General features: G+C 40.4%; 1 long non-coding RNA gene and 2 pseudogenes across 1 annotated transcript; 2 read left to right on the top strand and 1 right to left on the bottom strand.

Annotated features, from left to right (window-relative positions):
• Positions 1-23,169: 23,169 nt before the first annotated feature.
• LOC113298357 lies at positions 23,170-25,720 on the bottom strand. Its single transcript, XR_003334169.1, has 2 exons — positions 24,784-25,720; positions 23,170-24,492 (listed from the first exon to the last, which is right to left on the bottom strand). It is a non-coding gene; the product is annotated as an uncharacterized LOC113298357 (long non-coding RNA).
• Positions 25,721-49,455: 23,735 nt separating this feature from the next.
• LOC113295183 lies at positions 49,456-50,117 on the top strand (annotated as a pseudogene).
• A 1,864-nt stretch (positions 50,118-51,981) lies between these two features.
• On the top strand, positions 51,982-54,670 carry LOC113295182 (annotated as a pseudogene).
• Positions 54,671-72,089: the final 17,419 nt, after the last annotated feature.

The following is a 72,089-nucleotide window of genomic DNA, read 5'->3' as shown; positions in this document are numbered from 1 at the left end:
GACGTATTCAAGACGTCGACACAAGGAGATTTATCTTCCATAGAATCTTTAGAAGCAATAGCTGACAGTGGATGTTTGTCACATCTAACGCTCCTCTTCATGAAATCCTTGATTCTTTCTGTTAACCACGGTTCATTGAACCGATAACCAGATGAACAACACTCATCAGCCGAAGATAAGTTAGAGGATTTACTTGTCTCGGAAACAGCATTGAATGCAAATGTCTGAACAGAATTTGAATCAAGAATTGTCACCTGTCCAGAGGCGGTATTCATGGAAGGAGTGTTGAGGTTGTTCCCTCCATTGATGGCATGTTTCTTAGAAACGTATCTCTTGTCTTCAAATACAGTTTCTAAGATATCCCAGGATTCTTTAGACTTAGTGCAAGTCGCCACATAGTACTGAAGATCTGGGGTGACGGCCTGTCTGATAGCACTTAACCCAAAAGAGTTTTGCATTGCAGCAAAAGATTCTTCAGGACTATAACTACCAACATCCTTTGGTATAGATACATCGTCTTTTATATTAACCGGAGGATTATAGCCGTTAACAATACATACCCAGGTTTGAAAATCACATGCTTGAAGATAAGCACACATTGCAACTTTCCATGCTGAGTAGTTTGAGCCATCAAAGACTGGTGGTACGTTAATAGAGATAACAACTTTTTCCATAGAGTCAGATCGCTACAAACACAGACTTTTTAGGTCTTAAACGTGTTTGCTTTCTCTGATACCAATTGAAAAAGCGAGGGTCTAACAACACCACCCGATATTTCGCTTAGCAATCTGTATGGACTAACTCCGAAATACTTTGCTAGAGAATCAACTAGACAGTCAGACTTAATCTAGACAAAAGTATCTCAAGGAGTTAATATCTCTCTCTTGATTTGATTTTTACTCAAGCTAAAAACAATAGCGAGTCTTTATCAAATACAAGGAATACTTGGACGGTACCAAAAACCAATGTCCAAGGATCAATCAATATCAATCAACAACCAAAAGTTGGATTTCCAATTGATGATCACGAACGCACAACCTGTACTATTTCAATTATATAAAATATAATATGGAAAAGAAATAACACAGACACTAGAAATTTTGTTAACGAGGAAACCGCAAATGCAGAAAAACCCCATGACCTAGTCCAGATTGAATATACACTGTATTAAGCCGCTACAAACACTAGCCTACTGCAAACTAACTTCGAACTGTACTATAGTTGAACCCCAATCAGTCTCCCACCGATCCAATGTACAGTTGTACTCCTACGCCTCTGATCCCAGCAGGATACTGTGCACTTGATTCCCTTAGATGATCTCACCCACAACCAAGAGTTGTTGTAACCCAAAATCACAGACTTGATAATAAACAGATCTGTCTCACACAGAAAAGTCTATCAAATGATAAATCTGTCTCCCACAGATAAACCCTAGGTTTTATTCCAATCTTTTGATATGAAATCAAGGTGAACAAAACATCCTAGATTAATCAATCACCTCTATGCAATCCTTCCTGATTACACAAGCGGATTGTCGAGGAATCACAAACAGTGAGACGAAGATGTTTGTGACTTCTTTATCTTGCCTATCGGAGAACTCTCACGATCTCAATCCAATCAATCGATTGTACTCGTACAATAGAAGATGCAAGATCAGATCACACAACTACGATAAAGTAGTATCGGTCTGGCTTCACAATCCCAATGAAGTCTTTAAGTCGTTAACCTGATTTTAGAAAAGAAAATCAACGGTTAATGGAGATCGCCTCTAGCGGGCGCACTAGTAGCACACAGACGTGTGGGGATTATTTTTGCACAATGCTAGATGTCTCCTTTATATAGCCTCCAAATCAGGGTTTTGCCTTAGTTACAAAGCAATCCTTATTCACCGTTAGATGAAAACCTGATTTAGATTCAAGCTAATATTTCTCAACCGTTAGATCGAAAACTTAGCTTGTCACACACACTTGGTTAGACGTTTACTGGGTTAGTGAAAACCATGCCCAAACGTGTACGTGTATGTTGGTTCAACATAGTAACCCAAAAGGTTAACCATATGAGCATTTCATATTAACCTTGTTCTTCTTCACCATAACTAGTTCAATTGAATCAAATGAACTAGTTAAAGAGTTGTTCAATTGCTATGAGATCTTATGTAACTACACAAGACACAATTGAAACAAAGATGATTTGATTCGATTGAATAGGCTCATGAACATTATAGCCACGGTTTACATAAAGCATTCCTTAGTAATTTAATGTTTCATGTTCAGAGCACATCTTTAGATCATAACCTCTTAAGTTCACAAACAAGTTCGCGGACTTAAGTTAATCGGTTGAGTTTTCCAAACTCAGCAGAAATTCTCGGAAAGAGAACTTCCGCCAGTTCGCAGACTGGGTTCACGGACCAAGTTCGCGGACTTAGCACACAAACGAGTTTTGGAAAATCCAGCATAAATTCTCGATCGAGAACTTCCGACAGTTAGCAGACTGAGTCTGCGAACTAGGTTCGCGGACTTGGCAAGCCAATTCCACAATCATCCCGATTTCTCTTGGTCAACAAAGTTCGAAAACTTCGGTTCAAGGAATACATGGTTATGTAATCTAAACTCTCATTTCAATCATTGAGACATTCTCAGAGGACGCTATGTAGCCGTTATTCACAGACCGATTCACGTCAGAGCAATTCTCAAAGTGATTGAAACTTTTCATGACTTTCGTCACTAGGTGAAGATAAACTTGACCAAGGCGAAACGCTTTACCAACACACGATTTCGAGATAAAAGATAAGCAATGAATGTTCAGCTCGAAATGTCAAATTTGTATGATCTAGTCTATATAGCATACGACTTTTGTCTCATAAGAAGTAGGATATAGAAGAGATAAACTTTTGAGTGATAGATAAGTTCAAGTCTCCACATACCTTTTTGTTGATGAAGTTCCACGGTTCCTTGTATAGATCTTCGTGGTTGTATGATGAATCACCATGAAGTTCTTGAGCTCAACTACACTTTTCTATCCTAGTCCGAGACTTAGCTATGTATGCTAGAAATCAAGACTTATAGTTTTGATCACTAACATTGACAATCATGCTTGAGATAACAATGCATGCGAGGTTGACCGAGCTATGCTCTAACAGCAGAAAAACCCCGGGACCTAGTCCAGATTTGAACACCACACTGTATTAAGCCGCTACATATACTAGCCTATTACAAATATAACTTCGGTCTGGAATGTAGTTGAACCCTAATCAATCTCACACTGATTCAAGGTACAGTCGTGCTCCTTACGTCTCTTATCACAGCAGGATACTGCGCACTTGATTCCCTTAGCTGATCTCACCCATAACTAAGAGTTGCTACGACCCAAAGTCGAAGACTTGATAAAAAATTTGTATCACAAAGAAAAGACTATAGGAATAGATAAATCTGTCTCCCACAGATATGATTACGAGTTTTCGTTTCGCCTTTTGATAAATCAAGGCGAACAAAAACCAATTGATATACCAGACTTATATTCCCGAAGAACAACCTAGAAATATCAATCACCTCATAATAATTTTAATTGATTAACGAAACAAGATATTGTGGAATCACAAACGATGAGACGAAGGTGTTTGTGACTACTTTTCCAACTTTCCTATCGGAGATATAAATCTCAAGCCAATCTTACGATTGTACTCAAACACGATAGAAACAACAAGATCAGATCACGCAACTACAAAGAAAATAGTTGGGTTTGGTTTCAGTTTTCACAATCCCAATGAAGTCTTTAAGTCGTTGGTGGCTCTCTAAAAGAGTCACAAACTAATACCGCAAGTGCACGGTGTCGAGGTGTAGAATAATGCAAATACGGGTCGAATCCACAGAGACTAGGGTGTGTAAGTTGAAGTTTACTAAACTGTTTTCTAAGCTTAACAGAGAACAAAGGCAGTAGCCAAAGGCAAGGCAGTGAAGTAAAATAAAGACAATGAAGCAAAGGTAACAGTGGCAGTGAAACAAAGGCAGTGAGCCTAAGGCAGAGAAGCTAAGCAGTAAATGCACTAGGGGATTTGAATTCACCTTATGGCCTAGCTAGGCAGCATCAATCTAGTTTATGCTCTTGTCCCTAATGGACAAAGGTGGAGGCTCATGCCTTCCTATAATCCAGGGCATACATAGATAGAGAGTTAATTAACTAAGTCACTAGCATCACCCCTAGCATTGAGTGTCTTCTTACAGCACACTCAATCACAGGTGATGTTTGATCCCTAAGCTTCATAACTTCCCTACTTTAGTTAAATGTGGATGGTTAAGTCCCTAAATTCTCTAGTTCACCCCTAGCATTGAGTGTCTTCTTACAGCACACTCAATCACAGGTGACTTCAATCACCAAGAACACTAACATCCTAATTCAGTTAAACCTACAAGAGTGTTCACTAAGATTTTGTTACCCAACAAGGTCTTCAGGCTTCATCTAAGCCCTAGCAAGAGTAATTAGAACATATTGACAGTAATTGTAAACATGATAAACATAAAGAGTAATTGAAATTGAAACTTGGAATTAAAACAGAAGATTACAAAACCTAACAGTGGAGAGCACTGGCTAATCCAGGCCTCCAAAGGGTGCTCTGGCTAATCCAGGCATGCCTTCTAACACACACCCATCATCCCTATTTATACAACAATCAAAAACCCCAAAAATTCCCAATTCAATGAAATTAGGGTTTGCATAGAAAAATGAAATTAGGTTTTACCTAATCACTGATAGCACTCAATAGCTTCGACCCAATCTTCCTTGTCATCTTCTCTTGCTTCCCATACCTCCAATTTGTGTCTAGCTCGACCCCCAAAAATCCCCAATTCATAAAACTAGGGTTTCGAATAAAATGAAATTAGGTTTACCTAATCTCTGAAAACGAATGATAACTCTCACCCATGCTTCCAATTCTTCTCCTGATGCTTCCCACGCCTCCAATTGCTCTCCTAACTCACCTAATTTACCATTTTTTCACACGTTAGGGTTTTGAGAAAAACGTGTATAAAAATGGGAAATTAGGTGGCTAGATAGGTTGTAATGATGGTAGTGGAGATGGGTTATGGTGTTTGGTTGATTTGAGAGGAGATGGTGGTGGTTGAGGTGGTGGTTGAGCGGGGCAGTGGAGTTGGTGGCGCTGGACATGGAGTTGCAGAAGAGAAGAAGGGGGAAGAAGAAAAAAACACGATGGAGAGAAGGGTTTGTTTGTTTTTGGGTTATAAACCTAGATGCTAGGGTGTTGAGTGTTTCATCAAGTTTTGATGATTCGCAAAGATAGACCGTTGGATGATATGAGATGAGTTGGATCTAACGGCGAGATGGATGCAGATCTTGAGCGACCGTTGGATGCATAATACATCAAAACTGACGGCTCAAGATGGAGTTAGGTGCTATGATGTTTGACAGGAGCTTCAGAATTTGATGCACTGTGATGAAGCGACCGTTGGATGCATCTGTGGATCCAATCTGACGGCTACGAGCTTAGGCAGGCTTTGGGCTTGGTCTTGGACTTAGGTTAGAGTTTGGGCTTAGACAATTCTGAGCCCGCTTCTTCTTTAAGAACAAATTCTTTCTTCCAAGCCCGCTTCTAGTTGGTCCGACTCTTGCAAACATCATTCTTCGCTGCCTTTCTGCGGGAGTCTTTGTCGTTTCTTTGCTCTTTTCACTCCGTGAGTTAACCAGGCTTTATTTAGTACCTAAAAATGCAAAATTAATTAAGAAAAGTATTTATTCTTGAAAACAATGAAAATACAGAATATGGGTTAAAATGGAGAATTAGAGCACAAAAGATGAGTTAATTGCCAAGAAAAATATATATAAATATGCACTTTTTAGCACTCATCAGTCGTTAACCTACAGGGTTTCGTGAAAAACCTAAGGTTAAAGGAGAATCGAATCTAGCTTATACAACTAGTATCATACATGAGGTGTGGGTATTAGGTTTCCCAGTTGCTAGAGGTTCTCCTTTATATAGATTTCAAATCAGGGTTTTCAATCTAAGTTACCTTGGTAACAAAGCATTCAATATTCACCGTTAGATGAAAACCTGGTTAGATTCAAGCTAATATCTTTAAACCGTTAGATCGAACTTAGCTTGTTACACACAAATGAAATGCACCTTCATTTAGGTTTGAGTAACCGTACCTAAACGTGTACACTTAGTCGGTTCGACAATAGTTAACCAATGGTTAGCCATATGAGCACTTTCATATCAACCTTATTCATCTTCACCATAACTAGTTCAAATGACTCAAATGAACTAGTTAGAGAGTTGTTAAATTGCTTAGATCTTATAGAATTATACAAGACACAATCGAAGAAAAAATCGATTTTGATTCACTCGAATCAATTCATGAACATTATAGCCACGGTTTGCAAAGATTGAATTCCTTACAATATAAATGTTTTAGTTCATGAATAAATCGATTTTATAAATTAATCTACTTAAGTATGCAAAGGGGTACGGATACCTAAGTAGCCGTACCGAGTTTGGTTACGCCAGTACGCGTACGGGTGCGCATACCACTTCACACTTCCAAACTCCGGCAGAAATTCACGGACGTGAAACTTCCGCTGGTACGCATACTTTAGGTTCCCGGTTTTGGACTTTTATACAAATGTGAGAACACGCTATGTTTATATCTAAACATGGTTACTTGATCTAAACTCTCATTTCAATCATTGAAACTTTCTTAGAGGATGTTATATAGTTGTTATTCACAAACTATTTTTCATCAAAGCGATTTTCAAGTTATTGAAAGAATCAACATGACTTTCGTCACGAGTAAAGATGAACTTTGCAAAAGCGAAAGATTACCAACATATATTTCGAGAAGCGAGATAAACTCGGCTCGAAATAGCAAATGTGTATAATCGAAGTCTATATAGCAATACGACTTTTGTCTCAAATAGGAGATAGAGTAGATAGACTTTTGAGTGATAGATAAGTTCAAGTCTCTACATACCTTTTGTTGATGAAGTTCCACAAGTTCCATTGAGTAGTTCTTCGTCTTCAATCGATGAACGCCGTGGAGTCTAAGGCTCAACTACACTTACTATCCTAATCCGAGACTTAGCTATAAGTAGACTAGAAATCAAGACTTATATTTTTGGTAACTAAACTTGACAAACAAGCTTGAGATAGCAACACTTGCGAGTTCGACCGAGCGATGCTCTAACACATCTATTTTCTTATTGTTATGGCTACGGATCTTCAATAACTATGATGTTGAGTTGAACACGTTCAAAACCACTGGAGTATTTGGAGTGACGAAGAATTCAAGGAATGTTGAAGAACCAAGGAAATCAAGCATTTGGATGAGAAGCTACAAAGTTTATTTATTTTGTAATCCATATGTATTGATAGTTTTGTAACTAAAATGGACAAAGGGGGAGATTGTTAGAGCACTGCTCGGTCGAACTCGCAAGCTTGCTGTCTGAAGCTTGTTTGTCAAGTTTTGTTGCCAAAACTATAAGTCTTGATTTCTAGTCTACTTATAGCTATGTCTCAGATTAGGATAGAATGTATTATAATTCACGACGTTCATCGATTGAGGACGAAGATCTACTAAGGGGAGCTTGGAGGAACTTCATCACAAAAGGTATGTGGAGACTTGAACTCATCTATCACTCAGAAGTCTGTTCTATTTTATCTCCTATTGAGACTAAGTCGTATAGCTATATAGACTTTTACGTTATACACATTTGATATTTTGAGCTGAGTTTAATCGCGTTCATATCTTTCTCGAAATATGTGTTGGAAAGCTTTTTGCTTTAACCACGTTCATATCTTTCTCAAAGATCAAGGCTTGTAAATCTGTTTGCAATAGACAAAGCTAGCAAACCTCACAAATCCGAAACACTCTTAGATGAGAATCCTGGATCTTTTACTACCTCTCAAGAACAATCTTCAAAAAATCACTTAAGACTAGTTTTCAGATATCTATCTTGAGGAATCACAAAGTTTGAGATGAAGAAAACTTTGCGATTTCTATCTATCTTGTATGAAAGAGATTACGAAAACCTCGATAACAGAAAAGCAAGATCAGGATACAAGAACTGTCAAGGGAAAGATAGTCAGACCCGGCTTAACGAATCCCCAAAGTGAAATCTTTTAGTCGTAAACCTAATTATGTTTCTCAGAGGAAACCTAGGTTCATTAAAGACGACTCTGACTATCAACTAGGACACAAAGTATCAGAGATTGAATTTCCTAGTTGAAAGAGAATCTCTATTTATAGTTTTTCAAGACCGGGGGTTGCTTAGAGATCAATCTAAGATATCTTGAGAATCAAGCAAACACTTTATCTGTTTAGATGAAACTCTAATAAGGATTTCAATTAAAAAATGTGAGAATTAATTTTGAAAATATAATGGAAGACTATACACAGTGGTCCATATACAGAATCGTGTATAATGATCGTTCTGATTTGGCAAACATACCTTTCGAACTAAAAGCAAGTTGATATTCATTTAAACATGCAGGAGTTTAATCATGATGCACGCACATAAGTGTTTTAGTGATCAATGAAGTCTTAGAAGCGTTTAATAGAGTCATAGCAGTGCTACACATATTTTAAAAAATAAGTGTTTGAGTATCGGCTGAATTCTACTAGGACCGAAAGTTCACTAGTGAGGGATATACGATTCGTGAATCGGGTTCGCCAACCCTACTCGGCTCGAGAACTCAGATGTACATTGTTCGTGAACTGGGTTCGCCAATCGTACTTGGTTCGAGGACTCAGATGTAAACTGTTCACGAACTGGGTTCGCGAACCTTAGCCTTTTATACCAACACCAAAAATTCAGTTCACCACGGTCTGTGAAATGTTCCCAACTGAAATTTTGGTTTGCGAACTGGTTCGTCAACCTTCCCTGTATTTCTGAAATCAGATATCTATAGTTTGCAAACTGGTTTTCCAACCTACCTTGAGAAAAAATATAAGAAGTTCATGAATTTCTCTTTTATGATGTTTGAAACATTCCCAAATGATAAAATCACTTATACGGGCGGTTTTCAATTGATCTACAAATTAATTCTTGAACAATAAATTGTTTCAAACTAATATTGTTAAGGACCTTTGAACATATATGCTTGAATCATATTTCGAGATTTTTAACAAGACAAGCTTGACTCGAAACTTCTTCTTTGCGATAAATATACTAGAAGTCATATGACATAGTCTCATATAGATAGAATGGTAAAGCTTGTGAGTAAATAGATTGCTTCGGTCTTCGCATACCTTGTTGATGAAGTTATCCAAATATCTTCATCGATCTTCAGTCTTCTAGGGTTATTTAGCAAACTAGAAATCAAGATATAATTTTGTTCATCTAACATTGACAACAAGCTTGAGATAGCAAAATTTGTGAGTTCGACCGTGCGATGCTCTAAAATCAAATGAAGTTCAATTTCTTTAGTGCTATAGTAATCAAAACCATTGATACAATGAAAGCAGAAATTTGTTTCACCAATTCTAACCTTATTATCCTAAGTACCGCCGAATCATAATTGATGTAATTCTTATTAATGTTGTCACCAACAAAACCATTATCGAGGGATCAAAATACTATCTGATCAATAATCAAAAACCAACTGTAAAAACCATTTTAAAATACCCACCTCCTTTCTCCTTGTTTGCAGACACCGCTGCCACCACCTCAATTGTCGTTTCTTATTATTCCTTACGAAGAAGTCAGTACCCGTTAATAAATCAGTAGCCACGCATGAATGAAAACAAAAAACATAAAAAAGAAATTGGCGATTCACGATTACGATTGGGTTTTTCTTGATTAAGAAAATGGTTCAATTTTGGATGAAATTCGTTTAGTTTTTTTTTATGAAGATGTAGTTGAAGAATACAAAGTAAAAAAGATGAAATGATAATGATGAAAGAATGTTTGTCTGGTTTAGGGGTTTCAATTTTATCAATCGAGAAAAGTGATCAATTTGGGGTTTAACTGTTATTAATAAATTTGTTACTCAATTTGATAAAGCAATAACCTATGAATCGAGTTGATGTAGAAATTGGATCACATGCTCGTTTCTTTTTCTATATGGTTGGATATAATTTTCAGTGGTTTGTTAACGGTGAATACGGATTTTAACCACTAGAGAAGAAGATAGTTTCTGATATTGAGAGAGAGTAAAATATAAGGGGTGTGTAAGATTTCTCACCGTTCAATAACAAAATTATCTCAGATCTTGTAAGAGCAAGTCTTATGGTGGAAGAGTTCCATCTTCCATGCCACCTCAACATTTGGAATTGTGGATGGGAGCGCAAGTGTAGTGGTGGAACAACAAAAACGCTAATCTTAATAACATTGAGCGCTAATCAGAATAGCGCTAAAAAAACGCTATTAAGATTAGCGCTTTTTTCTCAGCCATTAGATTTCCAATGGCTCGTTTTAAATCTACGGATAAAAAAAAAGCGCTATTCTGAATATCGCTTTATGCTATTCTGAATAGCGTTTTATGCTATTCTGATTAGCGTTTTTCGTCTTCTAGTGCGTTATTCTGAATAACATTTTACGCTAATATGATTAGCATTACCATGGATTCCACGGACCATTACACGAAACCATGGAACACTGCTTGGATTTTTCATGGAAAACACCAATTTGGAAGCCACTAGACTTGACATTCCATGATTTTTCCACACTTGGAATATGATGGATTCCACCATAAGACTTGCTCTAATACGCGTCCATTTTTTATTTTGTGCTAAAGGGTAATTTTGGATTTTCTCACTTTAAGATTTTATTCTGATATATATAAGTGTATTGCACGTGATCATTTAACTGGTATGTTGCGACACATCCACGTTAAAGGAGGTTGAAATGACGAGGGTACCAAGTACACCACCATCTTTTCGAATCTAATGGCCTTCAAGCATACGAGTAAAGAATGCTTTAATAATTAAATAACTTTTAGATTTTTGTTATAGGGAAAGCTGATTTGTTTAGGAGGAAAGCTAAAATTGTTTGACTATAGTATATTTTGTTTGACTTCGGGTCATTAAAGGGGAGGAGTAAAAAATTGTCTTTCCCCCTAACCAAATGCTAAGTTTACCGTTTCGTCCTCAATTTAACTTAACCGTTTTTCTTTGATCGGTCTTAACCTAACTGTACTTAAGCAAATCTATAACCATGATTAACCCAAAATCATTTCCTAATTAATTCTTTTTAACACAGTAACATTCTGCAAACCAAGTTTCATAACATGCATACATTGTGTTTTATATGCTGAACATCTCTGAAAGTTATGTGCTTTCCATATATTAATCAAACAAAAAAGTTATGAATTCAAAGTCCGATACTAATTTCGTATCTAAAACGTTGTTAGATTAATTCCTACTAATTAACGTATGCGTAAACTAATCGAGTTATTAGCAGCTAAGACCTCTCTTGACTAGTCTAATAGTGTTGACGAGTGTTGATGGTGGATTTTAGTTCAGGGCTAAAATTATAAAACCAAAATTAATGTGCTGACATCCCATAAAGGATGAAGCCATTTGACAAGCGATGGGTGCAGAAAACCTCTCGCTTTATTTATTTGAAGCAATACAATAAATATACAAAATTCACCCAGAATGGTGCACGTAGCAACCATCCCAAATATTCTGTGAATTTATAGCATTATCAATTAATGCATGAGTTGCCTTGTATTTTCTGTGTTGTTCTCAGCAGAACTCTCATTATTGGCGCGGCATGACGACTGAGTGCTTACTCTCAGCAGAATAACACGAATCTCCAAGTGTCAATAATGAGGCATGCACGAAATACCCGTACAGGCCCTACCATTCTCTGACAAAGAGAATCTCGTATCAACATGCTTATATTATCCTGATCGAGCATGTTTAATCCCTTAAGGGAAATCTGGACTGTCCATATCAGTCTCAGAAACGATCACGGCCACGCCGGTTGACCGCATGATTTAGCCAGCCTAGACGAGCCCTAGCAGGAGCAAGCTATCACCGTGACGACCACTGGCGGGCCTATTTATGCCCTAGACGTTCGAACGTTACACTTTACTTCCTAGCATGCCAAAACGCCAGCCCCAAAATAGGGTGGCCGCGTTGCTTTGGAAGAATCTCGAATGAGCAAGACTGCTTAAGACAGTCTCAAAATGATCGTGATCGTCCAACTTCAATATCCTGATTGGACGACTTAGGTCGCACCACGAAAGATGGAGAAGGCGCTAGCACACACATTAGCGGGCCCACTCTATCCCTACCTGATCGGTTTGCTCACGGCGTGGTCATGCAGCCACGATTGCATGCCCGAAAAATGGCTGGTGTGATGCTTCGCGGGGGTCACGAAAGTTCCACTAGTGTCTTAAAACAATCACAACCATCCAACTTCGCCAGCATGTTTGGATGGCTTAGATTGCGCCTAAGACCATTAGAAAAGTGCACACACGTTCACTGTCGGGCTAACGTGGTACCCACAAGATCGGTTCCTCCAAAAAGAGGAGTATAACTTGCCAAACCGTTTGGCCAAAATCGTGTGTACGTGTTGTTTTCAAAACCCTAATTAGGGTTTGCGGCGCTGCATAACTGTCGCAGTTCGATCACGACCATCCATCTTCGCAAGCTTGGATGGAGGGTGTAGATATAGACTTAAAAGGTCCCAAGCATGTCAACATGATCATTGTGGGCCCACCTTTGCGTAGAGCTGGTCGGCCTAGCAAGACTAGGACTCGATGACCTCGAAACGCACGCCCAAAATTTGTGTGCCGAGCAGCTTCCAAATCCTTTGTGGCAATGGATTTCTGCCGCAAACCGATCACGAACACTCACCTTTGCCGATAAAATTGAGTGGCCTAGATCGCACCTCCATAAGACAAAGAGGATTGGGCATATACACCGCCAGGCCGTCTACGCGCATGCCTGGTCGGCCCCACCAAGACTTGCACCCAAGCCCGTATTCGGTCAAGCATAGGAGTGATGCTCGCGCACCTCCTAAAACCCTAAAATCCATCAACGGTCGTAGATGAGGGTCTTAAACCATCTCGTCCGTCCAACTTCGCTAGCTTGGTCGGACAACCTAGGTCGAAAGCTAGACGACCAGTGAGGCATCCCGATGATCACCGTCCGCCCCTCTTCCACAGGGAGTGATCGGCCAGGAGATAGCTCGCCCATGCAGCCTCCAAACGATCACTCGAAGATGGTTGTAAGTGATGCTATTTTAAGACGCTTGGTCCGCAACTTATTCGGTCAGGCTTTAAAACATTGATGCTTCATACATGTTGATTATCTGCGATGCATTACATGCATTGAGCATACACGATATTTCATAAATATCAAATCCTTAGTTATTTTTGCATCACATGCTACTTCTTACAGTGGGTCCCACGATCCACTCATTCGAGACATCAAACATATCACAAACTGGGGGATACTTACTGGGGTATTGGTCTGAAGGTTTGCAGCGTGCAGCGTGCAACGCGCCATTACAAGAACGTGTCAGGAAAAGGTGGATGGTTAGCAGTGATGAGGGAAGTTAGCAAATATGTGATCGTGTGACAATCACCACTCCTCCCCACTACTCCATCACTTCACCTCCTCCGCTTCCTACGAGATGAGAGGTTGCGCTCAATGACTTGTATAAATAGGTCCATCACCTATTTCCAAACAACACAAGAGGCAAGCATAGAAAAACCAAGTGTTGTCACAGTATCCAGAAAACACCAGAGCTGACAGCTTACATTGTGCAAGCCAGTTCAACATTCTGATACAAGTCATAAATAGCCAACACCTTCACAATCTCAACACCTTCTTCGCTTCCATCCCTAAGATCAACCCCATCTCCTTCACTTTGTGACCGAAGCAAGTCTGGAACGACCATTTCTTGGTTTAGGCCAAAATTGTATAGATTGATCTCTCGAATCAAAAGCACTCCCGTGCAATGCATTTGTTTAGGGTTTAGATTCATTTTTCATCAACACACACCCAAAATTACCAAAACCAGCAGAAATAGTTTTCACCCATAAACAACTGGCGACCACAGTGGGAGATTAATCTCTTGGTTGTGAAGTCAATTTCTTCAACACCCAATCCCATTTGGTTGATTTCAAAATGGTTGGTCTTAGGACTCCCCCAACAACTTCGAATCCTGGTCGAAGTTCCTCCAATAGAGATACCCCTCTTCCAAACGGTATATCTGATGGTGTAGCCGGCAGAATCCCAACATTGGTCGAGTTAGCACGGGTGCAGGAGATTCACACGAAGAACATGGAACTGATCAAAGAAGCGATAAACGGCATACTCGATCTCCTCGTCAAGATAACATCAGAGATGAGCGGTCCTATCACGGAGACTTTTACACCGGGGACTGATCCTCCTCAAATCAACAGTTTCACTATGAACCGAAGGCCAGTGGATCAGGAAGCGGCTTCTATGGTGGAAAGCTTGTGTGAACTTTTACACCTCTCGAAGAATCAGCGGGTGGAGATGTTTGCTGAAATTAACCAGATAGCCCTGGACGTGCATTTAACTCCTTCACGTCCAGAAGCCTCAAAAACATCATAGATGTCTGTGAATAATGTTACATTTACAGAGGAAGACATGATGGCGTAAGAGGGTCACAACCGGGCCCTACACGTTACTGCGCGCATCAAGGACTTGGAGTTCAAGAGGGCCCTCATCGACACAGGAGCGTCTTCGAATGTAATTACTCTCAAGACAATCAAGACGTCTAAGGTCCACCCAAGCAAGATCGTACGACAGCCTACCACGATGACAGACTTTGAAGGAAACCAAACCAACACGTATGGGTATGTCAATCTGAATTTATCTGTAGGGCCCGTTCGGTCAAGGTGAAATTCGAAGTCATAGAAATTGATCCGGACTACCATATGATACTAGGGAGACCGTGTCTTCATGGCAATAGGATTGTCCCTTCAACGTATCAAAAATGCCTGAAGACTATGCTGAATAAAGAAGACGTTCGTATTCCTGCATCGTTGTCTCCTTACGCACCGATATGTGGAGTGGAGTTGTTTGAACCAAGAGAAGCTCCGTGGGAAGAATCAGACAAAGTTCATTGTACCCCACTCCCACATGGGCGTCAATCCAGGAGGAAGACCGACTTGCATCATTGAGGGCCAATCCCCACGATGCATCTTTGTTGACAAGGCATTCTTCTTCATCCGGTGAAGCAGCAACCCACGTTCACGCTAAGAGAGAGCGAGCTTTTGTGGCGAGCCGTGACGAGAAGGGGAAGACTGTGTACCGACGCCGCTGTTAGCAATTAGCAGGGGAGACCGATGCCCGGTCTCTCCCCCAGTTGAATGCTACAAAAACGACGATCCACAAGAAGAGGTGATGGATGCTCCACGACAGCTGCAAGACGGCACCAACTCCACGACTGATGAGCTCGAAATCGTTAATATCGGGAATGAAGAATCTCCTAGACCTATCTCCATCAACTCAGCTTTGTCCACGGATGAACGCACGAAACTCGTCCAACTTCTGAAAGAATATCAAGACATATTCGCTTGGACGTATGAAGAAATGCCCGGTTTAGATGAAAAATTGGTTACCCATCATCTACATGTCATACCCGGATCCAATCCGATCAAACAGTCTCCGAGGCAATTCAGGCACGAGGTGGAAGAGCAAATCAAGACTGAGATTCAGAAGTTGTTAGCTGCTGGCTTCATCAAACCCATCCATCATCCGACCTGGTTGGATAATGTGGTTTCAGTGAAAAAGAAAAACAGACAGATCCGGTGCTGCGTGGATTTCAGAGACCTGAACAAGTGCTGCCCCAAGGACGATTTTCCTCTACCTAACATCGACATGTTAGTAGATGCCACCAGCGGACACGACATGTTCTCCTTCATGGATGGATATATCGGTTAGAATCAGATAAGGATGTACGAGCATGACGCAAGTAAGACAGCTTCTCGAACTCCTCTCGGAAATTTTTACTATATTGTTATGCCTTTTGGTTTAAAGAATGCCGACGCAACGTATCAACGCGCTATGACGGCAATCTTCCATGACATGATGCATAAAAAAGTTGAAGACTACGTGTATGATATAGTATTCAAATCAAAAGCTCTGGCAGACCACACAGGAGTCCTACGGCAAGTGTTTGAAAGGTGTCGTGAATACAAATTGAAGATGAATCCTTTGAAGTGCGCTTTTGGCGTTTCTTTGGACAAATTTCTGGGATTCCAGGTAACTGCTGAGGGTATCAAAGTGGACCCATCCAAGACTCAAGATATCCTCATGATGCCGCCACCACAAACTGTGAAGGAACTCCAAATCTTCATGGGCAAGGTGAACTACATTCGACGTTTCATACCTGGTTTAGCCCAACTTGTTGCTTCATTTACCCCCTTGCTGAAGAAAGGAGCAAGTTTCGTTTGGGTCGCAGTACAACAGGAAGCATTTCAAAAGATTTAGCGAATATTGTCATCTCCAGCCGTCATGAAGTCTCCCTTCCAAGGAAGACCGCTATGTCTCTACACCGCTTTCAGTGATACCGCCGTCGGGGCTTTGCTCGCTCAAGAAGATGACGAGGGAATCGAGTATCCTATATACTATTTCAACCGAATATTTAGAGATGTTGAACTTAGATACCCCAAGGCGGAGAAGGCATGCTTAGCCCTAATTCATTTCATTCAGAAGTTCAGACATTACTTGTTATCCAACAAAGTGGTACTCATATCTAAATCTGACCCTGCAAAAAATTTTGCTTTCAAAACCGGTCCTGATGGGAAGGTCAGCTAAGTGGCTTCTCCAAATGTCGAAGTTAGACATAACGTGTGCATCACCTAGAGCTATCAAGGGGCAAGCAGTTGCAAATTTACTAGCAGAATTCCCGAGGGAAGGCACTATTGCACTACGTGAGGATCTTCCTGGAGAATTTCCAGACATCTCCGTTGTCGAAGAAGAAGCGTGGTTGTTATATTTCGATGGCTCTGCCACTCCTAGAAATAATACTGGAGGGGCAGGCGTAGTCCTAGTATCTCCAACCGGCAAAGTCTTCTCGCACTCCTTCAAGCTAGACTTTCAATGCACTAACAATTCAGCAGAGTATGAAGCCTTCCTCATAGGACTTTTGTTAGCCAAGCAAGCAGGGGCCACACGTCTGGAAATAAGAGGTGACTCTAAGCTACTAGTTAATCATATGAATGGAGTATATGCATTGAAGGATGTGACACTAGCTCCATACCGATCATAAGCGCAGAGGTTACTAAACTACTTTGCTGATGCAACCATAACCCATGTTGGCCGCAGCAACAACAGAAACGCTGATTGTTTAGCAACGCTAGCTTCCAAATTACAGTTCGAAGGTTTAGAAGAAACCTTGACGGTGAAGAGGAGAACGGTAGAATCAACGTGGCTTTCACAATACAAGGACACTGGAAACTGCGATTGGAGGACTCCGATCATTCAGGAGCTTAGCAGCTCGCTTTCTCAAGGAAAGGTCAGTCTCAAAACCTTGCAAAGCTTCTTCATGGTATGCTATATCATCGAAACCCGGATGGCTCCCTATCAAGATGTCTTGGAGATGATGAAGCACGGCTACAGCTTAACCGTGTTCACGATGAAATTTGTGGACAAACGTTGGTGGTAACACTCTACCGACGTCTTCAACGCTTGCGCTATTACTGGCCAGAAATGGAGACTCAATCTCGGCTACTCCAAAAGTCTTGTTCAAATTGTCAAGCGCCGCCACACCAGCTGGAGGTTTTCAGCATAAGTCATGCTGGGGACTGGAGAGAGCCGTATATTATCTATCTCCACGAGAAGTAATTCCTGCTAATCAAAAGGAGGTTGTCAAGATAAAACAGAGGACTAAGAGATTTGTATTTCACGAAGGGATCCTATATCGCAAAATCTTTGGAAGCGATCTTTTACGGTGCCTGGCTGAGGTAGAGATTCCTATTATGTTGAAGGAAATGCACGAAGGGGAACATCAAGAGAAGAGGAAATTGTTTTTCCAGATACACGAGAAATACTACTGGCCAACCATGGAGGATGATGCAGCTGCATTTTTTCAAAGCTGCCACAAATGTCAAATTCGTGGGAACCTTGTTCACGCACCTTCCACTCCTTTACACTCGATAAGCATCCCATGGCCATTTTATAGCTGGGGACTCGACATTATTGGGAAGATCAATCCGCCGTCATCGAAGCAGCATGAGTATATCATATCCGTGACAGAGTACTTCACCAAATGGGTTGAAGCTATTCCTCTATGAGGGACTACGGGAGCAACGATTGCGGCTTTCATTAAAGAATACATCATTTGTCGTTTTGGTGTGCCTAAGCATATTATCACTGATAACGGCACCCCCCTTCGCCAACAAACAGGTACGAGAGCTATTTGAAGAATATGGAATTAAACAGGTCTTCTCCACCATCTACTATCCTCAAGGAAACGGACAGGATGAGAGCACCAACAAAACATTAATTCGGATTCTCAGTCGAACAGTACATGACAACCCCAGAGAGTGGAACGAATAGTTACCAATGGCGCTATGGGCATATCGGACGTCACCTAGAAGCTCCATTGGGGTTTCTCCATATTCACTTGTTTACGGTGCGCATGCGATCCTCCCGGCAGAAATCAAGATCCCATCAGCCAGGATTGCAGCAGCAAGTGGAGTCCACTGGAGCGAGGCTGAAGCATCTAACTCAAGAATCGCTGAGTTGGACACTCTGGATTCCAGAAGAAGCAAGGCGGAGGAACGTACTCAGGTGTACAGAAATAGGATCTCCAGGGCGTATGACAAGACTATGAAGCCACGTGTTTTTAAAGTAGGAGATTTAGTCTTGAAGAAGGCAAAGCACATTCAGCAAGACATGTCTGCACCAAAATTCTCTCCGAAATGGGAAGGTCCCTACGTGATCACCAAGGCTTACAGTACCGGCTACTACAAAATCATTAAGGTGGAGGGACGCAAGTTAGAAGCAGTCATTAACGGAAAATGGCTCAAGGTGTACCATGCTTGATCATTGTCCCGCTACTGTCCCATGACATGACGATACAGGCATTTTTCATTACGCATTTGAATTATCAACTTATTCAAAAAAAAAAAACGTTAATGAAAAGACCTCATCCATCTACCAAAAACTAATGCAATTCATTTCTCAAGAATGTTCAAAAAAAAAAATTGACAATAAGGAAGCGTCGCTTAGAAGAGGCTATCCAGCAGATTGTAGTTCCTTGAGAGAATCATCTTCAGCCTAGTTTGATACCTCTCCGTCCTATCCTTCAAGTTTTGAACCGCCTGATCCACCTTCTATGATTCCGCAGCCAGGTCCTTCTACTCCTCCAAGATAGCTTTTGCAGCAGGAACTACATTCACAAGGATACCAGCTCGATCAACCTTGATGATGTTGAGACGCTGCCGCAACTAGCCCACGTTGAACTCCATGGATTCGCAGGTAGATACCATGTTCTCCCACTTTTCAAGATTTGATTCAGCAACGTTGCGAATAAAGATGTTCTTCATCTCATCAATCATGGGAAGAAGGCAGTTTACCGTGGTGACCAAAGCAGATGAACAGTGCCGGACTAAAATCCTGGTTGCCATATGGCCATACTTTCTCCATACCTTTGTGTATAGAGGCACAAACTCCTTCCGCACTAAGAATCCACCGACGGCTCGGTAGCTGGAAGATAGGAATTTCATGTGGATATCTAATAAAAGACCCGCGTTGGGGTATTCATAAGATGAGATACCCAGATCAACATCTTCAAGGTCCGCAGGGGTAGGCGTGTTTGAGTTTGAAGGAAGAGGACTAGTTAAGTCATCATCGTCGATAACTGTCACGCATGTTCCAGTAGAGTATCTCTGTAAAAAGAGGGGAGGATTATTTGCCTGATTATAAAGAACAAGCAACTGTTCGAAAAATAAAAGGAAAAAAGGAACGAACCGGTATGACCTTCTTAACCGGGAGAACACGAGCAGGGGATTCACCATGAAGCTCACACTGAGATGCAGGTCGTGCACGTTTAGCAGAGGACCCTGGATGGTATCAAGAAGATGATCTACTATTACTTGACATGATGGAGTTTCTGCAAGAAAATCCTATCGCAAAACGGAAAAGTGATTCAAAATCCCAACATATACATATATATCGATGAAACCCTAAAGGAAGGCTAAAAGCGACTGCGAGGAGGTATGCCCGATAGATAAGGATTCAACACCGACCGAGTCGTGCTTTCTTCCGAACCCTAATCAAGATCGGAAAGGTCGTTGGGTATTTAAAAAGGAACGGACCAGCTCCTGACGTTTGAAGCATGGGATGATGTTCATCTATGCGGTAAATATGTATTTACTTTAGCTTAATCGTTCTAGTATTTGAATTGTCACCATCTCATGCCTACCCCACAATAATGCAACCATTATGTGCTAGGAAGGGGACTTAATGTTGATGGTGGATTTTAGTTCAGGGCTAAAATTGTAAAACCAAAATTAATGTGCTGACATCCCGTAAAGGGTGAAGCCATTTGACAAGCGATGGGTGCAGAAAACCTCTTGCTTTATTTATTTGAAGCAATGCAATAAATATACAAAATTCACCCAGAATGGTGCATGTAGCAACCGTCCCAAATATTCTGTGAATTTACAGCATTATCAATTAATGCATGAGTTTCCTTGTATTTCCTGTGTTGTTCTCAGTAGAACTCTCATTATTGGTGCGGCATGACGACGGAGTGCTTACTCTCATCAGAGTAACACGAATCTCCAAGTGTCAATAATGAGGCATGCACGAAATACCCGTACAGGCCCTACCATTCTATGACAAAGAAAATCTCGTATCAGCATGCTTATATTAGCCTGATCGAGCATGTTTAATCCCTTAAGGGAAATCTTGACTGTCCATATCAGTCTCAGAAACGATCACGGCCACGCAGGTTGACTGCATGATTTAGCCAGCCTAGACGAGCCCTAGCAGGAGCATGCTATCACCGTGATGACCACTGGCGGGCCTATTTATGCCCTAGACGGTCTAACGTTACACTTTACTTCCTAGCATGCCAAAATGCCAGCCCCAAAATAGGGTGACCGCGCTGCTTTGGAAGAAGCTCGAATGAGCAAGACTGCTTAAGACAGTCTCAAAATGATCGTGATCGTCCAACTTCACTAGCCTGATTGGACGGCTTAGGTCGCACCATGAAATATGGAGGAGGCGCTAGCACACACATTAGCAGGCCCACTCTATCCCTGCCTGATCGGTTTGCTCACGACGTGGTCATGCATCCACAATCGTATGCCCGAAACATGGCTGGTGTGATGCTTCGCGAGGGTCACGAAAGTTCCACTAGTGTCTTAAAACAATCACAACTATCCAACTTCGCCAGCATGTTTGGATGGCTTAGATTGCGCCTAAGACCATTAGAGAAGTGCACACACGTTCACTGTCGTCCCAACGTGGGCCCCACACGATCGGTTCCTCCAAAAAGAGGAGCATAACTTGCCAAACTGTTTGTCCAAAATCGTGTGTACGTGCTGTTTTCAAAACCCTAATTAGGGTTTGCGGCGCTGCATAATTGTCGCAGTTCGATCACGACCATCCATCTTCGCAATCTTGGATGGAGGGTGTATATATAGACTTAAAAGGTCCCAAGCATGTCAACATGATCATTGTGGGCCCACCTTTGCATAGAGCTGGTCGGCCTAGGTAGACTAGGATTCGACGACCTCGAAACGCACGCCCAAAAGTTGTGTGCCGAGTAGCTTCCAAATCCTTTGCGGTAATGGATTTATGCCGCAAACCGATCACGACCACTCACCTTTGCCGATCAAATTGAGTGGCCTACATCGCACCTCCATGAGACAAAGATGAATGGGCATATACACCGGCAGGCCGTCTACACGCCTGGTCGGCTCCACCAAGACTTGCACCCAAGCTCGGATTCGTTCAAGCATAGGAGTGATGCTCGCGCGCCTCCTAAAACCCTAAAATCCATCAACGGTCGCAGATGAGGGTCTTAAACCATCTCGTCCGTCCAACTTCGCTAGCTTGATCGGACAACCTAGGTCGAAAGCTAGACGACCAGTGAGGCATCCCGATGATCACCGTCCGCCCCTCTTCCACAGGGAGTGATCGGCCAGGAGATAGCTCGCCCGTGCAGCCTCCAAACATTCACTCGAAGATGCTTGGAAGTGATGCTATTTTAAGACGCTTGGTCCACAACTTATTCGGTCAGGCTTTAAAACATCGATGTTTCATACATGTTGATTGTCTGCGATGCATTACATGCATTGAGCATACACGATATTTCATAAATATCAAATCCTTAGTTATTTTAGCATCACATGCTACTTCCTACAGTGGGTCCCACGATCCACTCATTCGAGACATCAAACATGTCACAAACTGGGGGATACTTACTGGGGTATTGGTCTGGCGGTTTATAGCGTGCAACACGCCATTACAAGAACGTGTCAGGAAAAGGTGGACAGTTGATCGCTGTCGTATGCGTCAAAAATAATTTCACTTTCTTACTTAACTAAAATAAATGAAGTATGTGATAAGAAAGAGTTCGTTCCCACAGAGAGGCTTTTGTTGTTATGCAAATTTCAGTTTCTTAGTAACCAAGGGGGGATTTTTTTTTTTTAGCAAAGCAATAAAAGTAATTGAAAGCAATAAAATAATTTGAATAATCAATAAGAGGAAGATATTGGTCACGGGATAATATCATTCACAAACATGTATTTTTATCAATGACTAGAATTGATATTTTAATCTCTCATTTATTAAAAGTTCTAGGATATCTTGATCGCAAGAGTATCCCGTTTATTTCCCGATTTTATCACAAACAACATTAAAAGATGCTATTGTGAAATCTACCTAGAAAGCAACCTAAAGTGTAAAAGCACAATTAAGTTTAACTCCCTAAGATCAATAAGTTTTATGAAATAAGACTAATCAATGCAAACAAACGTGTAAAAGCACTAATTCGTTTTAACAAAGGTTATAATTCATATGTGACTAGTAGGATATATCACTACAAGCACTACCCACAATTATGCTACTTAGAATCAAGAATTTATCACTTTTTCGTATAATAAACCTAATCTAGCAATAGATATGAAGACCAATCTAATTGATTCCGGACTCAATCAAACTAGCACTCAAATCATGCAACAATATTAACCATGAATCATAAACAATAAAGTTGAGACAAAACTAATTCATTGAATCAAATATCATTTGTGAAATCCACTTTATCCCATAACCAATAATAGTATTTAGTTACTCGTAGCCTTTGAGTTTATCATAATCATAATCAAAAATGAAATGAAGAAGATGAAAAATAAACGAAAGCAAATCCTAGTCGCCGCTCTCCAAAATTCCAAGTAGAAAAAATACGTCCTCCAAAAGAAGTAGAAACTTTTTCCTTTTGTAGCTTTTCATCTTTCCAAAACTAGGTCAATCCTCCAAAGGCCCATATCCTATGTGGTCCACCAAGTTCATATGTGAAAATACCCATGTAGAAATATGTCCCAAAAGAGGTCGTCGGGAACTGGTAAAATGGTCGGAGAAGTCACCGGAAAAGAGCTCAGGTGACCGGCAAAGTCAAACCGGTCACCAGTCAACTGGGTCAACTCAGTCAAGATCACTGAGTCAGTCAATCGGGTCAACTCAGTTGGAACCAGTCAGATGAGTCAGGTCTGAGTAATCCACCTGACTTAACAGAGTTGGTTCTGGCCAAGGCCATTGCACAGGCCTCAATCACTGATGCGCCATTGTGGTGCATCACTCTGCACTTTGCTCAAACCTTCTTGCACAGCCATCTCGTTTATTGCAGTACAAGCCAGAGCTAACTCATCTCAATCTTCTCAGCAAGACTCATGTTTGTTAATTCAGCACAATCACCACCAGTTTCAGCTCCTCTTTAACTGCAACAATACGTAGTTGCGGCAACACAAATTACAACAAGATTTATACCCAGCTGCATAACAATTCCATTTCAGCTGCAACCTTATCAAACCACCAAAGACTCAGCTCCTTCTCAACTCTCTTTGTGGATTCCTGCTCACAATGGCAACAACAACATCTCATAACCACATCTCAGACCACCACCAGCAAAACCACCCCATTGCAGACAAACAAAAGCCATCTCAGCCTTGTAATTTTATTCCACCTGAGTTTATCCTCGACAGCAACCAGATCTTCACACTCCCAGACCATGACCAAATTCTCTTCTTCCATGACATAGCATCACCTTGTCTTCAATTCTCCATCTCAGTTCAATCCCTGCACATTTCATTCATATACATATTCCTAATCATTCATCTAGTGCAATTCAGGCATTCTCACAGCTCAAACCTTCAATCAATTGGTTGTAGCTTCCATTTTCAGCTGTATCTTCCATTCTGCAGCTCATTAACAACTGTTTCTCTTACTGACAGCAACAGCAACATCACTTGCCTTGCACCTGCACCTGAGTCTCCACCATTGCCATCAATTTCCTATGGCAGCCAACACCAGATGCCACCTGCATATCCATCTCTTCTTCTAAGTATGACCAGCACATACATTGCACCAAACCAAGTCACAAACAGCTTCTTTTCAACCCCTACAATCTCAAATATCCCATCTAACCAGCACAGTCACATTCATTCAAACTTAGACTCCTTCTCCTTCTCTTCTCAAGCACCACTACAATTGCATTCACCAGCTGTAACTGCACCATCATATTTCCATTGCAGACTCAAATTCCAGCTCACTGTCACTAAAAACACCTTACTACTCAGCTTTCACAGCCCTTGAATGTAACAGATGCCACCTGCATATCCATCTCTTCTTCTAAGTATGACCAGCACATACATTGCACCAAACCAAGTCACAAACAGCTTCTTTTCAACCCCTACAATCTCAAATATCCCATCTAACCAGCACAGTCACATTCATTCAAACTTAGACTCCTTCTCCTTCTCTTCTCAAGCACCACTACAATTGCATTCACCAGCTGTAACTGCACCATCATATTTCCATTGCAGACTCAAATTCCAGCTCACTGTCACTAAAAACACCTTACTACTCAGCTTTCACAACCCTTGAATTTAACAGCTGCAACCACAAGCATCAGTTAGCTCTCATTCTCTGCAGCTGACCAACACATCTGAAACAATACCATCTCCTCTGCCAACACAGTTCATCCTCCTTCAAGAACCCTAATAGTAATTTCAGACCCATTATATATCCATTTCTAACTTCAATCAGTTCCAGAAACAAACCCATCCATTAATTTCTCAAATCAAACCTCTCCATTAACTGCTCAGCTAAAAACCCTTTTTATTTCTTCTCAAATTACTCCACCAGATTTACTAACCACAGATCTGAGCTCTTCTCTGATTTCTCAAATTAACCCAAACCCAAATCTCTTTGATTTCATTTTCTTCTCAATTTCTCGCCATGAGCATCATCATCTTCTCTTCACTGTAAATCTCTTCTCACAACAATTCACCTCTTCTTCGATTTGTATCTCAAGAACCCCCATCACATCGACTGCTTCTTCAACAATCATTACTCAGACAATTCCCAGCAACAGAAAAGTTAAAACCCTATTTCCATCTTTTACAAGCTCAAATCTTCAATGAAACCCCAAATTCTCTCTGATTGTAAACAACATAGTTATCTTCTTTTCTTCCATGATCTCTCTCGATTTCAGAGGGAAATCAGCTCAGACCTGCGCCTCCCTTTCCTCTCTCCCAATTTCATCTCAGGTGAACCAAATGATAAAATAAGATCGACTCTGAATTTTAGGTCTCATGTAGGAATGAATGTGGATATAGCCACCCCTGTACAGTAGATAAGGGTCAACTGAAATGGCACCCCTTTACATGTACTGTCAGTTCTAAGGAATAGGCCCATGACCCGGTTTACACCTAACTGCTTCTTCAGTCTCAGCTGCATCCTACCGTAGCATACTACATGCAAGCGTGAAGGAACTGACAAGATTAATCAATGATTTTGCTCGTAACTTTCTCATGCGACGTTGGAACGACCTCATTCTTTCGCCACTGGCTTCGTCCTTTCGCTCCCCAAGATGATGAGATGAAATCGAGGATTTAAATGAGTTACAATTCCTTTTGCTCCAATGACTCCAAAACACCTATAAAACTCAAAACCAAACATAAGAGATGCAATTCACAAGGATAATACCAAAGAAAGCATAAATACTAGATATAAAATTAGGTGTTTTACAACACCTATCAAATTCCCCCACACTTAGACTTTGCTAGTCCTCGAGCAAATCAAACAAAATTTATTCTATAGGATACATACAACTCCATCTCGTGAGGATTCACTAGAGATATACCCACTAAACCTACTTTTTCAACTTACTAAGTCTCCGTAATGATAGCATCCAACGCGCTAAGAAGACATAAAGATTCTGCACACTAGTCATAAGAAGTTAGACACATAAATGAACACAATCTCGAAAGAAATTCGGGTTCGGAGTCATCAAAAGTCTCGACTCTACCTCACAAGAAAGGGTTTTATGAAGTAGCTCTCAATAATAAACAACTTTTTATGGGTCACACATGTGTCGAGGTAGGAATGAAGAGAGAATCCTGCGACACGTTGAATGGTAGGAAGGAAAAAACCCTCCGAATTGTTTTGAAAAACCACATCTTTTATTCATTTTGAAAACCCTTTTTATGACGATCTCTAAGAAAGGAAATCAACCACTTAACGAAGGTGGGAATATGCTTACTTACCTCGTTATCCGTTCGGCGTGCAGTTAGCACCACTCTCACAGCATCCATAGAAACGACTTCGGTCTTCAATCCTTGTCTTCATCTTCGTCTTCGGTCTTCAACTCTTGATGATGAAATCTTGAACTTCGTAGAATCTTGACAATATAACTCTTTCCTCTAATTCCTTGTTGCTTGAAACCTCATTATGGATACTTCTTCTTCCATTGGCTTTATTGAATGAAATACAAAACCAAAAACGAACTAAACAAACCAATATAAGATGCAATGAATTTTTTTTTCCTTTTTTTTTTTTTTTAAATGCAAGATAAAGTAAATACAAATTAAAAATAAACAATACGAAAACTAATGATGAACCTAATAAAAATTTTCTCTTGTCTTTTTTTTTTTCTCTTTTTGGAAAGGGACCTAGCATAATGATGACCATGTCCCAAGTTTTTTTTTTTTTCTTAGACAAGAAAAAATAATACAAATGCAAAATAAAGATAAAAATAAAAATGCAAGTACAAGTACAAAGGCCATGGTGTAAGTAATTTACCGCTCGATTCTTCACAACTTGTATGTCTCGATATCACAAACTTCTTGAATTCTCATCTTAATAATCTTCATTCTTGTACAATAGTCTTCAACTTGTAAAAATTCTGCTCCTTTTCTTGTTGCTTGTAAACCTTGAACGTCTTCAACTTTCCTTCGAATTTGTGATGCTCCTCTTGTTGATGATGATGGTGTTTCTATGGACATGTTGGTGTAGAGAGAGATAGAGTGGATGGTGCTAACTGCGAACAAGATTACAAATGGTATGTAAGTTAGCAATTCGATGTCACCATTCATGATTGGTAAAATAGCACTCAAGAGATCAAAATAGTGCTTCTATTGGTGGGAGGTTGGGTAGCTCACCATTCTACCCGGAGTTTACGTACGGTGACACACACTCTAAAAGCACATATTTAGACAGGTACAAAGAATTGAAGGTTGGTGCCTCTCATGATGTAACATGGGTAATCTCCACTACAGGGGATCACAAATCTAATACCGAATTCATTCTGCACCTCATTTGCCACTGGGATGGTTAAATCCAACTTTAACTCTCATACAGGTAAGAAACCCGATCATGTTCTCTGTCATCTCTAAGTTCAGTCACTCTTATGAGAATCTCGATGTAATCTTAGCGACATGTATACTATGTGACTCTAAACTAACCACAAGTTGGAGTTTTCTTATTCACTATTTTACACAAAAGTTGAAAATTTCATGAAAAATTTACAATGTAAATGCTTAACCACTCCCCCACACTTAAACTTTACATTGTCCTCAATGTAAATTGAGTCATCCAAAGTAAGTGAAGGTGGGAAATTCTAACATGACAATGACAAGAAATCAGCACAAATAAATGCAAAACAAGACAAGAAAAACTAAAAAAAAAACAAGAAATAAATACAAGACAAGAAATACTCATCCTATGGGTTGCCTCCCGTTTAGCGCTTGGTTTAAAGTCGTCAGCCCGACTATCTCCTTGCTTTCTATGCTTCTTCCAGAGGGAGTGCATCCACAAAGTTAGCCCCTTCACCACTTCGGAAGTGAAATTCTCATAATATGGTTTCAACCGGTGCCATTAACTTTAAGTTCGTTGCCTGGCTATGCTACGAATTTCCACTGCACCATGAGAAAACACATTAGTAACAATAAAAGGTCCAATTCAACGTGACCTTAATTTACCCGTAAATAAATGCAAGCGAGAATTAAATAAAAGCACTTTCTGCCCAATGCAAAATTGTTTCCTAGAAATCATGTTATCATGAAATGCTTTCGTCTTTTCCTTATAAATGCGCGAGCTTTCAAATGCATCATTGCGGAGCTCCTCTAGCTCTTGGAGTTGTAACTTCATTTGCTTTCCAGACCCATCCATCTCCATATTGCATTGTTTAATAGCCCAAAATGCCTTATGCTCAATTTCAACGGGTGTATGAAAAGGTTTACCATACACAAGCCTAAAGGGAGACATCCCGATAGGTGTCTTGTATGCGGTTCTATAAGCCCACAAAGCATCATTAAGTCGCATGCTCCAATCTTTCCTTGTTGGGTTCACCGTCTTCTCTAGAATGGATTTCACCTCCCGGTTGGAAACCTCGGCTTGTCCATTTGTTTGGGGATGATAAGGTGTTGCAATCTTGTGCGACACATTGTACTTCTTCAACAAGGTTTGTAAGATCCTGTTTTGAAGTGAGAACCCCCATCGCTAATTATGGTTCTTGGAATTCCAAACCTTGCAAAGATATTAGCTTGCACAAAATCTGAAACCACTTTAGAATAATTATTCGGGGTGGCCTTAGCTTCCACCCATTTGGAGACATAATCAACAGCAAGTAAGATATAAAAAATTCCATGGGAGTTGACAAAAGGACCCATAAAATCAATACCCCATACATCGAAAACTTCAATAAATTGAATAAAAGTTTGTGGCATTTGATTTTGAGCACCTAGATTGCCTGTTCTTTGGCACATATCACAAGTTGTACAAAATATATATGCATCTTTAAACAAGGTTTGCCAATAGAAACCGCTTTCAAGTACCTTGTGAGCGGTTCTCTTACTCCCAAAATGTCCTCCACAAGCATAAGAGTGACAAAAAGACAAGATAGAATTAAACTCAGATTCGGGAACGCACCTTCGTAATACTTGGTCACTACCTTGTTTCCATAAGTATGGATCATCCCATATGTATTGGTTCCCTAACCTCTTAAGTTTGTCCCTCTCAACACGAGATAAGTTCTTTGGGATTTGTTTAGACACCAAGTAATTGACAATATCGGCATATCATGGTTCTCCAAAGGCAATTGAGAATAGTTGCTCATCCGGGAAACTTTCACGCAATGGGATATCTTCCTTGTCCACATCAAGACGGATCAAATGATCCGCAACGGTGTTCTCAATTCCTTTCTTGTCTTTGATTTCAATATCGAACTCTTGCAAAAGTAGAATCCATCGTATGAGCCTCGGTTTCGCCTCTTTTTTCATAAGAAAGTACCTAAGCGCTGCATGATCAGAAAAGACAACCACTTTCGTACCAATTAGATAAGAGCGAAACTTTTCCAAATCAAAAACAATGTCTAAAAACTCTTTTTCAGTGGTTGTGTAGTTTTGTTGGGACTCATTTAACGTTCTAGAAGCATAATAAATAGCATGAGGTATCCTCCCCACACGTTGCCCAAGCACCGCACCAACCGCATAATCACTTGCATCACAATGAGCTCAAAAGGCTTGCTCCAATCCGGTGGTTTAATGATAAGAGCTGAAATCAAAAGTTCTTTCAAACGATTGAATGCCGCCATACACTTTTCATCAAAGTTAAAAACCACATCTTTTTGCAATAAGTTGCAAAGTGGTGATGCTATCTTGGAAAAATCCTTGATAAATCTACGATAAAAACCTGCATGGCCAAGAAAAGAGCGTATCTCCCTCACCGTAATGGGAGGGGTTAAAGCACGAATAAGGTCTATTTTAAATTTATCGACTTCTAAGCCTTTAGAAGATATTATATGGCCTAAAACTATGCCATGAGTTACCATGAAATGACACTTCTCCCAATTTAGCACAAGATTTGTTTTAACACATCGTTCAAGGATTAATGACAAGTTGTGCAAGCAAAGGTCAAATGAATCACCAAAGACACTAAAGTCATTCATAAATACTTCGATTATGTTTTCAACATATTCTGAGAAGATACTTACCATACACCTTTGAAATGTAGCTGGAGCATTGCACAAACCAAAAGGCATCCTTCTATAAGCAAAAGTACCGAAAGGATAAGTGAAAGTGGTTTTCTCTTGATCCTCCGGCGCTATCATAATCTGATTGTAACCTGAATAACCATCAAGGAAGCAATAATAAGAATGTCCAGCTAAACGTTCAAGCATTTGATCAATAAAAGGAAATGGAAAATGATCCTTCCTAGTGGTGGCATTCAATTTCCTGTAATCAATACAAACCCTCCAACCGGTTTGCACACGAGTTTGGACAAGTTCGTTCTTATCATTCTCCACCACCGTCACACTTGATTTCTTTGGTACTACTTGTATCGGGCTCACCCACTTGCTATCAGCGACCAATCCTGACAGGACTAGCGTTGACAACACTCTCGGTGTTGATATCTCAAGTGTCACCGTGCAGCCAGTCAATACCATCAATGTATCTCGTGGAATTGCTTCCTCTACTACCAGCACCAGCGGAGCAGGAGATGTTCCAGTAAGTGTAACACCTCCCATCACCAGAGCCATAGCAGCCGCAAATCCCGGCATCTCCTCAAAGTGTAACGCCTCCGGCGGTCACCAGAGCAACAACTTTCACCCCTTCATCAGAGCGAGGAGCTGGAGGAGAAAGAGGAGGACCATCTTCCACCCCTTCAACAAGGAACGCATTCAACGCACCCGAAGAAGGTACTTCAGCGACGCGGACTTACATGGACCTGATCAAAGAAGCGACATCATATATGAGCGTCCTGTCATGGAGTCTCCTACACTGGGGACTGATCCTCACAACGATCCTCCTCAAGTCAATAGCTTCACTATGAACCAGAGGCCGGTGGATCAGGAAGCGGCTTCAGTGGAAAGTTTATGCGAACTTTTACACCTCTCGAAGAATCAGCGGGCGGACACGTTTGCTGCAATCAGCCAGAGGAAGGTCACAACTGTGCCTACATGTTACCGCACGCATCAAGGATTCAGAGTTCAAGAGGGCCCTTATCGACACAGGAGCGTATTCGAATGTGATTACTCTCAAGACTCTCAGAACAGCCAAGGTTCGCGCGGGAAAGATCGTACGGAAGCCTACTACAATGACAGACTTCGAGGGAAATTCGAAGTCATAGAAAGAGAGCCATACTACCACATGATATTGGGGAGACCGTGGATTCATGACAGTAGGACTTTCCCTTCGGCATATCACCAGTGCCTGAAGACTATGTTGAATAAAGAAGTCGTTCGTATCCCTGCATCGATGTCTCCCTATGCACCGATGTGTGGAGTGGAATTGTTTGAACCAAGAGAAGATCTGCAGGAAGGATCATACAAAGTTCATTGCATCTCACTCCCCACGTGGGCGTCAATTCAGGAGGAGGACCGAATCGCATTATTGAGGGCTAAGCCCCACGATGCAGCTTTGCTGACAAGGCGTTCTACTTCATCCGGTGAAGCCGCAACCCACGCTCACGCTAAGAGGGAACGAACTTTTGTAGAAAGCCTTGACCAGAAAAGGAAAACCGTATACTGACGCTGCTGTTATCAATGAGCAGGAGAGAATGTTACCCAGTCTCCCCACCCAACAGAATGGTGCAACAATGACGATCCACAGGAAGAGGTGCTAGATGCTCCACCATATCTGCAAGACGGCACCAACTCCACAACTGATGAGCTCGAAATCGTTAACATTGGGAATGAGGAATCTCCTAGGCCTATCTCCACCAGCTCAACCTTGTGTACGAATGAATGCACGAAGCTTGTACAACTTCTCAAAGAATACCAGGACATATTCACTTGGACGTATGAAGAAATGCCCGGTCCAGATGAAAAATTGGTCACCCACCATCTACATGTCATACCTGGATCCAAGATGATCAAGCAATCTCCGAGGCAATTCAGGCACGAATCAGAAGAGCAAATCAAGACTAAGATTCAGAAGTTGCTTGCTGCTGGCTTCATTAAGCTCATCCATCATCCGACCCAGTTGGCTAATATGGTCCCGGTGAAAAGAAAAACGGACAGATCAGGTGCTGCGTGGATTTCAGAGACTTGAACAAATGCTGCCCCGAATACGATTATCCTCTACCTAACACTGCATGTTAGTAGACTCTATCAACAGACACGACATGTTCTTCTTTATGGATGGATATAGCGGGTACAATCAGATAAGGATGTACGAGCATGACGCAAGTAAGACAGCTTTTCGAACTCCTCTCGGAAATTTTTATTATACTGTAATGCCATTTGGTTTAAAGAATGCCGGTGCAACGTATCAACGCTTTATAACGGCAATCTTCCACTGGATCAGATACCTCAAGGGAGCAGCCTCAAGAAGATAACGATGTCCGCGCGTCATGTCGGGAAAGATCCGGGAGAATCACTCTATCATACGATGGTGCAGGTCTATCGTGCTATGTTGGAGAATTTGCGCTTTTGGTCATCCTATGACTTCGTGAAGTTGTTGAACGCTCATCTACAACAGCATCTTCCCTGCTAGAAAGAACCAGGTTTGCCAATAAATAATAGCCTCATGATGTTCGTTACTCAACATACATCTCACCAACATGCAATACAACCTTCAGCCTTCCGTAAGCAGTTTCGCTGAAGCAGTAAGAAGAAAGCCACCGAGATACAACATCCTGCGCGTCCAAAATCGCCAACTTCAACTCTAATACCACATGCATGACTGCCACAATGATGAAACAATTTCCAAGATATTCCATATCTGGATCGACGGTAACTACACCAGTGAGAGACGCTTTCAGAATTTGTCTCCCGTGGAAGAAGTAGTTGCGTTACCAAAGGAGATTTCACATGGGACTTAAGAGGTACATACAGATCCTCCATGTAAAGAGCTTCACCAAATCAACGACCACTACGTACAAAAGACCCATCGGGCATACAAGATGGAGCCACGTAGACCACGCTTGGGGACTGAGGCTCAGCATGAAAATCCTTCGCCGTCAGTCAAGAACTTCTTCAACACAAGAGAGATGGTCAATCAAGAAGCATGTAATTCGCAAGGGGAAACCAAACTGAAGAAGAGGCCGCTTCAAGCCTTTCTTTAGCAGAAGCCGCTTCGACGCTCCCTCGCTCCAGAAGCTGCTTCAACGCTCTCCGGGACCTGCTCGCTCCGGAATCTGCTTCAACGCTCTCCGGGACCTGCTCGCTCCAGAAGCTGCTTCAACGCTCTCCAGGACCTGCTCGCACCAGAAGCTGCTTCAACGCTCCCTCGCTCCAGAAGATGCTTCAACGCTCTCCGGGACCTGCTCGCTCCAAAAGCTGCTTCAACGCTCTCCAGGACCTGCTCGCTCCAGAAGCTGCTTCAACGCTCTCCGGGACCTGCTCGCTCCAGAAGCTGCTTCAACGCTCTCCAGTACCTGCTCGCTCCAGAAGCTACTTCAACGCTCTTCGCAGGACCCACATTCACATTTGAGCATACAAGGTTCATTTTTGAGCAAAGCAAGCACGCGGTGGGTCCCATGTTCGAGTGAAACAGGCAGCAAGGCTGGTGTTTGGTCAAGGCAGCAAGGCTGGTGTTTGGTCAAGATAGCAGGGTCGGTGTTTGGTCGAAGTAGCAAGGATGACACTCGAGCAAGCACATCAACCGTACGGTCAAAGCAGGCACAATACATGGCCGACGTTTGAAACATGTACACGGTAAACCCGTGTTTGATCGAAGCATGCACAACTGCCCATGTTCGAAGCAAGCATGCTCACATCGGGTCCCACGTTCGACCAAAGCAGGCACGCAGTGGACCCACGTTTAACCGAAGCAGGCACAGCAAGCCCACGTTCGATCAAGAAGGTGCATGCTGAGTCCCACGGTTGAGCGAAGTAGGCGGTCCCACATGCCTATAAAACAGGTGCAACAGGGTGACGTTTGGTCGAAGCATATACATGGTGGGGTCCATATTCTTCCAGGATTACATGCACGGTTTTCTATGGGAAGAGGAGCATACAAGTTCTATTCCCTTCTTGGCTCAAATACCCGAAGGAGGAAACCGGTCCCACCAAGGTCGTGATCATACCTGGGATACTCACACGGATGATTGCAAACACGGCCGGCCAGAGTCCCTCCAGGTAAACTTACTTTATCTTGTCTTCTTACGTGCATACTGTCACCATCTCTTGCCTACCCCACAATGATGTAACCATTGTGTGCTAGGCAGGGGACTTAATGTTGATGGTGGATTTTAGTTCAGGGCTAAAATTGTAAAACCAAATTTATGCGCTAACATCCTGCAAAGGATAAAGCCATTGATAAGTGATGAATATTTCTTCACTTTACTAATTCACCTAGAATGGAGCATGTGGCAACAATCTCAGTATTCTGTGAATTAAATACACAAAATTCATCCAGGTTGGAGCATGTAGCAACAATCCCATATACCCTGTGAATTTATATCATTATTAATTAATGCGCGATTAGCCTTGTATTCCTGTGTTGTTCCCGCAGAACTCTCATTATTGGTACGACATGACGACTGAGTGTTGCTCTCAGCAGAGTAACACGAATTTCCAAGTGTCAATAATGAGGCATGCACGAAATACCCGTACAGGCTACATCTCTCGGTGTGTTATACTAGCCCGATTGAGAATACATCTCTCGATGTGTTATACTAGCCCGATTGAGCATATTCGAATATGGACTGTCCATATCAGTCTCAGAAACAATCACGACCACGCAAATTAGCCGCATGATTTAACCAGCCTAGACGATCCTCAGCAGGAGCAGGCTATCACCACAATGACCACCAGCGGGCCCGTTTATGCCCTCGTCGGTCGAACACATGCCATACTCCCAAAAGCCACCAAATATCAGCCTGGAAAAGAGTGGTCGAATTGGTATGGAGCAGCTTGAAAGAAGCTCATACGAGCAAGACCGCCAACGACAGTCTCAAAACCAGCCACGGTCGTCCAACTTCGCCGGCATGATTGGACGGCGTGGATTATCCCATGACCGGTCAGACAAGCTTGTCCTTCACACCAGCGGGCCCCCTCTCTACCTACCTGGTCGACCATCTCCTGACCTAGCCATAGAGAAACGTGCGTTTTCCCAAAGTATGGCCGGCGTGATGCTCAAAGGTCGCGGAAAATTCCACTAAGGTCTTAAATCGATCACGGCTATCCAACTTCACCGGCATGTTTGGATGGCTTAGATCAGGCCTATAGCCGTAGAACAGGTATCACCATGTTCACCACCGGCCCAATGTGATCCCCACACGATCGGCCTCCCCAAAGGAGGAGCATTGCATGCAAAACCGATTGGTTGAAGTTGCACGGGCGTGAACTGTGTAAAACCCTAATTAGGGTTTGCGGCATGCTACATGTGTCGCAAATTGATCACGAGAATCCATCTTCGCAAGCTTGGACAGAGGGTGTAGATGTAGATTTAAAAGGGCCCGAGCATGTCAACATGATCATCGTGGGCCCATCTACATGCATGACCGATAGGCCAAGACCGGCTATGGATGGACGTCTCGGTTCGTGCGCCCAAAGTGAGCATGACACACGGATTCCCATTCCTTCGCGGCATATGGGATTTTTGTTGCAAACCGATCTCGACCACTCAACTTTATCGGACAAATTGAGTGGCTTAGATCACATCTTCATGGGAAGTGAGGTACAGACGTGTACACCGGCAAGCCGTCTACACGCATGCCCGGTCGGTCTTGTCAAAAATGTCTCCCATGCTTGGATTCGACCAAGATGAAGAGTGATGCTTGCGCACCTCTTCAAAACCCTAAAATTTCATCAACGGTCGCAGATGAGCGTCATATATCATCTCGTCCGTCTAACTCTACCATCTTGGTTAGCTAGCCCAGGCTAGGAGTTAAATGTCCAATAAAGTGTCGTGGTGATCACCATCCGTCACTCTACCACATCATGTGATTGGTCAAGGGAGGGCTTGCCTACGCAGCCTCCAAACGATCACTTGAAGGTAGTTATGCATGCAACTGTTTTAAGACGCTTAATCCGCGGCTTACTCCGATAATCTTTAAAACAGCGATGCTTCATGCATATTGAATATATTCGATGCATTACATGCATAGAATACACACGATATTTCATAAATATCGATTTCCCAAATAACTTAGTTATTTAACCTAGCACCGTATGCTACTTTCTGTGGGTCCCACGATCCACACAATCGAGACATCAAGCATGTCACAAACTGGGGGATACATACTTGGGTATTGGTCTGGCGGTTTACAGCGTGCAGCGTGCAACGCGCAATCACAAGAACGTGTCAGGAAGACATGGACGGTTAGTGATGATGGGAGAAGTGGGCAAAGACTGATCGTGTGACACTAACATGACTCCACTACTCCATCACTCCACTTCCTCCACTTCCCACGAGAGACGAGGGTTGTGCTTTATGACTTGTATAAATAGGTTCTCCTCCCTATTTTCAAAACGGACAAGACAGAAACCAAGTGTTGATACAACATATTCAAACACATAGAGCTTTGCTTACATTATTGCAAGCCAGTTCGGTATTTTGATACAAGTCATAAACAACCAACACCTTCACGATCTCAACACCTTCTTCGCTTCCCTCCCTAAGATCAACCCCATCTCCTTCACTTTGTGACCGAAGCAAGTCTGGAACGACCATTTCTTGGTTTAGGACAGAATTGTACAGATTGATCTCTCGAATCAAAAGCACTCCCGTGCAGTGCATTTGTTTAGGGTTTAGATTCATTTCTCATCCACACACCCCAAATTACCAAAACCAGCAGAAATAGTTTTCACCCATAAACAACGAGCTTGAGGGTCCTTACACGATTCTCCTTTAACCTTAGGTTTCTTCTCGAAACCCTGTAGGTTAACGACTGAAAGACTTCATTGGGATTGTGAAGCCAGACGAAACTACTTCTCTTGTAGTTGAGCGATATGATCTTGCCATTTTCTATCATACGAGTTCAATTGAATAATTGACTCGAGATTATATCTTCGATAGGGCAAGATAAAAAGAAATCACAAATATCTTCGTCTCATCGTTTGTGATTCCACAATATCTAGTTTCGCTACCATACGATTTAGATTATTGTGAGGTGATTGATAATTCTAGGCTGTTCTTCGGGAATATAAGTCCGGGTTATCAATTGGTTTCTGTTCACCTTGATTTTATCAAACGACAAAACAAAACTCTTAGGTTTATCTGTGGGAGACAGATTTATCTATCATCATAGACGTTTCTGTGTGATACAGATTTGTTTATTAAAGTCTTCGACTTTGGGTTGTAGCAACTCTTGGTTGTGGGTGAGATCGGCTAAGGGAATCAAGTGCGCAGTATCCTGCTGGGATCAGAGACGTAAGAAGCGCAACTGTACCTTGAATCATTGTAATATTGATTAGGGTTCAAATACAGTCCAGACCGAAGTTATTTTGTAGTAGGCTAGTGTCTGTAGAGGCTTAATACAGTGTGGTGTTCAATCTGGACTAGGTCCCGGGGTTTTTCTGCATTTGCGGTGTCCTCGTTAACAAAATTTTTGGTGCCTGTGTTATTTTTATTCCGCATTATATTTTGTTATATAATTGAAATATCACAGGTTGTGCGTTAAGATCAATCAATTAGAATATCCAACCTTGGTTGTTGATTTAAATTGATTGACACTTGGATATTGGTCTTTGGTACCATCCAAGTTTATCTCTCTAGTATTTGCAAAAGACTCGTAGATTTCCATTTGCTTGAGTATAGATCAAATCGATAAATTGAGATATTAACTCTTTGATATACTTTTATCTAGATTGAATCTGGCTGTCTAGTTGATTCTCTAGAAAGTATATTGGAGTTAGTCCATACAGATTGCTAATCGAAATATTGGGTGAGGTTGTTAGACCCCCGCTTTTTCAATTGGTATCAGAGCAGGCAAACACGTTCAAGACCTCAAAAGTCTATGTCTGTAGCAATCGGATTATGTGGACAAAGTGGTATCTCCTATCTACGCATAGTCTATGTCTTCCAATACTTCTAACTATGTCAAATGTCTTGATCCCTCCTCAAAGGATAACTCCTTAGTTGATTCTTTCGAATCCCGAGAAGGAAACGAGACAATTGACAGAATGTCAGAAGTAGAAAGGAAGGTCACCAGAAATAAAGAAAAGCCAATTGAGACGATTGACTTTCGCAATCATACTAAAATCTTAGATGGATTTGAAAAGTCTCTTGGACGAGAACGTGAACTCTAAGAAATCATTGAGTCCTTCTCTAACAATATTAAAAAACTCACTCAGGAAAATATGCTTCAACAAGAGAAGATTAGTATCCTTGAGAATACTGTTAAAGAAGGGACAATTAGAGAAAAACGTTTAATTGATACACATTCATCAAATCTTAACAACCTTCGTGTTGAAACAGAGAACATTGCTGCATCTCTTCACCTTGACCAACAACAGTTGATCTCCTTAACTAAGGAAAACACTGTAGTGAGAAATTCTTCTATATCACGGGCTGGTTCTCAATATGAGTTGCCTGTCATAAAGAAAAACTCATCAAAGGAAGCTCTTGTAGAAAATAAACGGCAGGCTTCCAAACGGGACATGGGTTTGAAACAGATGCCTTTGAACAACTCTCTTTCACAAAATTGTTCCTTCCGTGGGAAAACGAATCATAGTGCTAAACATTGTTTTGATAGGAAGAAATAGATCTCCGATCTTCGAAATCTTCTTCTATTTACCGTCAACCGAGTTAATCATCTGACGGCATCAACAATGGATTTCACTCCCACAGAAAACCAGAACTCTCATAAAAATATTTTTAATGATCACTCATTTCAGAATCTTTACAGGGACCGTGTTTATTCTCATGGTACAAACTACACCACAAAAACACAGTTTCCCAATGTCTATGAGAACATAACTGGTAGATCTAAGTCTGGAAGGTGGAGACCTATCTCAGTAAATCCTCTAGAACCAATCTCTAGAGGTCCTAGACTAGTTATCAAAAATCTCCATTTAATGGACTCTCAAAAAGGGCAGTAAAAACTTGCTATGGAGTTGAAAACAGTCAAAAGAGGTAAGAAATACAAAAGTCAGACTGTCAGGTGGTATTTCCAAATCGTCTCTCAACACTCATGGTGAGATTATATCTCATCCTACCTAACTTTAGGTATTGTCATCCTTGTGTCTAACTTGAGAGTCACAAGGATGTCTGTTTATGAGATGCTCAAGTCTTAGGTCGATTACCATATGTTCTAAGTCTGATGTCTGTTTTACAGGTTGAGATTTTTTTTTATTATTCTCTCTGTATCTAATGTATCTTTTTCTGCTCTATCTACTCTGGTTATATATTGAGCCCAGTTTGAAAGAGGCATTATGAAAAATAGTATGTATTTACACTTGGGTCCTTCTTGATCTTCTGGTATCCGATTCGAGCTCACGAATGTCCAAGTCTTCTTTAGGAAACTCTAGGGTTTTCACCTAAAGGTGTTTCTCTCTTGATTGATAACACATATATATATATATATACTTCTAGTATGTGTTTATCCCCTTCCCAGAAAATTATTTTTATGGGAACCTCTGCTGAGCCTCAAGAAGAAGTGAACTCTGTAATGGAAGAAGATTTCAAAGGATTGATTCAGCTCAAGATATGATCCTGAAAAAGATGCTTGAAAGAAAAGAGTATAACTCTTGGATAGGAGAATCTGTCAAGGATTTAATTCTCGTTCAGAATGAAGTAAAGAACGAGCTTGCTAACCTTCAATTGCAGATAAACCAGCTTATTGATGGACAAGCAAAGATTCTTGATAATCAAAACATCCTGATCAGGAACCAGAAGAAAGTCATCCTTGATTGTGTCAAAGCCAGGCACCTTGCCCGCATCGTTCACCGAAAAACTAATGTTCTAACTCATGAACATGGTGTTTCTACGGTCAAGAAAATCAAAGATATCAGTGATACTTTTTATGATGGACCATTTCAAAGGTATGAAATCATCAAAGAAAATTGATCTTCTTCTTTTCTAGGAAACTTCTTAAAAGAATTTTTATTCTTGTTTTTGTTTAAGAAGGATAACTAGGGTTTGGAATCGCCATTATTGTGAGTACACATAGCTATGTCCAACGTTTTCATCTTGCAATGTTTTTAGATTTATTTATTTAAATTCTAAAGTGATTTGGAAGATGATGTTTGCAGTATTAATCTTTATGATTTTATATATTGCAATGTGTTATGGGATATGTGTGTTTGCATCCATGAACTATTATTGTCCCATACGATGTCAAAAGTTATCTCTTTCATATGTCGATATGCATGTATTGATACAAGATCGATGCACTTTTGACAAGCAAAAGTTAAGCCTATTATGTCAATTCTTTGATGGAAGATAGGTTAAAATATTTTGTTTACGAAGATTATGTCTATTATATGTCGTTATGCAAATAGTGATGAAGATAGAATGAATCTTTGTATATTATGCAGTATTGATCTTCCCTGGTCCATATTTTATGTATATGCTGTGCGGCTCCATAAGTTTTCTTATGTGAGCATTTCCAACTAAACAAATCATAGATTCATTTGTGATTAACTTGGTTGTGTATTCCGATTAAATTAATCATGGGTTCTCTTGTGATTATTTTGATTGAGAATTTTAATTTTGGATACAAAATCATTTCCTTATGGTTTTTAGGGTCCAAAGAAATCCTTATTTTCTTGTAAAAGTAAGGTCGCTCTTGTTGTTCTTTCGGGAATGACATCAAATGGGGGAGAGTTCTTTTGAACTTGCGCTTAATTTCCATATCTTTATGGGGAGTGCGGATGTGGAATATTTTAGGGGTTATCTTGTATCTTTATAAACTCCTTGATGAATGCATTTAGCTTCGGCTTTATGATTGCGTCTAAACAAGTTGATATGTGCTTTTCTTTGGTCTTGAAGCATCTCCGTGGAAATTTCATTAGGATCCCGTTTTCGTACCTTTTCCAATTTTATTGATAAAAAGGGGGAGAATTAATATGTAGTTCACACTAAAAATACATATGGTTTACGTGTTTTACGGATCATTATGTAAGGGGGAGTGGTTTTCATGTTGAGATGAAAGTATTTACTAAGGGGGAGTGATACATATTACCATAGTATTATTGTCGAAGTTGTGATATAAGAACTTTGATACTGTGTAATAATACTATGACAATGTATAACAATGATCGAGAGCTTTTGTTTTCTCATTGTTATGACTACGGATCTTCAACAACCATGATGTTGAATTGAACATCTATGGAATCATGGGAGTACTTGGAAAAGACAAAGTTTTCGAGTAATATTGAAGCACCAAGGAGATCAAGCATGTGGACGAGAAGCTACAAAGTTTTATTTATTTTGTAATCCATATGTATTGATAGTTTTGCCACTAAAATTGACAAAGGGGAGATTTTTAGATCATTGCTCGGTCGAACTCGCATACGTTGCTATCTCAAGCATGTTTGTCAAGTTTAGTTGTCAAAACTATATGTTTTGATTTCTAGACTACTTATAGCTATGTCTCGGTTTAGGACAGTTTAATGTAATTGAGCTCCAGACTCCATGGCGATCATCTTACGAAGACGAAGAACTACTCAAGGAACCAGTGGAACTTCATCCGACTAAAAGGTATGTGAAGACTTGAACTTATCTATCACTCAAAAGTCTACTTTATCTCCTACTCTTGAGACAAAGTCGTATAAGTATGATAGTTTTCATACATACACATTTGCTATTTCGAGCCGAGTTTACTCGCCTATCTTTTTCTCGAAATATGTGTTGGTAAGCTTTCGCTTTAACCACTTTTTATCTTAACCCGTGACGAAAGTCATGATGACGTTTCAATCTTGAAAATAGCTTTGATGACGATAGTTGTGAATAACGACCGTTATAACATTATAGAAGAATGTTTCAATGATTGAAATGTAGAGTTGAGATTACGTAACCAACTATGGATATAAGCATATATAGTGTGTTCGCACATTAATGTATAAATTCATGTGTCGGAAACCAAGTGTGTGTATAAGGTATTGGCGAAGGAGACAGGTTGGGTACGCGTACCAGCGGATGTTTTCGAATCGAAAATTTCTGCTTAGTTTGTAAGTTTGCAAACTGTTAAACCAGTCACCTTAGGTACGCATACCCGTACGCGTACACACGGAAGTTTTCAAACCGAAAATTCTTGCTGAGTTTCTAAACTCAAATCCGGTAGCTATGGTACAAGTACCCGTACGCGTACCCAAGCTGGTTATATTTCTCAAATCGGAAGTTCATGAACTTAAACAATAAATCAATAAGGAATGCAATCTTTGCAAACCGTGGCTATATTGTTCATGAATTGATTCAAGTGAATCAAACCGATTTTGTTTCAATTGTGTCTATTCATAAAGATCTAAGCAATTGAACAACTCTTCAACTAGTTCTTATGAGTCATTTGAACTAGTTATGTGAAGAAGATGAATATGGTTAATATGGGAGTGCTCGTATGGCTAACCATTGGTTAACTATTTGTGAACCAACTAAGTGTACACGTTTAGGTACGGTTACTCAAACCTAAATGAAATACATTTCATTATTTTTGTGTGACAATCTAAGTTTCGATCTAACGGTTGAAAGATATTATCTTGGTTAAATCAGGTTTTTCATCTGACGATGAATATTGAATGCTTTGTTACCAAGGTAACTTGGATTGCAAACCCTGATTTGAAAACTATATAAAGGAGACATCTAGCATCTGGAAAAACTAATCCCTACCACCTCTTGTGTGATACTAGTTGGTTTTGCTAGAGTCGATTCTACTTTAACCTTAGGTTTCTTCTCGAGACCCTGTAGGTTAACGACTGAAAGACTTCATTGGGATTGTGATGCCAGACGAAACTACTTCTCTTGTAGTTGAGCGATCTGACCTTGCCATTTTCTATCGTACGAGTTCAATTGAATAATTGACTCGAGATTATATCTCCGATAGGGCAAGATAAAAATAAATCACAAACATCTTCGTGTCATCGTTTGTGATTCCACAAATCTAGTTTTGTTACCATACAATTTAGATTATTGTGAGGTTATTGATAATTCTAGGTTGTTCTTCGGGAATATAAGTCCGGTTTATCAATTGGTTTCTGTTCACCTTGATTTTATCAAAAGACGAAACAAAACTCTTAGGTTTATCTGTGGGAGACAACATTATCTATCATCGTAGACGTTTCTGTGTGATACAGATTTGTTTATTAAGGTCTTCGACTTTGGGTCGTAGCAACTCCTGGTTGTGGGTGAGATCAGCTAAGGGAATCAAGTGCGTAGTAGGATCAAAGACGTAAGGAGCGGACTGTACCTTGAATCAGTGTGATATTGATTAGACTTCAACTAGAGTCCAGACCGAAGTTAGTTTGTAGTATGCTAGTGTCTGTAGCGGCTTAATACAGTGTGGTGTTCAATCTGGACTAGGTCCCGGGTTTTTTTTGCATTTGCGGTTTCCTCGTTAACAAAATTTCTGGTGTCTGTGTTATTTCTATTCCGCATTATATTTTGTTATATAATTGAAATATCACAGGTTGTGCGTTAAGATCAATCAATTAGAATATCCAACCTTTGGTTGTTGATTTAAATTGATTGACACTTGGATATTGGTCTTTGGTACCATCCAAGTTTATCTCTCAAGTATTTGATAAAGACTCGCATATTTCCATTTGCTTGAGTATAGATCAAATTGAGAGACTGAGATATTAACTCTTTGATATACTTTTATCTAGATTGAATCTGGCTGTCTAGTTGATTATCTAAAAAGTATATTGGAGTTAGTCCATACAGATTGCTAATCGAAATACTGGGTGAGGTTGTTAGACCCCCGCTTTTTCACTAGGGTTTTCCAAAACCTCTATTAGGTTAACGACTTGAAGGCTTCATTTGGGATTCGTGAAGCCAGATCCAATACTTTCTCTTTAGCTGCGTATTCTGATCTTACTTGTTCTATCGTATTGAGTTTTATCTTCTCTAATAATTACTCGAGAATTATCTCTGATATGTAAGATATAAAAAGTAATCGCAACAGTTCCTCGTCTCAGACTCTTGTGATTCCACGATAAAATTTTCTGTTAGTCAGTTGGGTTATTGTGAGGTGAATGATATTTCTAGGTTGTTCTTCGGGAGCATAAGTCAGTGGTATTAGTTGAGTTTCCTGTTCACCTTGATTTATCAAAAGACAAAAATAAAAAAGAATAAAGGATAAAGATATTTGTGGGAGACAAATTTATTTATAAGTCTTCGACTTTGGGTCGTAGCAACTCTTCGGCGTGGGTGGGATCATCTAAGGGAATCAAGTGCGTAGAGTCATGTTGGGATTCAGAGGCGTAAGGAACACGACTGTACATTAATCGGTGTGAGACTTGGTTAAGGATCAATTACATTCCAGTCCGAAGTTAACTTTTAGTAGGCTAGAGTCCGTAGCGGCTTAATACAATGTGGTGTTCAAAGCTAGACAAGGTCCCGGGTTTTTCCTGCATGCATTTGCGGTTTCGTCGTTAACAAAATTTCTAGTGTTTGTGTTATTTCTTCTCCGCATTATATTTGTTTGTATAATTGAAATATCACAGGTTGTGCGTAGTTCAGTCAGTTGATAAATCCGACCTTGTTTGTTGGATAAGAACTCGATTGACACTTGCACATTGGTATATGGTACCGTCCAAGTTATTCTCGTTTCAATCAGTTTCACAGATTTCCATTTGTTGATTTACTGATTGAATAGAGAAAGAGATATAACTCTTTGATATCTTTCTTGATTGAGATCGCTTTATAAGTTGGTGGTCTCTGAATTATATTGGAGTTAGTACACACAGTTTTTCGAACGAATTATTGGGTGGTGTTGTTAGACCCCCGTGTTTTCAGGTCCATCAAATTGAAGCAACATAAACCCAAAATATGGTAGAATCTTACCTAATTGGGGCCATTTGAAGTTCCAGGATAGTTTGAATATCAGAATCACCACCAGAACCTACATCAACGAGTTCATGTTCTTCGCGTTCTTTGTGTTCTTTGCTTTCTTCAACATTTTCATTAACAACCTCTTTGGATTTTGATATGTGTCCAACCTTTGGATTAGGAGTTTCACGTCGAATTTGTTTTACTCGAGCTCGATGAGGTTCATTAGATTTAGTCATCCTCATATAGAAGAATCGATGATGATTTGATTCAGCGACTATTAATTGAAATAGAGTTAAACGAGAGAAATTTTTTTCCTCTGCCTCATCCGGTAGTCAAGAAGAAGAGAAGAAGAAGAAGAGTTAAAGTGATATTTGATTAGGTTGAGCTTTTATACTTTGATTAGTAAAAGGGTATGTAGGTATTTTTATGTATCATTAGGACATCCCATAGATACTTTCATTGGATGAATGTAAATAAGTAGCCCCAAATTCTTTTGGGGATAGCTCTAGAAAATGCCATGCAAAATAACTTTTGATGTTTTATTTTTGCTAGTCTTTCTGAAGTCATTGCGTAATTATATACGCAAGATCACCATTGATATTTTTATATTTTTTACTTATAGAAGTCGAAAAACAACTTCTTAACTAGGTTTTCCTAACGCCAAATGAATGTAGTGAATATGCATATTTTTACTTATGCTTGTTTTTCAATTCTGCACTTGTTCCAGAACTTGATGGATTATCAAGATGTTGGAACTTTTTAACTGGGTTTCTTAAAAGCTCAGTTGTTAGTATGACTAGCAATTCAAAATGCCATCCCAACAATAGACAACCTAGATAGGAGAGTTTGTGAAATGCAGGAATTAAAATGTTGTTTTTCCAATGCTGAAGAAGAAGAAGTGAATCACATCTTGTTGCAATGCCCTTTCATCAGAAGCATATGGGAGAAGCTTTTAACATCTTTGGATACTGATTGGGTGCACAAAAACTTTCAAAGACCAAATTCTATAATGGCACACTGGCTCATGTAAAAAGCTAGCATAAAAGGTCTTGTACATTACTCCGTTTGCAGTTAGTTGGGTGGTATGGAATGACATGAATATGAGGCGAAGAAAAAGGGTACAGACAAGGATATGTTAATAATCGAAATCAATAGGCTAATTTTTCAACGTGGGGAGCTGCATTCCTGGTTCTAAAATATTAGGTCCCGTTTAGTATAGTTTTCAAAAACAGTTTTCTGTTTTTAAAAACAGAGAAAACAGAAAACAGGAGAAAACGCGTTTGGTAAGAACATTTTCAGAAAATGTTTTCTATCTGTTTTCTGTTTTTAAAAACAAAAAAATGAAAACAACAAATTATTGTTTTCTGTGTTTTCTCTTTTTTTCTTTTCTTTATTCTTTTCTTCTTTTCAGAACAAAGTAAGAGATGGGGAATGACTGCAAGTGAGTCATGGCTAATATCACTATCTCTTAGACGAATCTTTACATTTGATCCGATTTAGTTGGTTTTCCTTGTTTTCAAAAACAGTTTACCAAACAATTTTTAGAAAATGAAAACAAGGAAAAAAGGGTATGTTTTTAAAACAGTGGAAAACTGTTTTTCAAAACTGTTTTTCAAAACTGTACCAAACAGGCCCTTAGTTTCACTGATTTGATTTTTAACTGGAACGTTGTATTCCATTCCAGTTAACTTTGGAATTGATAATTGGGATCCAATTATTGGGCTTGTAATTTATATCTGACCGTTTCTGCAGCCCAATTGTTATCCGTTTAACAAAATCTTACCCCCTCCATAAAAAAAAAAAACCGTTTTTTTGGAGACTACCCAAAAATGGTGGGGGACTACTTTGTGATTGGAACATCTATCCTATAGTTATAAGGGGTATCCTAAAGTGTAGAATTGACTAACCTATCCTTAACCTAATTCAATTTAAAACCAACCTAATAACCACCTATATATATATATAACCACCTCCTCCCATCACCACCGCCGCTCACCACCACCGGCCACCACCTACCACCTTCGCTACCAGCACCACCGACCACCTCAAACCACCACCGCCGCCACCTCTATATATAGCTTAATTTAAATCATTAACAAAATCAAAATTATAACAAACTCATTATTTTTCATTCGTTTTTGGTTGAAAAAATGAGAAGTAATCGTAAAATGAGTTGAAAATGGAAGTCGCAGAGAGAACTTCGGTTAGGAATTTTGGGAAATTTTTGGTCGAACTAGCCGAACCTGATGGAAACGAAGAACATGAAGGAAAGTTCAGCTATTTCGAAGAAAAAAAAAGTTTCTAGGTGCAGGTTGTCGAACTTAGTTTTAATGGAGTTTTTGCTTTCAGAAAAAAGTTCGGTTACGTCGCAGTTTTTTTTTCCTAACCGAACTTCTGGTTCGATTACGTCGCAAAAAAAAATTTCCTAGCCGATCTTTAAGTTCGGTTACGTCGCAAAAAATTTCCTAGCCGAACTTTTAGTTCGGTTACCTCGCAATTTTTTTCATAACCAAACTTTTCTCTGAAAGCAAAAACTCCATTAAAGATGAGTTCGGGTATCTGTGTCTTCAAAAGCATTAGCCGAACTACACTAGCAGAAGAGTTCGGCTACCTGTTCTTCAGATTTCGTAGCCGAAATCAGTTTATAAAATTTTCATTTTTCGAAAGTGTATGCCAATTCAAACAAGATTAAGTAAATTTGAAATATACCTAAGTACCCAAAACCCTCGTTTCCAAATCAATCATCTTAAAAAAAAAAAAAAAAAAACCAACTAATTAATCTAACCTCACTGATCACTAACTAATCATTATACTAACTAATTTAATTACCGAGGATAAGTTTGGTATTAAAAAAAACTTAGATAAGGGTATTTCTAATATCCACCCAAAAAAATGGAGAGTAATCCCCACCATTTTTGAGTAGTCACCAAAAAAAACGGTTCATTTAAAAATAAAAAAAAATGGTCATGGACCCATGCCCCACCATGTCCAAACTTACCACTTGTTTCTCGGCAAAGTCGAGGCGATACCCCTGCAGAATTCAATTGCCCCATTTTCACTCTTGAAAACCCTAAACCACCACCAATACAAAACAATTCAATCCCAGATTTGCTTCCTAAAATGAGCGACAAACCAATACCAATACCAAAATCAACACGGTTGAATTGCAACTTAAGAAGTTGAGGATCGATTGTATGATCTCATTAGTTACTGAGAAATCAACAGCAGTAGCGGGAACTTTTTAATACTGGTAGTAGTGGAGATATTGTGATGACTATTCTGGATACAGAAGTTCAGGTGATATTGATGAGGATCTTCATAGTCGGCTGTTTGGGGCGGATGTGCTTATCTCTGGGATGAATGGATTGGGTGCAGAAATTGGTATATGTTTCTCTCTTTTGTTCTAAGTTAGAGTTGAAATTTGTAGATTTTAGTTTTTTAAATGTTTATAATTGAATTTTATTATGAGAAGATGAGGTTTTTGTTGTACTTAGTTTGATCTGATTTTCTTCTTTTAATCTTGTTTCCTTGAGCTTGTTCAGCTCATTTTGTCATTGAATTTGTTTTGCATAAATGAATGTTCTGGTTCTTACATTATTACTTGTAACAATGTGCAAACTTCCAAATTCAAGGTCTTCTACAGCTTATGTAATCACTGAATGTTCTTATGTGAAACTAAATTGTTCAGTTTAACACTGCACATAGCTATTAGTGTGTGTTCTAAAGGTCCATTTATGCTTATTGATCGTCATCTTTTATTCTCAGCCTTATCATGTGTGATTTTTGTTTGCAGCAAAGAATCTTATTCTGGCTGGTGTCAAATCCGTAACTCTTCATGATGAAGGGATTGTGAAGCCGTGGGAATTGTCTTCAAATCCGTAACTCTTCATGATGAAGGGACAATGAAGCCGTGGGACTTGTCTTCTTTTCGCCGAGATTGATGTATTGTGGGGAGGAGTTCTAATGTATGTTTTTCTTGGTTATATTGTTGCAACTGAACCTTTAGTTATATTGTTGTTTGTATTCTAATCTATGTTTTACTTGGTACTTTGAAACAGTTCTTTTACTTTGACTCTGTTGGATCTCTTCCTGGCTCCTGCTGAGCCATAGGATCCTAACAATTTGAACCAGTGAATAGCCGGTACGATGCCCAGATAGCAATGTTCGGATCCAAGTTTCAGAAGAAATCTGAGGAATTTAAAGTGTTTATGATTGGATCTGGTGCTCTTGGCCGTGAAGCTAACGATGGGAGTTTCTTGCAATAACCAAGGGAAGCTAACGACTACTGATGAGGATGTCATTGAGAAGGGTAATCGTAGCAGACAGTTTCTTTTCAGGGATTGGAACGGCGGCCAGGCTAAGTCTAAAGTTGCTGCCTCTGCAGCGCGTCGATAAATCCACACTTGCACATTGAAGCTCCGCAAATCGCGCGTCCCCTGAAACAGATAGTGTGTTCTATGATGCATATTGGGAGAATCTGAATGCTGTTTTGAGTGCACTAGAAGCGTCCACATTAGGATATACATGAACCGGAAGTGCTCGTATATCCAGAAACCGCTTCTGGAGTCTGGAACATTAGGAGCTAAATGCAACGCTGAGATGGTTATTCCTCTTTTGACGGAGAACTATGGTGCGTCAAGAAAAGCGGGCACCAATGTGCAGTCTTCACTCAGTCCCACACAACGTTGATCACTGCTTGGTGTGTGCTCGCTCTGAGTTCGAGGGCTTACTCGAGAAGAAACCAACAGAAGTTAACTCCTACTTGTCCAATACAATTTGAAAAGGTATGTCTATATTATTGCAAGTTAACCAGCGGAATGATGCTCCTTCTTCTTACGATATACTTTAGGATTTTGGACCAGAGATCTGCAATGAAGTGATTTTGGATAGCTCTTATTTAACGAGTCTATTGACCCTTAGTGATCTGGTGGTGCCCACTTCCGTCTATTGCTTGAGCAGGAATAGACTGACCTTTGTCAGCTTAACATGAAATGATTTTAATTTTTCTTTTGTTGCTTTAATTTAGTGAACCTTTTAGTTAAATGTCTCTTGATTTTTATGCAGGATGATGTCACAAATTACCATATGGACTTGATAGCTGGATTGGCTAACATGCGACAATCCTGAAGTTGACAAGTCGAAGCTAAGTTTATCGCTGGGAGAATCTTGCCTGCAATTGCAACCTCCACAGCAACGGCAGCTTGTCTTGTGTGCCTGAAACTAAACAAGGTGATGGAACACACTAGTTGGAGGATTGATTACATCAACACTTTTCCGAACTTGGAACTACCCCTATTTGAGTATTTTCTATGGCAGAGCCAGTCCCACCAAGGTTTTAAGCACAGAGATATTGTGTGGACCTTGCGAGACAGGTGGGTTCTCAGGGACAACCTACATTGAGGAAGCTGATGCACTGGTTGAGCGAGAAGGATCTGAATGTAACAGCATATCAGCTTGGTCTTCAACAGTCTGTTCCCCAGGCACAAGTACTGGATTGGTGGAGTGGTAGTTGACCTAGCCACGGAAGTTGCTGAAGTGGAAGTGCCTCCATACCAACACCATGTTGGCGTGGTGGTAGCATAAAAGGATGGTGACGATAGCGACATTCATATCCCTCTGCTTTCTGTTTACTCCCAGTAGTCATTTTCTTCCCACCTTTACAAGGTATGTAGGTATGGCGTTTTTTTGGCAATTTGATACATGTTTGCCATGGTCGTTGAATATAGCATTGTTCTAACATCTCCGGAATGCAGAAATTGCTTCTTTTTCGTTGCACTCATTGCATGTTTGTTATATATGCGGAATTGTTATTGTATATATAACTGAAAGAAGGAAATCCAAATCTTGAATATATAAACTTAACATTATTATTAGGGTTTTAGGGGTTTATGATAATTCAGATCTATGAAACTGTTGTTGGTCTTTTTCGTTGTGCGCTTGGTTTTGTAGTTTTCAGAAGATAAAACCTGTGGTGGAGATTACATAGTTTCGTTGGTGGCTCAATCACCAGACTCAACTGTACGGACAGCTGTAGCAGGAAACTTCTATCAATTTCAAGAGCCGAATCTACCGGGTTAGCTGGTATTATTCATAATAATTCATTAGATACTGAAGAATGTGTTAGGAAGCTTCTGAAGTTTGTGCTAATATAGACAATGATGATAATGAGATGATGGATTATGGGAGTCAACTGAGGATATCTTTGAAGCTTACTCTGGTATCCTCCGGGGGTGAAGGGTTATAGTGTTCATAGGAAGATCTGATGTTGCCACATGCGTATTTTGGAATTTATTGAGTTCGTGTTCAGTGATAAGATGAGGTATGTTATGCTTATCTAGGTATGTTATGTTATGCTTCCCAGTTTCTGTTCTACATAATCTCATTTGGTCTGTTGTATTTCGGTGAGTGCAGGAGTATCCTACTGCGATTATATTTTTCCTTTGCCTTTCAGGGATGAAAGTGTTTCTAAAGTTGTTGTATGGGTGTTGGATGATCTAGCTGATACACTGGGTCCAAAGTTATAGTTCAAGGGAAAGAGTGTTTTATGCCGAGTTTTTAGGAGAGTGTCTTGGAGCCGAAAGATGATCAGCTCAAAAAAAACAGCACCTTGGGTACAAGGAATGATTCAACATGTTCTATTATCTTAATGGGTGATTCAAGTACTTGCCCTCTCTGGTTCTTATGTTGTAAGAGACATTATTGTTTGGAATCTGTCTGTCTGTGGTGGGACATGCCTTGGGTTTGTCGCAAGCACTGCAGGAGATTCGGTAGTGCCCCTTGTCATGCGCTTTGTGCAGGAGACAAACACTCTCCATTAGTAAATGCTGGTTTGGAGTTGTTGCTTCATTCAATGAAGGATGAGAACGGCTATGTAAAGTATACGGCGTGGTCTTTAAGTAGGATGTTTGAGACATTGCATTCACCTGCCCTTGGTTTTTCTGTGATCACTCCTGTGAATCTTCGTCACATCACGGGTGTGTTGCTAAAGAGCATTAAAGTTCCAAATGTTGCAGTGAAGGTCTGTGGGGAATTTACTTCCTTGCCTCAAAATATGAGGATGCTGGTACAAGTTTCTCTCTCCTCTCACCTCATCTCCCTAGCACAATATCTTCCCTGCTTGCTGCCACAGAGAGAACTGAAGCCAGTGATTCCAGGCTCATATCTTCTGCATATGAAGACCCTCAATGAGGTTCTTAGGTATTCCAATATTGCGGAGTCAACAAACGTCATTTCTCAGCTCTTACCTGTCATTATGACCAGGTTGTCCTAGACTATGAATCTTCAGATCCTATCATCAGATGATAAATAAAAGCAGGGAGACTTACAAGCTCTGCTCTTCGGTGTTCTTCAGGTGATGGTGTGCTTCAGATGAGAGCAAGACTGTTATTCTTCAGGCAGCAGATCAAATTATGATGTTATTCCTCTTAAGTGTTTGGTTGCCACAGCTCTACAGTACATGAAGAAGCGATGCTTGCTATCATGGTATTGGCTTATGCTACTGGTTCCGAATTTGGCAAGTACATGCCAGAATTCTGCAAGTATTTGGAGACGGGGTTTGCAGAATTTTGAGGAGTACCAGGTTTGCTCAATATCTGTTGGGGTTGTAGGTGATATTTGCTGTGCTTTGGATGACAAGATCTTACCGTTCTGTGTTGGGATCACGTCTCAGTGACTTGGCAACGGGTGTTCTTCATCGATCTGTGAAGCCCACTATATTTTCATGCTTTGGAGATTCGTCTTGCAATATTTGAGCACTTTGAGAAGTACCTTGCCTATGCAATTCCGATGAGCCTCTGAGGTTTGTGCTCAGATGGACTGAGGTGTGGTATCTTCGAAGCTTACTCTGGCATCCTCCTGGGCGGTTAAAGGGTTCCAAGACAGATCTTTTGATGCCCTTTGTGCAGGAGAGAAACTCTCTCCATTGGATCGATGTGCTACAGCTTGGTCTTTGAGTAAGAGGATACTGGAGACGACATTGAATTCGCCTGACAATCTTGAAAAACAAAATTCCTAATTGATTAGTCGGAATGTCTAAGATATAATTTTGATGAAATCAAATACAGCAAAGAAACAATAATTATGGGCTGATAATGGAGGCTTTTTAACTTGATGTAAACAAATCAAGAGAAAGAAACTGAGAGAGAGAAAGAAACTGAGACTTTGATGATCGTGACAAAGATCCCATTGTATGTACAGATTAGGATACCGAAAATACAAACCAGAGTGGCAATGTCAGTGCAGTTGCACGTGCGTAGCTGCTGTTTAGGGTTAAACCCTAATCACTAATCACTAATTAGTGATTTAGAAATCAAAATCTATGGCCGTTCATAATATAACCCCTCTTTCCTTGAACCGTTGATCACAAATTAATGGAACTATCTAAGGAATCTCAAACCCCTCTTTCCAAACTCTGTTTACTGGTTAAGAAAAGGAAAGATAAGGTGCATAAATATATGTCCATAGAATGAATTGAAAGGCTGTGGCTTGATAGAAGATTCAATTAAGAGATCCAAGTAAATCATCATCAATCTTACATAATACAATACAATTGAAGGTATGTTCTTGTTTTTTGATTTTAGTTATGAATTCATTCTGTGTTATTAGATCCATAAGTTTTCATAAAAAAATCACTACAAATATTTTGGAAATAAAATTGAGCACGTTATCACCACCATTACTCAGTTGTACCGGTTTTTGATGTGATCCACCCCACCCCCCTAATTTACCAGTACTACTGATATATAGTAGTTGAAGATCTGATAAGATAAACTAGATCAATTCGGTCCTAATTAACTAAACGTCCGACCTAACTAGGTCTGATTTGTAATTTTATCGCCAAGCCTAACCGAAAAGAAAAATATATTGTACACGTATGTCTCTCAAATTTGTTCTGTGCATCTATGTAAATCATAATCAATCTTACATAATACAATCAAACTAAAACCTACACCAAAAATAATAGACTATGGAATATAACTATCTTAATATGTTAAGATTAAAAATAGAGTCATTTAATGATTTAAGATTCAAAAACCTTTTATTGATTTCTTTTCTAATCTTTTCTTTTTAATATTATTATTTTTTTCTAGGATATGGAGTCTCTCCCCTCGGATGCTTTACTAAATATTCTTTCTAGAGTTCCAACGGAGTCTGTTTTAAATTGCAAGCTGGTATGTAAAAAGTGGCCAACTCTTGTACATCAAAGTGGAAATTACTTTGCTAATATGCACCTTGGTCACCAAATTAACAATTTGTACGATAAGGGCAGTAATATTGCCGCTAAGGTGGTACCAAGCCTCTTTTTTGCTAGTCAAAGTGAAAATTATGATGCCCCAACATTGCTCTACCACTGGAGACATCTTAACGATAGGATTAGCGCCAAGGAGAAATACTCTTACAAGGAAAATCTAAAAAAGATCAATCATCCTCCTATACGCAATAAAATATTTGATCACTTTGTTGGCTCATGCAATGGTTTGATTTGCGTGTTTATATGCCACCGAGTTATAGATCCCATCTATATTTTTAATCCCATTACTAGAGAATATGTTTATCTTCCTGAACTAGTGGTGGAACCAGAGGCTCGTCCTCCCAGGGATATAGGCGAAAAAGTGCTCAACTTTGGTGGCATATCATGTGGATTTGGGTATGCTAGGTCTTCCAATGAGTACAAGATTGCTAGAATCTATTATCGTCGCAACACTCGTAAAGGTCATGTTGAAGTGTACACACTTGGTAGCGGCTGTGGCTGGAGAGACAAAGGTACAATTCCCTATTGTAGATGGTGGATTTTCGACAAGGGCTAAAATCGTAAACTCATAATTATACGAAGCTCTGATCCAACAATCAGACGTGAATATTGAGACACGTGTCTCTCATCGAATTCTCAACGGAGAGTACTTTCTCTCAGAATACATGTAGATATGTAGTCTCACGACTGGACAACGGCATATCTCATGAATACTGAACACTTTCAGTGATTATTTCTATATAGTATCACGAGATGGACGGCTCCTAGACAGCTTGCTCTGCTAGTATAGAGCGATAACGTCTTCAGGAACAAACAACGAGTTTACCCTGACTATATAAAGGATATGACTTACCGACAAGCTCATATCGGGATAATTGATGCTCCTAGACAGCTCGCTCTGCTAGTATAGAGCCACAAAGTTAATTATTCCTAATTAAGATTAATTTTGCCGTGACATTCACTACTGAATTCCCAGAATAATCTATTATTGCTCCTATTCCATGGTCGAATCCACGCCTGTTCCCATGGAATGGCAATGACAATCACCCCTATTTCATGGTCGAATCTACGACATGATCCCATGAAATGCAATAAACAATTGTTCTGATTCTATGATCGAATCCACGGCTTGATCTCATAGAATAGCAATAACTATATTATCTCATTACCCCGATTTCATGATCGAATCCACAACTGGTCTCATAAATGGTAATAGATAAATCTTAATTACTCTGATTCCATGGTCGAATCTACGATCCCATGGAATGGTAATGCTCACTTTATTATTCTGAATTCGTAGTCGAATCCTCAGCCGATCCTATGAATTAATAATAAACATCTTATTACTAAGTTTTGTGAACTATTCTCCACTGAATTCCATAATTAGTAATAAATAATCAACAACCGGGCGTCTGAGCTACCTCTAAGTAAGCCCCGATTCAAATGGTGAAGGTGTATTCAACGACGATACACTAACAGTCACCGCACGAACGAGTATTTCAAAAATACAACGAAACGATGAACCTATGCAAAATAAAGAAGAAAATAATAAATAATATTGACCAGGGTGCTGGGAGCACGGACACACGACCGACCGACTGTGTCGTGGTCAATCCCACGCGAGTTTTATATTTTTAATGCATTTTTATTATTTTCCATGATTTGATGAAAATTCTCTCATTTTATCAAATCTCCTTCGTCTCGAGGAAACTCCTCGGTTTCATGGTACTTCCATAAATCCATAAAAAATAATATAAAATTAAGGAAAGGAGTGTGGGGCGTGACCATTGGCCAACACTCCTTATTATTTTATTATTATTATTATTTCTCTAATTTCATGAAAAAACTCCTTGATTTCATGGTATTTTGCACAAATCATCATATAATAATAAATAAAATAAAATTATGAAAAAAAATTGTGGGACCGGGCCACTAGTCGGCCGGCCATGCCCTAGCCGGTCCCACACGCCCTTTGATTTATTATTTTATTATTATTTATCCTATTTTTCCTTGAATTCATCAAATTCCTTGATTTTATGGTATTTCTCTCAAATTAGGAAAAATTCCCTCAAATCATCAAAATACCTAAAAATATTAAAAAATTAGGGAAACTCGTGGGACCGGGCCTAGCCGGCCGGCCGCGCCTCCCCGGTCCCACACCCCCTTGTTTTATTATTTTAATATTTTTTCCTTCCCCGAACTCATGAAAACTCCTTCAATTCATGGAAACTCCCTAAATTCATCAAATTTCTCAAAATTCATGAATTTTTCATAAAATCATCAAAATATTATAAAATTAAGGAAAAGGCACCACGGGACCGTGGTCACGACCGTCCGACCATGCCTTGACCACGGCGGTCCCACGCCTCCTCATTTCTTATTTTATAATTATTTTTCATCATCTCATGGTGTTTTCCTCAGTTTCGTCGAAACCCTAATTTTGGCATATTTTCTCGAATGGATGCTCAATTGCACGCCAGAAAATATCAAAATTCTCAGGACTGAGACGCGGACGCCTTGGGGACACGAGCACGTTATCTTTACCGATCAAGATTGGCTCTTTGGCTCACGGGGAGTCGGTCCCATCAATTTTCACAATTGCTCGTATTAGGTCCAAAACTCTTCCAAACGCTTTGGATTTTCATGAAGTGATCGTCAGGCGGTCACGTGACAACCCAGGGACGGTTTCATGACTCCATGGTCGGTCCCTCGCCTCATCATAATTAATTAGGTTTTCTCGCCTAAGGCTCAGACGAGCATTTTGAATAAATGATTAAGCCAACATTTAATCATTCTTCCACCAAAAAATCGTCAACTCTTCAGGAGTTCTTCGTATTTTCTCACGTGAGCATATGGACACTACATGGTTGATCCACGATCCAATGTAGTCGCTCCCTCCTTCGTCCCATGGTTGAAATTCTGACGAACCATGAATTGATCATAAATTGATCAAATTAGGGTTTCTGAATCCAATGATCATCATTCCAGATTCCAACCTTAATAATTTTACGACGACCTCATGCTCATTAATTTTATTAATTATGCTCGGTTCAACGACCAGTATTCTAATTAATATTTTTGGTACGCTGCCAATAATCCATCAGATGAGCAACACATGCTCAGACGATCAAATATTCAACAATTCATCACATGAGAAACACTTGCTCAGATGATAAATATTTGCTCAAACCAAGGGATATTGGTTCAAAAATCAATATTCAACGATCCATCGAATGAGCAATACTTGCTCACTTCATCGTAAGAACTATACCTATGTCTCATGACATGTTCAACTCATGAGTTTCAGAACATCATGTTCAACTCAGCAACTATATGGACTCGTCGTCCCATCAAACCACGAAGTCATCAATTGACTAACAAACCATTAGACGTCAATCGTGTCACTTGGGGGATATCACTTAGGGTTTTGGTCTGGCGGTCTACGGCACGTGTGTTCAAACACACGATGGAATGTGAGCAAGTCGTGCAATCAGTTGAAGGAATTCACGAGGTAGTGGGTGGAAAATCGACCAAGTCTCCACACGTTGAACAACTGGTTTCAAACACGATCTCCACTTCCCCACTCCTTGATTCCATCAACTGTCACACTTCATGGAATCATGATGTCTACAATTCCAACAATATAAATAAGTCTCTGAATCATGATTGAATCATCGACATCATCAGTATCATCAATCTCACGTCAAACTAACAACACGAGATCGTCAACTCATCAATTGAGCAACTACTCTCAATTGAGCAATTTCAATCACTCAGAGTTTATCGTATTCGGAATTCACACACCCATAATCTTTGATTATCATTGATTCCACACATTTCTCAGCTTCCCTCCTACATATCAACCCATCCTCTCTTGTGACCGAATTTACTCTGGAACAGTCATTGTCTTGATTTAGGCCGGAGTACTACAGATTGATCTCTCGAATATAAAGCACCCCCTTTACAGCGGTGCATCTGTGTGAGGTTTAATATTTCGCTCAGTTCGAGGAGTCTCCTCCGTACGGTCGTCTCTCCTCAATTCCTTAAAAACCAGCAAATCGTTTTTCCCCATCTACAGATTGACGACCACAGTGGGAGGTCATTCTCTCGGTTGCAGTCTAACAATCTCACAAGATGGTTGGTCTTAGGACTAATTCAACTAATTCAGATCAGAATATTTCAAACGGCAACATTCCTCATGTTACACCTGGCGGCATGGAAGGCAGAGGGATCCCGACTTTGGGAGAGTTGGCTCTAATCCTAGAGGTCCATACCAGGAACATGGACCTGATGAAGGAGACGATAAACCACATCTTCGACTTTCTCATCAGATTAACGTCCGAGTTAGGCGGTATCTCCGCTCCAGAAGCCTCAACACCGGGGACTGAAGCGTCATCTGACCCTCAAATCAACAACTTCACCACATACGAGAAGCCGGTGGAACAAGAGTTCACACATTTGATTGAAAATCTATGTGAACTCCTGCACTTCTCCAGGGATCAGCGCACAAACACATTTTCAGCACTCAACCAGATATCATCCAGCATGCAAATAACGCCACCAACACCATCAGATGAAGAAGTATCCCTAGTGCTTTGGCATTCGATCGACAACATCTCTTTTGGAGAAGAAGATCGCATGACAGATGAAGGACACAACCGAGCATTGTATGTCACTGGTTTCATCAAAGGCACCGAATTTAGAAGAGCTCTTGTTGACACCGGTGCTTCCACCAACATTGTCACTATGAAGACTCCCAGGATGGCCAGATTCCCACAAGGTAAAATCGTTCGCTATCCCATCCTAATGACAGGATTTGAAGGAAGTCAAAGCCATACATATGCATATGCATACATAGATTTGAGGGTGGGGCCGATTCGATCGAAAGCAAAGTTTCATGTGATCGAGCAAGAACCTGACTACCATATAATACTGGGACGCCCATGGCTCCATGATAACAAGGTGGTTCCTTCAACATACCATCAATGCATAAAGGCCCTGCTCGACAACAAGATTGTTCGCATTCCGGCTTCATCATCTCCTTATGCTCCCGTCTATGATACTGAGTTCCTTGAATCTCAAAAAGGCGTCCCGGAACCTCCAAGTAGGATTCGATACTCCACTTCCAAACTGGAAGACTATCGAGAAGGCTTATAACGATCCGTCATCCTCAGCTGCTAAAATGATCAAGTCACCTAATACACCGACTAAATGCCATAATGATCAAGCCTCAACTCTAGGGACAAACTTCACGACCGATCGAGACGTAGAAGGGAGAGTCATTTATCGCCGACGGAAAGATTAACAATTAATCGGGGAGAACGATGAAAAGTCTCCCCACCATGAAGAATCGTGTCAGAGTGAGCTATCACTTGAAGAAGAAGTCCAAGATGCCCCACGATAGCTACAGGACGGCACTGACTCTACCACTGACGATCTTGAAATAATCAACATTGGGACTGAATACGATCCAAGGCCAATCATGATCAGTTCAGCGCTATCACCAGATGAACGGACCGAGCTGGTAAAATTATTGAAAGAATATCAAGATGTCTTCGCCTGGACGTACGAAGAAATGTCGGGTCTGGATGAAAAACTCGTCACCCATCACCTGCACATCGTCCCTGGTTCCAAAGCTATCAAACAACCGCCCAGACAATTTAGACACGAAGTCGAGGAGCAAATCAAGGTCGAAATCCAGAAACTGTTGGCAGCAGGGTTCATCAAGCCTATTCTTCATCCAACGTGGCTAGCAAATGTGTTACCTGTTAAGAAGAAAAATGGTCAAATCAGATGTTGTGTCGACTTCAGGAACTTGAATAAATGTTGTCCAAAGGATGATTTTCCTCTACCCAACATTGACATGCTCGTCGATGCAACCAGTGGTCACGGTATGTTCTCATTCATAGCCGGCTATAGTGGGTACAACCAGATCAAGATGTATGAACATGACTCCAACAAGAATGCGTTCTGTACTCCCATTGGGAATTTTCACTACATTGTGATTCCCTTTGGATTAAAGAATGCTGGTGCCACCTATCAACGAGCCATGACTGCCATATTCCACGACATGATGCACAAGCAAGTAGAAGACTATGTTGATGATGTGGTGGTAAAATCGAAGACTCGAGCATCTCATCTCGAAGTTCTAAGGCAGGTGTTTGAAAGGTGCAGGGAATACAAATTAAAAATGAATCCTTTGAAGTGCGCATTCGGAGTTTCTTCCGGAAAATTCTTAGGATTCCTGGTCACGGCTGAAGGGATCAAAGTCGACATGGACAAGGCAAAAGCTATTACCACCATGCCTCCTCCACGTACTGTGAAGGAACTAGATAGCTTTATGGGAAAGTTAAATTATATTCGACGCTTCATTCCTGGATTAGCTCAACTCATTGCTTCGTTCACACCTCTGCTAAAGAAAGGAGCAAGTTTCACCTGGACAGCTGTTCAACAAGAAGCTTTCCATAAAATACAACAGATATTATTTTCGCCGGCTGTCATGAGGTTTCCAGTGCAGGGACGACCTCTGATTCTCTACACAGCCTCCAGTGACGTCGCCATCGGCGCACTCCTCACTCAGGAAGACGACGAAGGCGTCGAACGATCGATATACTACTTCAGCCGCACAATGAGAGATGCTCAACTTCGATATCCAAAGGCCGAAAGGGCATGCCTGGCCTTGGTACATGCAATCCAGAAGTTCAGACATTACTTGCTATCTAACAGGGTCGTACTCATCTCCAAAGCTGATCCCATAAAGTTCTTGCTATCAAAGCCAGCCTTGATAGGGAGACCAGCGAAGTGTCTACTCCAAATGTCAGAATTTGACATAGCTTGCACGCCACCTAAAGCCATCAAAGGTCAAGCGGTAGCAGACTTGCTCGCTGCTTTTCCAGGGGAAGACACAACAAAACTACATGAAGAAGTGCCCGGCGAATTCCCAGACATCTTGGTCATCAAGGAAGAAACATGGATTCTATACTTTGATGGGTCTGCCACCCCTAGTAGTAACACCGGAGGAGCGGTCGTAGTGCTTGTGTCTATATCTGGTAAAATTTTCTCACATTCCTTCAAGTTGGATTTCCACAGCACCAACAACTCAGCGGAATATGAAGCCTTCCTATTAGGATTATCTTTGGCCAAGCAAGCAGGAGCAACACACCTCGAGATAAGGGGAGATTCAAAATTATTGGTCAACCAGATGAATGGAACATATTCTCTCAAAGAAATCACACTTGATTCATTCATAACCGAAGCTCAGCGACTGTTGACCTATTTTGCTGACGCAACGATCGTCCATATTGGACGGACTAACAATAGGCATGTTGATTGCCTAGCAACTCTCACCTCCAAGCTGCAATTCGAAGGAGCACAGAAAAGGATCACTGTACAGAGGCTTACAATATCTTCAACTTGGCTCACTCAGATCGAAGACATTCCAGCGAACGATTGGCGAGCACCCATCATTCATGAATTGAGCAGCTCTATTTCAGAAGGCCAAGTCAGCCTCAAGGAATTGAAGAACTGCTTCTTGCTTCATGGAGGTCTATACTATCGAAACCCTGATGGATCTCTATCATGATGTCTTGGGAGCGACGAAGTGGAAGAACAACTCAAGCGCATACATGATGAAGTCTGCGGGAAAACGTTAGTGGTAACACTTTACAGAAAGCTTCAAAGAATGGGGTACTACTGGCCATCCATGGAGACTCAGTCAAGAGCTTTACAAAGATCTTGTCCTGATTGCCAAACACCTCCTCATCACTTGGAGGTTTTGACGGTCCACCACACTGGGGACTGGAGGGAGCCTTACATCAAATACCTCTGGGACAACGAACTACCACTGGAAAAGAAGCAAGCAGTCAAACTCATTCAGAAAGCTAAGAGATTCGTCTATCTCGATGAGATCTTATACCGCAAAATCTTTGGTCTAAATTTACTGAGGTGCTTAGCCGAACATGAAATCCCTACAATCCTGAAGGAAGTACATGATGGAGAACATCAAGGAAAGAGGAAACTATTTCTTCAAATTCATGAGAAATATTATTGGCCAACCATGGAAGATGATGCAGCCGCACACGTTCAGAGGTGTCACCAATGCCAAACCCATGGTAATCTCATCCACACTCCTTGTCTCCCGTTGAATTCTGTGAATAGTCTGTGGCATTTCTACAGCTGGGGACTAGATATCATTGGGAATATCAATCCATCATCTTCAAAACAACATGAATACATCATCACTGCGACAGAGTACTTCACCAAGTGGGTCGAAGTTATTCCTCTTCGAAGCACCACTGGAGTTACGATTGTCGCCTTCATCAAAGAGCACATAATATGCAGATTTGGAGTTCCTAAGCATATCATCACAGATTACGGAACTCCTTTTGCCAATCAAGATGTTGAGAAGCTGCTCAATAAATATGGGATCAAACAAATCTTCTCCACGCCTTACTATCCACAAGGAAATGGTCAAGCATAAAGTACCAACAAGACTTTGGTCAGGATTATCAGCCGGACGATTTATGACAATCCTCGATCATGGCATGAGCAATTACCCATGGATCTATGGGCTTACAGAACTGCACCAAGGATCTCGATTGGGACTTCGCCATATTCCCTTGTCTATGGAGCTGACGCCATACTTCCAGCAGAAATCAAAGTTCCCTCAGCCAGAATTGCAGCATCAGTGGTGTACAATGGGATGAGGCCGAAATCTCCAGATCAAGAATTGTTGAGCTAGATATGCTGGAATCAAGGAGAACCAAGGTGGAAAAATATGTGGAAGCTTACAAACAAAGTATCTCCAGAGCCTACAACAAAATGGTAAGACCTCGAACATTTCAAGTAGGAGATTTGGTATTAAAGACGACAAAGCACATTCAACAAGACATGTCTGCTCCTAAGTTCTCTCCTAAATGGGAAGGGCCATATGTTGTTATCAAAGCAGTGTCTAGCAGATACTACAAAATTTTAGCAATCAATGGAGGAAAGGAAGGAAACATCATCAATGACAAATGGCTCAAAGCTTATTATGCCTGATCCATGAAAGAAACTACCTCTTCATCATTTCAAGCATTTTCAAAAATGTAATTTCATTCCTCCAAAGAGCATGCGAATGCTCATTTGTTCATTAAACATTTCATAAATGAGCAAAATTCGTTCATACCATGATCAACTGTTTCACCTAACTAGAAACTCAGATTTACTCAAAAAACAACAACCACAAATGCTCACTCAGAGCAAACCATCCAGAAACGGGTAATCCCTGTAAGAAGCCTCGTCTAGATTCTTTTGAAAAATCTTGGTCTTTGCCTTCAAGTCTTCGACCGCTTTCTCAACCCTTGCTGACTCCAGACCCAGTATCCTCTCCTCATCCAGTAAAGTTGCATTCATGGAAATTGCATCAACAGCCTCTGCCGCCTTATGAACCTTGATTATCTCAAGACGACGACGGAGCCAGCTTACACTGAATCGCAATATCTCACAATTCGAGACCATTTCATCCCATTGGTGCAGTTCGGCAATAGCCCCGCTACCGTGGTTAAAAGGGTTGGAAGAAAACCTTTCCACACTTCTGTGGTAGCACTGTGACCATACTTCTTCCAGATCTTGGTGTACAAAGACACATAACATTTGGGAATCACGAATCCGCCGACCATTTCATTGTCTGGGAAGGCATTAATCAATGGGGCTTCGAATAAAAGTCCAGCGGTTGGGTATTCACGAGCATGAACACTGTCTCCAGTCTCCACGGATCCTGCAGAATCTTCACATGCCTAGTTACTGCTTTCCTCAACCTCAACCACGGTCAAGGACTTTCCACTCTTTCTTCGTCTAGCATCGACGACGACACGGACATCCGCCTACGATGAAACAAAGGAGTGTTAATCCCGGGACTCAATACAATCTCAAGAGTCATAGGTTTACTTACAGACGATCCATCTTCAGCACGAGCCGATCCATACCGGGAAGGAGCTCTAACAGTCCGCTTAGGCCTTGCATTATGAGGAGTAGCATTCTTCTTACAGTCCCACGACAAATCATTCTCTTGTGATCAACAATATCGATTGAACAAAGACAAGAAAGGAGAAGAAGAATAAGTGTACAACTTACTGAGATAGACGTTGCTATTTCACGCTTCGACTGAAGATCATCTTGAGAAGAAATTCTATTGCTCGGCATGACGGCAAGAGGGTAGGATCAAAACTTCTCTGCACGATGAAACTGACTCAGGAATAGAAGAAATTTTTGCGTGGATCATAGATTTGGAGTCTTGAAGATATATATATCAGGCGATGGTCATATAGTCAACTCAGTTACGAGTTTCACTGAAACCCTAGGCTTCAAAGATCGATACCGAAGACGCGGAGGAAAATAACACATTGGGGACTGAACGTCACGGGTCAAAGGATAGGCCACGCGGCCTTGTACACGTCATGAATTTGCAGTCGTGTGTTATGTTACTTCTCATGAAAATCGACAAGTCATGATGAATCTGGATATATGGACATTGGTCCATGTCATGGATTAGAAGAAATCGACGTTAACAAAATGTTTATCATTCAGAAGAAAAGTCTAATTGAAGTAAAGTCGGTTAAACAGTCAAAAGAAAGATATCCACTATGAAGACTAAAAAGGGAATGCTCTAGAGTCTAAAGAAGATGGAAGTAAAACTACTCGTCGGACTCATCCGAGTTGTCAGCTTCATCGTCACTGTCCTTCTCGGAATCATCTTCTTCAGAGTGACTGTCAGGATCATTGGTGGAGTCCGGTGGACGGAAGATAACATCATCTGAATCCGAGTTATCTTCTGTTGCAGCTTCAGCTTCAATTTTCTTCATCGTCCTCTGATGCTCTATCAGGTTTAATGTAACGCTCGGATGGTTCCCATGTGATCTCTCCTTCAGAAGCATCAGCATCAGAATCAGAAGGCACCCCATCCAAGAATTGACGCTTCTCCTCAACCCTCTGTCTCTTACGCCGGGTGCGATCTTTTTCACGTTGACGGGCATCCTCCTTTTTGTCTTCAGCTCTTTTCTTTTCGAGTTCAGCAAAAGAGACTCTTCGCTCACCCCAAGGGAACATTAGGATTCTCCCCTTCCTGGGTAACCCTAGCCTTTGATTTCGCTACAGGAGCGTCGAAATCCTCATCATAAGAGCCAGAGGAAAAAGAGGAATACCAGTAATCGTAATTGCTGTTATTGTTGGTCGACATTTTCTGGAACCGGAAGATCAAAGATTACTACTATGTAAACAAACCAACATCAGCAAAAAATGGTAACTCTTAACTCTTACCTTTTGTACTTCCACTAAAAATAATGATAGTAACGGTATAGTTAACACCTCAAAATCGTTCGTCTCTTCGAAAACTGCAAAAACGAACGAAACTTTATTAATTTCGAAACTGATTTTTCATAAAATCACGGACACAATTTTCATAATGTGAACATTCACACAACTGACCTATGAAGTTTACAACAATAAAATATTTCATCATAAATATATTGTCTATCTTCGAAGGTTCCTCAAAAGCCACGTTTCTGATTTTTCAAAAAACAGCAATTAATGCAACATTGCTTACATAAATTCTCAAGAATTTTATCTAATTCATGCAAATAAAATATACCATCATATTTTGCACAATATATGTCACGGCTGCATATATATATATATATATATAAAAATCTTTCGTATCGTCGTTATTTGTCTTTAAAACGAAGGTTTATTTCAAAAATATTGTGAAATCTCACATCTCATACATATGATAAAGTTTTGTATTTACATGAAAGCTCATAATCAAAATTTTATCACTGGGCACAAGTTCATCATACATATTTTCTTTCGTGTCATCGTTATATGTCTATAAAACGAAAGATTATTCCGATTTCATGAAAATTCACTTCTTTTATGATAGAACCTTGGTACACATGAAAGCTCATAAACTAAGTTTTATCACTGAACCTAGGTTCATATACCAAAAAAAAAATCTCTCCTAAATCAGGGGTTATAGTTAGTTTGCAAAATTAACGATCGAACGAACATACGTTTTCAAAAACGAGGGTTTTTCATAAAACTCACACTAATATACACACATGTATATAACTTCATAATGATAAAAACATGAACAACTCATGAAGGTCACAACATCAGCAAAAAAAAAAAAAAAACGCACCTGGTCAGCCGGAATTTGGCCGGCGGCAACGGCGACTGGCAGCGCTGATCGGCGGAAAACTTCTCCTTCTCATGTTGACGTGAGGTGATGGAGAGGTGATGAAGTTGCTTGTCGTGAATTAAAAAAAAGGGTTAATTCATTTTATATTTTATTTTATTTCCAAAACCTAATTTTCCAAGGATTTCCTTATTGGGCCCGGCCCGCGAATCCTAACCGACCACGGACTCGTCGTCCAAACCAGCGGTTCAACACCAATTTATGCTCATCAAAAGACGCTCCAATCGTGACATTGAAGCCTTCATCAAGTCGTGGTTTGCTCATGCTCTCTAAATCCGGTAACGTCTCAACTTAGGACTAAGTTCAATTACTGGTATTATTTATGGCCGGAAAATCACCATTTAATGCTGACTGAGGAACACAGCTTTCCTCAGTAAGAAGGGGACTTAATGTAGATGGTGGATTTTCGAAAAGGGATAAAATCGTAAACTCATAATTATACGAAGCTCTGATCCAGCAATCAGACGTGAATATTGAGACACGTGTCTCTCATCGAATTCTCAACGGAGAGTACTTTCTCTCAGAATACATGTAGATATGTAGTCTCACGACTGGACAACGGCATATCTCATGAATACTGAACACTTTCAGTGATTATTTCTATATAGTATCACGAGATGGACGGCTCCTAGACAGCTTGCTCTGCTAGTATAGAGCGGTAACGTCTTCAGGAACAAACAACGAGTTTACCCTGACTATATAAAGGATATGACTTACCGACAAGATCATATCAGGATAATTAGTGCTCCTAGACAGCTCGCTCTGCTAGTATAGAGCCACAAAGTTAATTATTCCTAATTAAGATTAATTTTGCCGTGACATTCACTACTGAATTCCCAGAATAATCTATTATTGCTCCTATTCCATGGTCGAATCCACGCCTTCCCCCATGGAATGGCAATGACAATCGCCCCTATTTCATGGTCGAATCTACGACATGATCCCATGAAATGGCAATAAACAATTGTTCTGATTCTATGATCGAATCCACGGCTTGATCTCATAGAATAGAAATAACTATATTATCTCATTACCCCGATTTCATGATCGAATCCACAACTGGTCTCATAAATGGTAATAGATAAATCTTAATTACTCTGATTCTATGGTCGAATCTACGATCCCATGGAATGGTAATGCTCACTTTATTATTCTGAATTCGTAGTCGAATCCTCAGCTGATCCTATGAATTAATAATAAACATCTTATTACTCAGTTTTGTGAACTATTCTCCACTGAATTCCATAATTAGTAATAAATAATCAACAACCGGGCGTCTGAGCTACCTCTAAGTAAGCCCCGATTCAAATGGTGAAGGTGTATTCAACGACGATACACTAACAGTCACCGCACGAACGAGTATTTCAAAAATACAACGAAACGATGAACCTATGCAAAATAAAGAAGAAAATAATAAATAATATTGACCAGGGTGCTGGGAGCACGGACACACGACCGACTGTGTCGTGGTCAATCCCACGCCAGTTTTATATTTTTAATGCATTTTTATTATTTTCCATGATTTGATGAAAATTCTCTCATTTTATCAAATCTCCTTCGTCTCGAGGAAACTCCTCGGTTTCATGGTACTTCCATAAATCCATAAAAATTAATGTAAAATTAAGGAAAGGAGTGTGGGGCGTGACCATTGGCCAACCGACCATGCCTTGGTCCCAACCGGCCCACACCCCACGGTTCCTTATTATTTTATTATTATTATTATTTCTCTAATTTCATGAAAAAACTCCTTGATTTCATGGTATTTTGAACAGATCATCATATAATAATAAATAAAATAAAATTATAAAAAAAACTTGTGGGACCGGGCAACTAGCCGGTCGGCCATGCCCTAGCCGGTCCCACACGCCCTTTGATTTATTATTTTACTATTATTTATCCTATTTTTCCTTGAATTCATCAAATTCCTTGATTTTATGGTATTTCTCTCAAATTAGGAAAAATTCCCTCAAATCATCAAAATACCTAAAAATATTAAAAAATTAGGGAAACTCGTGGGACCGGGCCCTAGCCGGCCGGCCGCGCTTCCACGGTCCCACACGCCCTTGTTTTATTATTTTAATATTTTTTCCTTCCCCGAACTCATGAAAACTCCTTCAATTCATGGAAACTCCCTAAATTCATCAAATTTCTCAAAATTCATGAATTTTTCATAAAAACATCAAAATATTATAAAATTAAGGAAAAGGCACCACAGGACCGTGCTCAAGACCGTCCGACCATGCCTTGACCACCGCGGTCCCACGCCTCCTCATTCCTTATTTTATAATTATTTTTCATCATCTCATGGTGTTTTCCTCATTTTCGTCGAAACCCTAATTTTGACATATTTTCTCGAATGGATGCTCAATTGCACGCCAGAAAATATCAAAATTCTCAGGACTGAGACGCGGACGCATTGGGGACACGAGCACGCTATCTTGACCGATCAAGATTGGCTCTTTGTCTCACGGGAGCCGGTCCCATCAATTTTCACAGTTTTGACCTAATTTGCACAATTGCTCGTATTAGGTCCAAAACTCTTCCAAAGGCTTTGGATTTTCATGAAGTAATCGTCAGGCGGTCACGTGACAACCCAGGGCCGGTTTCATGACTCCATGGTCGGTCCCTCACCTCGTCATAATTAATTAGGTTTTCTCGCCTAAGGCTCAGACGAGCATTTTGAATAAATGATTAAGCCAGCATTTAATCATTCTTCCACCAATAAATCGTCAACTCTTCAGGAGTTCTTCGTATTTTCTCACGTGAGCATATGGACACTACATGGTTGATCCACGATCCCATGTAATCGCTCCCTCCTTCGTCCCATGGTTGAAATTCTGACGAACCATGAATTGATCATCAATTGATCAAATTAGGTTTTCTGAATCCAAGGATCATCATTCCAGATTCCAACCTTAATAATTTTACGACAACCTCATGGTCATTAATTTTATTAATTATGCTCGGTTCAACGACCAGTATTCTAATTAATATTTTTGGTACGCTGTCAATAATCCATCAGATGAGCAACACATGCTCAGACGATCAAATATTCAACAATTCATCACATGAGAAACACTTGCTCAGATGATAAATATTTTCTCAAACCAAGGGATATTGGTTCAAAAATCAATATTCAACGATCCATCGAATGAGCAATACTTTCTCACTTCATCGTAAGAACTATACCTCTATCTCATGACATGTTCAACTCATGAGTTTCAGAACATCATATTCAAGTCAACAACTACATGGACTCGTCGTCCCATCAAACCACGAAGTCATCAATTGACTAACAAACCACGAGACGTCAATCGTGTCACTTGGGGGATATCACTTAGGGTTTTGGTCTGGCGGTCTACGGCACGTGTGTTCAAACACACGATGGAATGTGAGCAAGTCGTGCAATCAGTTGAAGGAATTCACGAGGTAGTGGGTGGAAAATCGACCAAGTCTCCACACGTTGAGCAACTGGTTTCAAACATGATCTCCACCTCCCCACTCCTTGATTCCATCAACTGTCACACTTCATGGAATCATGGTGTCTACAATATAAATAAGTCTCTGAATCATGATTGAATCATCGACATCATCAGTATCATCAATCTCACGTCAAACTGACAACACGATATTGTCAACTCATCAATTGAGCAACTACTCTCAATGTAGCAATTTCAATCACTCAGAGCTTATCGTATTCAGAATTCACACACCCACAATCTTTGATTACCATTGATTCCACACATTTCTCAGCTTCCCTCCTACAGATCAACCCATCCTCTCTTGTGACCGAATTTACTCTGAAACGTTCATTGTCTTGATTTAGGCCGGAGTACTACAGATTGATCTCTCGAATCTAAAGCACCCCCTTTGCAGCGGTGCATCTGTGTGAGGTTTAACATTTCGCTCGGTTCGAGGAGTCTCCTCCGTACGGTCATCTCCTCAATTCCTTAAAAACCAGCAAATCGTTTTCCCCATCTACACCTATTCGTTGATTACACATCCTGGCGCTGGTGCATTTGCAAATGGAGCTGTCTATTGGATTGGAAAGGAGAACGTTATGGCCTTCGATTTGGCAGATGAGGAGTTCCGATTGCTCCCTTTTCCTCCGTGTATGATTGACTGTGATTGCAACAGTGATTCACACGGACTCGTAGCATTGGGAGGGAAATTGTGTTTTTACTTGGAAAAACTTCGTATGGAGATATGGTCCTTGAAAAAAAAAGCTACCAAGAACAGCGACCCGAAAGAGGTTTGGTGCTTGGATTTCAATATAGATTTTGAAGGCGGGGATCTTAATCGTAAATGGACGTGGTTTAAGCCGATTTTACTTACCGAGAATGAAGAACTCGTACTTATGTACAATGACGAAGCACTTTATTGTTACGATAAAACGCCCAAGTTAAAAATGATATCAGATGATGATGAAGTGTCCACTAAATACTTTGCCAATGTCGAAGCAATTCCTCACACATACTTTTGCTTCGTTGGAAGCCATGGGTGAAAAATCAACGAGATACTTGGCTGGTGATCATATATGGGAAGGTAACGAATTCGAACAGTTAGAGGGAGCTAATCTCATTTGAGGATCATATTAGTATATGCAGCTCGAGATTAATTTGTGATTTAAATTCGGTTTCATTTGTAAATGTTTGATTTTGTTATCTTTGTTACATTTACGGAGTTTTGTTTAATTTAAGCTTTGAAAAACGTATTCAACAATATAACATTTTGCCTAGTGGGTAATTAGTCACCCTCTGGACTTGTCTCAAGACCATATGGAGGACTTCTTCTGTTTGGCAACAACAAAAAGAAAATGAAAATGGGCACAAAATGCATTCATCGGCATATTTTCAAACCGAACATAGTATATACATCTGGACGTATTAGATTTTGAATCCTATTAAATAGTAATTCCTATAACTCCTTACCCGAATTCTCATAATGGCTAATATACCCCCATTGATTAGGGTTATGGACCTGATTGACATCTTTAATCAAGATTACTGATTCAATTAGCTTACTCGATTTCTTTAAGTTAGTGAAATCGAGAATCAGAAGCCACGAGAAATTCAAAGGGGAGAGTAGAAGAGAGAAAAAAAGAGTTCCAGTAAGACTTAAAATGATTGATCCAAACAAAAAAATTGATGTAGGTGAATCTTCATATTCACAACGCGAGAAACTAATAATATCCATCAACTATAGATTCTAAACCCAAACAAACAGACAGTTGGACCTGGAAATGCATAAAGAACGGTATTGCTCTAATTCAAAAA

The sequence above is a fragment of the Papaver somniferum genome, chromosome 7, assembly GCF_003573695.1.
Source record: "Papaver somniferum cultivar HN1 chromosome 7, ASM357369v1, whole genome shotgun sequence".
NCBI classification, from domain to species: domain Eukaryota; kingdom Viridiplantae; phylum Streptophyta; class Magnoliopsida; order Ranunculales; family Papaveraceae; genus Papaver; species Papaver somniferum.
The sequence above is the reverse complement of the archived record's forward strand: the minus strand, read 5'-3'. Positions and strand labels throughout refer to the sequence as shown.